Source organism: Ovis aries, chromosome 3 (genome assembly GCF_016772045.2).
Source record: "Ovis aries strain OAR_USU_Benz2616 breed Rambouillet chromosome 3, ARS-UI_Ramb_v3.0, whole genome shotgun sequence".
In the NCBI taxonomy this organism is placed as follows: domain Eukaryota; kingdom Metazoa; phylum Chordata; class Mammalia; order Artiodactyla; family Bovidae; genus Ovis; species Ovis aries.
In genome coordinates, this window is record NC_056056.1 from 135,100,692 (window position 1) to 135,153,844 (window position 53,153).

At 44.1% G+C, this 53,153-nt stretch overlaps 2 protein-coding genes and 1 long non-coding RNA gene across 14 annotated transcripts; 2 read left to right on the plus strand and 1 right to left on the minus strand.

Annotated features, from left to right (window-relative positions):
* Positions 1 to 4,212: 4,212 nt before the first annotated feature.
* CSRNP2 (cysteine and serine rich nuclear protein 2) lies at positions 4,213 to 20,151 on the plus strand. 5 transcript variants are annotated; one of them, XM_042246725.2, is made up of 7 exons: positions 4,213 to 4,468; positions 5,120 to 5,292; positions 6,557 to 6,669; positions 9,919 to 10,156; positions 11,431 to 11,690; positions 14,668 to 14,964; positions 16,677 to 20,151. In XM_042246725.2, the coding sequence occupies exons 3-7, from the start codon at positions 6,589 to 6,591 to the stop codon at positions 17,598 to 17,600; spliced, it is 1,800 nt and encodes a 599-aa protein (XP_042102659.1). In that variant the 5' UTR covers positions 4,213 to 4,468; positions 5,120 to 5,292; positions 6,557 to 6,588; the 3' UTR covers positions 17,601 to 20,151. The 5 variants fall into 5 exon arrangements, with proteins under 5 accessions (XP_042102659.1, XP_060270041.1, XP_004006397.2 ...); XM_060414058.1 differs by lacking the exon at positions 6,557 to 6,669; XM_004006348.6 differs by lacking the exons at positions 5,120 to 5,292; positions 6,557 to 6,669.
* LETMD1 (LETM1 domain containing 1) lies at positions 19,968 to 28,953 on the minus strand. Of its 8 annotated transcripts, none has more exons than XM_012174274.5 (9): positions 28,808 to 28,953; positions 27,825 to 27,976; positions 26,085 to 26,200; positions 25,357 to 25,439; positions 23,830 to 24,016; positions 23,606 to 23,707; positions 23,353 to 23,505; positions 22,821 to 22,917; positions 19,968 to 20,040 (listed from the first exon to the last, which is right to left on the minus strand). In XM_012174274.5, the coding sequence occupies exons 1-9, from the start codon at positions 28,927 to 28,929 to the stop codon at positions 19,985 to 19,987; spliced, it is 1,068 nt and encodes a 355-aa protein (XP_012029664.2). In that variant the 5' UTR covers positions 28,930 to 28,953; the 3' UTR covers positions 19,968 to 19,984. The 8 variants fall into 8 exon arrangements, with proteins under 8 accessions (XP_012029664.2, XP_004006398.2, XP_042102661.1 ...); XM_004006349.6 differs by lacking the exon at positions 19,968 to 20,040 and adding an exon at positions 20,659 to 21,660; XM_042246727.2 differs by lacking the exons at positions 19,968 to 20,040; positions 28,808 to 28,953 and adding an exon at positions 20,659 to 21,660 and having other exon boundaries at positions 26,085 to 26,204; positions 27,825 to 27,938.
* Positions 28,954 to 29,125: 172 nt separating this feature from the next.
* LOC105610932 (uncharacterized) lies at positions 29,126 to 31,034 on the plus strand. Its single transcript, XR_001039124.4, has 2 exons — positions 29,126 to 29,502; positions 29,689 to 31,034. It is a non-coding gene; the product is annotated as an uncharacterized LOC105610932 (long non-coding RNA).
* Positions 31,035 to 53,153: the final 22,119 nt, after the last annotated feature.

Consider the following 53,153-nt stretch of genomic DNA (forward strand, 5'->3'; position numbering starts at 1 on the left):
TAATATTTTATTTCTTCTCCTTGCTTCTTTTAATGATCTTTTATTTTACCTTTGACCTTAAACTCCCATCTATTTCTACTTCCTCCCTTTTTCCTCATCTTTCCTCTTCACATCCAGATTTCTTTTATATTTTTCTTTATGAATACTGGCCTGTTCAACAGATTAATTTGAAAATTGCAACTAAATCTAGCATTTGTAAAAGTTGTTTATGGGCTTCCCTGGTGGCCCAGTGGTATAGAATCTGCCTACTAATGTAGGAGATGTGGGTTCGATCCCTGATCTGGGAAGATCCCACATGCTGTGGAGCAGCTAAGCCCTTGCACCACAACGAGAGCCTGTGCTCCAGAGCTGGGGAGACGCAACTGCTGAGCCCACTCGCCCGAGAGCTTGTGCTCCATAGCACGAGAAGCCATGGTGAGAGGCCTGTGCACCGCAACGAGAGTAACGTCCCCTCACCACAATTAGAGAAAAGCCAGAGCAGCGCTGAAGACCCAGCACAGCCAACTTAAAAGTTGCATATAAATTACAATTTTCAGTTGGATTAATATCAATTATAAGTAAACTTGTTTTTTAAAAAATACTAATGTGTTACTTACTATGTGCTATGCTGTGCTTAGTTGCTCAGTCATGTCCAACTCTTTGCAACCCCATTGACTGTAGCCTGCCAGGCTCCTCTGTCCATGGGATTCTCCAGGCAAGAATAGTGGAGTGGGTTGCCTTATGCCCTCTAGCTCTTCCCAACCTTGGGATCAAACCCAGGTCTCCTGCATTGCGGGCAGATTCTATACTGTCTGAGCCACAGGGAAGCCCTCAGGAGGTAAACAGCAATCTGCAGTGATTAAAGTGAGGAATGTGTACCTCACCCAAACAGTACTATTTTGTATTATATGGAATCTTTGGGGACATGGATAATAACCTAGGTTTATTCTATTCTATGAAACTATGTTTTCATGTATTTGTGTAAGGTGAGGTACACATTCCTCATTTTAATCACTGCAGACTGCTGTTTTCTTTGAGTTCTTTTTTTTTTTAAATCACTGAATTGCCAGTGAATTTCCTCTTTCTGAATTCTAATGTCTAATTTTTCATTTAAGGGTTTAATTAATATCTTTCCTTAGACATCTGTATAACTTTGCTTCAGCCTTTCATTCACCTTTTTTAGGTTTATTAAGCTTGACTTCTCTAAATTCATCCTTGTACGCTAGCTCCTCAAAAATGGTTGTTACTTTGCTTTATTAATAGGTTTTTGTGTGTATTATACACTTATGTAGATCAATTTGTGAATGTCTTGTTTTTTGAAACCTTCCGTGATAAAACATACAGCTTTTTCTTATTTGTGCTTTTCAATTGCTATGGTCCTGTCTTTCTCCCAGATTTGCTCTACTGATCTCTTTTGGTTAGTGTGGAATTAGTCACAAAGTTGCCTGTCTCTCTAGATCTGGATTCTAATTAAATGTAAATTAGTAAAGTAACATACAGCCTCAGGGCTAAATCTACAGATTCCCTATTGAAAAACAAATAACAGTGGCTTGGATTTGTATCTTAACTCTTTTTCTCTAAGCATCATAGCGCATAGTATCCTCTGATCTATTCATTTTCAGCCTCCCAGGAGAATGTACTCTTTTATCTTTTGTTTGGTAAAGAGTGGTTGATAAAATGTATATTTTGGTGTCAGATGAACCCTTGTTCAAATCTCAAATCTTGGCTCTTCCTGGATGTGACCTTGGACAAAACAATCTCTTAAACCCCAACTTTCTCATCTTAAAAAGGAGATAATTCTTAATTCATAGGGTTGTTAAGGAGATTACAAAGGATAATAAGTATAAAACAGTTATATCTTGTTGCAGTTTTATTCCCTTGCTTAATAAATTTAGGATACTATTGAAGGCAAGATCACCTCTATGTGTAGATATAATCAAAAGACAGACGTATAAACACTGACCAGGATATAAAATGTGACCTTTGGCTTTTGTCTTTGTTGTTCTTGATTATCTGTCTTTCCTTCCTACTTGAGTTTTTTGCCCCTAAAACCCACCCAGCCATGAATTATGCATGGTCTGGAACAAAACAGTCACATTTAGAGTTAGATGTCATGTCCATTGCTATAATTTGCATATTAATGTTAGCGTTTCTCTTTTACTTGTCCTTATAACTTCTACTCTACTGCACTCCTAGTCATTTGACCCCCACTGGTCCTGCTTGGGCTGTAAGCAGAATCACAATTATTATGAGTGAACTGGCACCATTGTAATAACTTACCTAGTGATTCTATCAAGACAATGAAGTACAGTGAATAAGTGGCTCTGTGAGAAGTGGTTGTGATGTTTGTTCTAACAATCTACATGATCTTTTTGACTGATCTACAGCTTACTGGCAAACTGGATTCTCTCAAAGGATGTGCTAACTTTGCTTTGGCTGTCTTCTAATTTGGTGTCATTAACCAAGAAAGCTTGGGTATTGAGGCTGATGGTACTCTGATAAATTTCCCTGACTGACTGCTCAGATTCTAGATGTGTTGGTATATGAAACACTTTTAGCCTACCCAACATGGCCTTCGGGCTGTTTTTTGTTACTCATCCCACTGACTCTAAACATTCTGGGGTCTTCTCTTCCTTTTTGATTCCTGTGTGTCCAGGAAAAACAGAATCATATGAACGTTTATATCACACTGTGTTGTCAATAGTTTATACCACTATTTAACCTCCACAAAATCCTATGAGATACATACTTTTATCCCCATTTTGCAGATGAGGAGGCCAGGGCACAGGGACGTTAGTTACCTTGCCAAGGGTCACACCGTTAGTAAGAGGAGCTGGGGCTTGTAGTCAGGCCATCTAGCTCCAGATTTCATGCTCTTGGTTACATGTTATATCATGCCTAACTTTAGCAGATAGGTGGATGATCAGTACTGTAAGGACTGCTTTTTTATGATCTGCTTTTTTTCATTTTGCAGTATTGTACCTTGGTTTCTCTGAGTCTCTTATATCACCTAGGGGAGAGAACTGGAATTCTTGGCATTTTTCCAAGTCACTTAACCTCTCAGTTCTAAAACTGAGCTGGCTTGGTACCCGGTAGATCTGGCTCATAGTTCTTGGTGGCAATGTAAGTGCACCATGCTTTGGAACCAGCCTAACCAGAGTTTAAATCCTGCCATCCATCCATTTGATAAATAAAAAGTTCCTAAATGCCAAATACCGTGTTTTGTACTTGGTGCTGAGGATACAGTAAACAAAACAACTTCTTACTCTCATAGAATTCACTCAATTGATAAAAGACTGAAGGATAAATATACGTCAAATAGTAAATGCTTAAGAAATATAGGGCAAGGGGATAGATACTTAGGGGAAGCCCCATTTTAGAAATATGGTTAAGGAAGTGTCTCTGATGAGGGGACGTTTGAGCAAGTATTAAGCGAAGAAGTATAGATCTAGCTGGTGAAAGAGTGTTCCATGATTGTCCTGTTGCAAAGAATCTAATGGGCCAGGGCAGTTAAAACAGAAAGGGAGGGGAAATGTAAGAGACAAGCTGACATACAGGATGGTGGTTGTTCAGGCCAGAGGATTCACCTATATCTTACAGGGCCTTATAGGTCAAAGGAGAGACCTGTTCTTCCATTCTGAGCGAGACAAGACCAAGACTGGGTGTCCTTGGCAAGCGACGTACAACATTCTGATTTCTGAGTCTTAGTTCTCGGTTTTAAAAATGAGCTGCAAAATTGTGAAGATCAGAAATCACGTCAGAAAATCTGGAAAGAAAACAATCCATCAATACACACTGAAGATTACTCTGCATTGCTTCTATTTTCTTTATACTCTGGGCAAGCTGCAGCACGTCGCGCTGCTTAAGACTTAGATCCCCTGAGCGAGGATAAGGGGGATTACGTTCCTTAGACCTGGAAGTGTGGGTCTGATGAAAGGAAAAGGGGAGTTTTAGAAGAGAATCTGTTTAGTCATCGAAGATCTGGAGCTGAGGGTCTCCCCTCATCCTCTTCAAAAGGCTGCAGCGACGTCAAACTCGCTTTCCCAGGCTGCAGCGGAATCACAGCCTTCTGAGACTGCCGGCGAGTTTCGGCTCTGCGCAGGTAGCCGCCTCCAACTCCCGGCATGCCGCTGGGCGTAGGGCTATCACGTAGACTCCATTTCCCAGCCTGCCCCGGGGCTCGGTCCGGACGTGCCGGCGCCTATAAGAGCCAGAGCGCTGCGGCCGGAGCCTATTGTTAGCCGGAGCCGGGGCGGTTCTGGGCGGCTGCTGCCGGGGGGCGCCCGAGTTGTCGGAGCCGCCCGCCCTCTGCCGCCTGCCGGCCGACCTGCCCACCCATCGTCCCTCCCCGCCCTGCCGCCCTGGGAACTCCCAGACCGTCTGTGCGGCCCCGGGACTCGCTTTCTCCTCCCTCCTTCCACTTGGGCTAGGGCGGCGGCAGCGGGGGCGGCAGATACCATCACCGGAGGAGGCAGCTGCGGCGGAGCCGGTAATGGGCCTAGGGGTGGGGGGCGGAGGGTGCCTCCTCGTCCTTTCTCGGGATCGGCCCCCGGGCGACTGTGGAGGAGTGGTCAACCCAGAGCCGCGCGGATGGAGGGGTCAGAAATGAGGGAGGCACGGACGGCAGCGGTCGGGGGGCGGGGAGCTAGAGCGCCGCCGGGAAGGGAAAGAGTCGGGAGAGGCGTGGGAGCCGGGGGCACGGAGGACGCGGGCCCCGACTGCGGGGGCAGCTTAAGGGAGACCGACGAGCGGCTTAGAAGCCGGCAGGAATTCGGATTGCGGGTTGAGTTCGGAATGGAGTGGAGATGATGTAGGATGGAGGGAAGTGAAGGAAGGGGAGGGGGGAAATAGAAGAAAATGTGGGAGGAGTGGTTGGGAATTTGTGGGTAGCAGGCAGGAAAGGATGGGGAGCTGGGTAGGGGCTGCAGACGCTTGGAGTGAGCAGGAAGATTAGCAGGAGTCAGAGTGAAAAGGTACCCCAGCGCTGAAGGGTTCAGCGGGGGTGTCCATGAAGGGGAACTGGTGACTGGACATGTCCTTTCAACCCAGGTTCCTGAGGTCTCCCATTTTTTTGTGTGGCGTTGTGTGGGAAAACGAAAGCATCAGTTGCCCTAGTTGCTAGTTGGCTCTTTTTTCACAGGCCCAAACACGCAGCCGACTGCCATCCATTCCTTTTAGTGCCGCGGTCTTGATTCATCCTTTTAAAGGGAGCTAGAGTGGCAATGTGACACACACACGGTTCTTAAGTATGAAACGTTAGAAGTTATCCCCGAGAGACACAGTGTCCCCATGTCTTGCAGTTTTCAGTTCAAGGTAAATCCATCGTTAATTCAGATTCTCCTTTTCTTTTACCGACTTTCCAATTTGCAAGTGTCCAGAGCCAGGAGGGTGTCGATGTGAGCCAGGGTTATAAACGACTGGAGATCCTTGAGAGTTCATGGGTCCTGCAGCACCACCTTCCAGGTCTCCCACAAAGATCTCGTGCCCTTCACAGGATGGGAGTTTAGACGTGGAAAGCCAGATCCTCACCTTGTGTCAGTGAAGGGATGAAACCAGAGGGAAGGTTGGAGGGGAAAAGCTTCCTTGAAATTCCTAGTTTTAACAAAATGTTTTCACTTGAGCACCTTGTTAGTTCATGATCCTGGTTATCACAAGGACACATGGAGCCACAAAATTCATAGTATTTGAGGAGCAGCTCACAATATTTTGTAAAAGGAGAAACAGGACTGGCCATCTTATTTAGGTTGATCCTAACACTTAGCAGCAAGCTTTCCTTCCTCTAATCCAGCTATACATGGTAGTGCTGACATCTTACTAGAGATTTTCGGCCCTTGACCTTTAGCAGAAGGTTGGGTTCCAGTCGAGTAGAAGTGGGATGTGAGAGGTACCTTGTCTTATTTTGGACTCATTTAGGACAGAGATTTCATTACCTAAACTCTGTCAATACATTCTGCATCCACAGAATTAGGGGAGGGGCAATTCCTTTCTTGCTAGTCTCACATATGCTGGGTTTTGGGGTTTGAGGGCGGTTATAGGATTCCTCACAGGCCTGAAAAGGCTTAAGCTTAGTACTAAAATACATATATGCTATAAATCTGTTTTATTTGGTGCTAGCCTAATCTCTTCTATATACTGTGGATCTGAATCATTTTGTATACCTTTGGGAAATGTTCAACTAGCAGAAATACTTAAGAAAAGGCAGTAAGGCATGCAGCTAGAAAGTGTCAGCTGACCTTTCATTTTAATGGCACAAAAGCTGCTATAGAGGTTTGCGTTATTTTCTCCAAAAGCATTTATTCTTTGAGTTGGTCATTTTGACAGTTAACTGTCAGTTATGACCTGCATTTTCAGTCTCATCTTGATTATTTCGGTATGGGTTAAATGCTTGGAGTATAAGTTATAAGTGTTTTTCTTGAACATAGGCATTGATCCTCTGCCAAAGAATAAACAGTTGAAAAAAAAAAAAAAGAATAAATAGTTGAGAGAAGTGGGGATGACTGATTTCTAACTGTGGTTGGAAAGGAAGTTAAATTGATAAATTGAAAAGTGGAACCCATTGTTGTTATTGCTATTTCAGAAAAGGATTTCTTCAGGCCACAGTGGAAGTGGATGGGAGGTTTCTTGGTGCCCAGTGGACATCTTTATCTCACAAGTCAAGTTCACTCCAGAGAGCTGGACAAGGAAAGCTGGGTTGGAATCTTAAGTTATACTGGTTCTTAGGACAGAATTTTTGGATTTTTTTTTTTCTTTTTGATAAGAATGAGTTAATGGCAGAAAAAGTGATGCTAACATCCTGGATAGGGTGAAAAGAGCTCAGTCAGTGTGCACATTACTTATATATATTACTTTATATTACATATATTACATTACATTACTTACCCATTCAGATGATTCTCAGACATTTTAAGGAAAATATTTTTCTCCCAGGTTTTGCATCTTCTTTTCTTCTTTCTTACTAGCTTCCTCCTATCATTGCCCAGAAACCTCTTTTCCAGAAATGGGAGTGAGGAAGACGTAGAAAAAAAAAGAATAGAGAAAGCAGCCAGTAATCCTGGCCGCCCAGAGTGCACAAAAAGTGACCTGAAGGGAAAAGATACCCTGGGGGCAGCTGGGTTAAGACAGTGGAGGATTATGTTAAAGCACCATCTTGGACCAGACTCAATCACATGCAGGGCTTAAGGAGGAACATTCAGAAGGAACCCACACTCCTGGAAGCAAAGGGACACCAGAACAGAGGACAAGAGTGCACATTTGCTTACCTGGTGGTCTGGTGGCTAAGACTCTGCCTTCCAATGCAGGGGGCATTGGTTCAATCCCTGGTTGGGGAACTAAGATCCCACATGGCACAGGATGCTGTCAAAAAAATATAAATAAGTAAATAAGACTTGTTTTAAAACTTCATTTAAAAACAAATCTATTACTCAATGGACATGAGTTTGAGTAAACTCCGGGAGTTGGTGATGGACAGGGAGGCCTGGTGTGCTGCAGTCCATGGGGTTGCAAAGAGTTGGACACGACTGAGCGACTGAACTGATGAGTACCTTCAGGCTTAGGAACAAGGCACTTTCCTAGTGGCAGTATTAACTGATTCTCAGTTAAAACTGAAGCTGGACTTCAGTCCTTTCTAAGAAGGATTTTGAACTCAGGTCAGCATTTTTATATGGTCAATAAGATTTTTTGGTGGGGAGGAAATGTTGAGTTCAGTGGTCGACATTGTTTTTCTTTTTTTTATTCCTCCCCATAAGTACTCCATAGCAAGGGTCTCACCTCCTCCAATAATAGAATGAAATGAGATTTGTTAGTTAATAGGCATCTTCAAGCCCAGCTGAAATCTTAACCTTAAATAAAAGTCCATGGCTCTCTCCATTCTTACCCATGTCCTAGGAATGTCGTGACCCAAGATCATGTCCTAAGAATGTGATCTCCTAAAATAGGTAACCTGAAGAACAAAATTGATACTTTGGGCTCATTTTTAAATTTAATTACAATTTGTATCTAGTACTTGATTTTTTTTTTTCTTTCAGGCCAGTTTATTTCAGGAATGTGCTGGTCTGAGACCTATGAGGACAGGTTTCTTAGGTGCATCTTGTGACTTGAATTTTTATGAGATCTGGCTAGGTAAATTAAGAAATACCTAAAGTACTTATTAGGTCTGGTTGACTGTGGAGCTGAACCAAGAGCCAGCAAATTGCTTCCAAAACACAGTCTAGAAAATCAGCACTGTAGCAGGCACCTCTTGACACCACAGTATATTCTGGGGAGCTGCTCTGCAGTCATGCCGCCCTGGCTTTCTGGGCAGTGTTGTTATTCCTGCTGCATAATTAGCAACTAGTGAGATCATAGTCTGGGGAGATTCTGGCATTACTGAGGCAGAGCAGGGAGCTTTCGCATCATCATATGTGGCCCCGGCTCTGACAGTGTTTCTGTGGAGCAGATTCTTATCCTCGGGAACTCAAGTCCAAAGATGGAGGAGAAAGATCTGTCCCTGGGAAATGGACTATCCCAGACTCCTTGGTTGTGTGGCAGCACGTTGAAAACACTGCCTGCCATAATAATGTAACCAGAGTAAATCGTCACTTCTTTGCTGTTTGTCATGCCCTTGCCAGTTTCTTTATAGAGGGCAAGGATTGTGAAGGAAAGTCTTCTTGCAGAGGGGATGATGGTAGGTCAACCGAGCCCCGGTTTATGGAGCAGTAGGCAATTGGGAAAGAGTCTGGGTTTTGAAGCCAGTGCAGTTTCTAAATTCAGTCCATTCCTTCCCCCCATACCACCCCAACCCCCCTTCAGTCCATTCTTTAGAATCTAATTTGTCCTTTTCAGGAGCCTGGTGAGACACTTTGCATTTGTGAAGATCTGAGTAAAGCATTTCCCTGTGTACTTTGAAATTGAAAGCCTACAGCAGTGTCTCCCAAAGTGTGTTCCGAATCCTTTGCCCTGTAAGATACTCTAGAAACAAAGGATTACAGATGTGCGGAAGCCCTGCCTTCTGTTTCCTCTTACCCTTCACCAGGTTCTTTAACATATTAAAAGTCTCTGAAAGGTCTTTGTAAAAGCACTTTCCTTAAGTACTTTGACACAGCAGTCTTATTTCCATGTAAAAGCTATTAATATATTAATATCGTGTGTGTTGGGGGGTGGGGTGTGTGTTAGTCGCTCAGTTGTGATGGACTGTAGCCCACCAGGGGCTTCTATGTCCATGGAATTCTCCCGGCAAGAGTACTGGAGTGGGTTGCCATTCCCTTCTCCAGAGGATCTTTCCAACCCAGGGACTGAACCTGGGCATTACAAGCGAATTCTTTACCATCTGAAATTCTTCACCTGGGGGCACCAGGGAAGCCCCCCACCCTACCCCGTCTCCAATTTTCAGATACTATAAAAATTCACTTGGAGGAGGAAACTGAGGCACACTGACACGTGCCCCCTGCCCCCCACACACACACCCTAGGCCTCTATTAATTAATATCTGTGGAACTAGTTTATTTAGTGGGTACACTTTGGGAAATACCAGGCTATATTTCCAGAAAAATAATTGGATCTAGTATAGGTTGAGGCATAGCCTAATTCTGCCTTTGATCCCCAGTCCCTCCTGCGGGCCCTGTGGAGAGCTCTCCTGGGCAAGCAGAAGAGCACTACTGTTATCCCAGGGCTAATGAAGCCTTGAGCCCAGCTGGCTTGGAACCAAAGGCCTTCACTCCACTGGGAAAGGTGCTGCTGTTACTCATCTCATTATTCGAAGAGTGATTGAGGCTGGAGGGGCTAGAGAGAAACAGAAGGAGGGTGCTGACTGGAATAAGTAAAGATATGACCTTGTCTCAAGAGAGCAGATGTCTGTGCTAGTGACTCCGGGGTCTGCTTTCTGCACTTGGAGAGCTGTGTGTATAGGCCTGGGGGTGGTCTGTCTCAGGACTGGAGTGCTGATTCCTCTTCTCCCCTGGGCAGAATCCTAATGCACCTGGCTACCTGCTGGTGAGCAGGGGCTTTGGGGCCGACGTGGTGGGCTCCCCCAAGGAAACCCCTTTGAAACCAATGGATGCATTCACGGGCTCGGGTCTCAAGAGAAAGTTTGATGATGTGGATGTGGGCTCGTCAGTTTCCAACTCTGATGATGAGATCTCCAGCAGTGACAGTGCCGACAGCTGCGACAGCCTCAATCCTCCTACGTCTGCCAGCTTCACACGTGAGTGAGCCGCTCCCTGCCAGCCTGCAGCCCCGTCCCCCAAGCAGTGGAGCCCTTTGCAGCTCTCACGACAGCTTCTGTCCAGCTTGGGGATTTGTCCTTAGTTGTAATCTCTCCCACTCTTAGCTCAGTCGTGCTCTTCGGGGGACCTCATTGCTCTAATATCATAGACTTAAGTGGGATTTATTCTAGCTGATTTTACTTGGGCTGTGATTTTTGGGCCCCCAGAATGGGTCGAATTAAACTGAAGAAGGAAGAGTCCAAGAATTTACCCTTTCCCACTAGAATCCCATATAGTTACACAAAATTGTAGCTCTAGCAAGAAGTAAATGTTAACTGCCTGAGAAGGCAACTGGGGCATCTCAACGCTTCTTAATTCTTACAGCTCAGTTAGTTTCTTGGAAGGAACTTCTGATTCTATAAATCGGATTATCTGTGGGCTAAATCTGGCCCACTGTCCATTTTCATAAATAAAGTTTTATTGGAACACAGCCACAATACCCAGTGTCTACGGTGGCTTTCATGCTACAACAGCAGAGGTGAGTAGTTGCAAGAGGCCTTGTGGCCTGCAAAACCTAAAATATTTACTACCTGGACCTTTATAGAAGAAGTTTGCCATCTACTGCTATAGATCAGCACTGTCCAGCCAGAGTTCCCTGCTGGTTCCCTAGTGGTTAGGATTTGGCACTTTGACTGCTGTGACCTAGACTCCATCCCTGGTCAGGAAACTGACCTACAACCCGTGTAGGCTACACAACCTGTGTGGTATGGCCAAAACAAAAAGATGTGGTCCAAAAGAATTTTCTGCTATGATAGAGTGTTCTGTATCTGTATTGTCCAGTATGGTAGGCATTAGCCATATGTGGCCATTGAGTGCTTAAAGTGTGATTAGCGTGACTGAGGACCTGAATTTCAAGTTTTTATTTCATTTTAAGTACGTTGTCACATGTGACTAGCAGCTGCTGTATTGGACAGTGAAGTTGTGTAGATTGTTAAATCCCGAAAAGATTACCTACATTTCTCTTCCTAACTGATCTCTAAAAATAGATTTTGTGGTCATCTGTTTGGCAGAAGTCAGCCAGGAGGCAGTGGTATGGACCTGGTGATGGTCAAGGTCCTTTCCAACTGTGCATTTAAGGTTTGAAGATTTGGAAGGTCTCAAGGTACAAGGAGCACCTTTGGAGAACAGTTGAGAGCCTAGATGGATGAGAAAGAATGAGGTCCTCCAACAGGCCCTCTCTGGGTTAATAAAACTTTCTGTGCTCCCTTCTCAGCCACATCCATCTTGAAGCGGCAGAAGCAGCTGCGGAGGAAAAGTGTGCGATTTGACCAGGTGACTGTGTACTACTTTGCTCGGCGCCAGGGTTTTACCAGTGTGCCCAGCCAGGGCGGCAGCTCTCTGGGCATGGCCCAGCGCCATAACTCTGTACGCAGCTACACACTCTGTGAGTTTGCTCAGGAGCAGGAGGTGAACCATCGGGAGATTCTTCGTGAACACTTGAAGGAGGAGAAACTGCATGCCAAGAAGATGAAGGTGCCTAAGGGGTCTGGGGTCTGATACTTCCCCTGTGTAAGAAAAAGCAGAAAACCATCTAGGTCTATTGTGTTTTTCTTTTTTGTTTGTTGGTTTGGTTTGGTTTGGTTTTGGACTGTTGCCTTTGGTATGTAGAGACGCCACATCTTTTTAATGAAGAATCTAAGATTTGGAATCAAATCTCAGTCTGAGACACTTGTCTGTGGTAGAGAGTCTAGCAGAGACTCCCTAGAATTCCCTACCCTTCCCCCATCTATCACTGTTAAAAATTTGAATGACTACCTGAAGACATTCAGGTCTGCCACCCCTGGACCCTTAGGAAGCACAGTGTTTCCATTTCTCATCAAATGATTGTCCATTGGCTTGATGTACAGAACAGGTGTTGGATCTTTTGGATCCTTTGAAAGGATGCTGCCAATTCTGTACCTCCCCTTGCTTCTAGATGATAGGTTTTCAGATATAAACAATAACCTTACCAAATAGTTATTTTGATTTGTGTAGTACTGGGCCTGCAGTCTGCTGCTGCTCAGGAGAGCAGGGCTGGAAGGCCCACCTCAGATTTCTCTTTAATAGCTCCATATTTGCTCTTTGTACCACCTGGCACTCAGGTGTGGTTTCCACCAGTCTGCAAAATATTGCCCCCAGAGTTCCTAGTTCCAAGCTTGGAGAACACTGCTTCAGGCCTGGCTGAGTTTCTTGTGGGCTCAAAGCATGCAGACCCATGTTAAAACAGGTGGCTGCTTTATTTCCAGGGTCATGGGTGAAATCCTGATGAGACACACAGTGCCGGAAGGTTGGAGAACCAGTGACAGAGGTTGTATATGAACTAATCTCAGTGCTCTGTCCCTTTGAGAGCTCTGTGTCTGCTGCCTGAAGTCCACGCCTCAAACCTTACACCTGTTTTTCTAACTACAGTGACATTCAGGCTTCCCTGTCTTCAGTCTGAGAAATTCCATCACTGACCTATCACCTTCCTGCTGCTATAGCAACAGCTGAGCAAATAAACTTGTCATCATTTGCCATGAAGGCTTTCTTCCCTTTCCTTCTGTGTCAAGAGAACACCCTTACTTTGGACCAGTTTACTGTTTTCTTAGAAATCTTTCCTATCTTTAGCACTTTATAGAAGAGGCAGTTGTTCTCAAAAATAATACATTTTGCATCTCCCATATGCCATCTAATATTTGTTTTCCCTTTGGACTTCCATCAAGAAAAACAAAAACACTGATGCTTTGCATCAGTATTAGTACCTATAATTTTTCTAACATTTTTATTACTTTCTTTGGCCTTTTAGCCATATGGAATTCATTCTTAACAAATAGTATGAATTGGGAATCTAACTTATTTTTTTTTCCCCAAAAGAATAGACAGTTATCCCAATACCATTTAATGACTAGAATCTTTCTCACTGATTTGAAGTGTTCTTCTGTTAGGCTATATAAAATTGTCCTGTCTGTCTACATGGTTTCTTTCTATTGCACTTCTAATCTCTTTCCTTTGATAGGATATCAAGGAGGGGAGGGAGGTGCTTCGGAGGAAGCCAGCCCTGGTGAAATGGGCAGGAGCAATGCTCAGGTCTGCAGGAAGGCCCCTCGTAGTTGGCCTGCCTGCAACAGAAATAATAGATGTGGGGTTCCCCAGAAGCGCCACTTTATTTCTCTCACTCCTCTTCTCACCTCCCACAAACAAACAAACAGAACAGGTTTGTAGCTTATTAGCCGGGTCTGTTGCATCACATCTCTCCCAGGAGTTATTCCTTTACCAGCATTCTTCTGACTGGCTGATGAAATGAGCCAACCCCACCAGTAGCTTGGCTTTCATCCTGCCAGTAGCTTCCAGAGCCCTGGGGATCGTGAGGCCTCATTTTCTTTACCTGAACTCTCGAGTGGGTTTTCAGAACTCATTCAGCCACAAATTGTCTTCAGCCTGTCCTTCCACTCAGATCGCCCTTCCTGCCTCTTTGTCCTTCTTAGCCAGAGAACCCAGATTCCTTCCTGCAGAGAGTACACGCAGTATTATATTTGCCACCCCACCTCACATGCAGCTTCCTTTGAAACCAAATAAAAAGGATTAGAAGGGAGAAAGAGGGAATTCCCTGGTGGTCCACTGGTTAATACCTCAGCACTTTCACTGCTGAGGGCCCAGGTTCAATCCCTGGTCCAGGAACTAAGATTCCTGAATCCATGCAGCATGGCCGAAAAAAGAAAAAAAAAGGAAAAAGAATATATTTCTTTTAGGCCATGGGAAGTGAGGGCTTTCATGATAGCCATTGATAACTTGCTCACTTTGTTCTCCTCCCCATAAAATGAAGCTCTTCTGTGTATGCTCAGATTATTACTTAGGCTGTGAGGATTTAGGTTCATTGACAAAGACATGATAGGTAGCCTTGTACTACACCTTAATGTACTCTTCCCGGAGTTGTGGTTTTGGGTCCTTCGGAGTGCAAACTAACAGGTGTTTTGCAAGGCTGTTTACAGCCAAGGATTATCCATCTATTGAAGTGCCTTCTCTTCGTCCATGTATTAGATGGCAGGTAGCTGAGGGGCACAAGGCTGGAAATGGAGGGTGTAACTGTGGGGGAAAGTTACCTTCTCGGGGGGAGGGTGAGACAGATCTGGAGAAACTCTGAGCCGGAAAGGTGGTGCCCCTTGTGCTGACGGGCTGGTGGTGGTGCTGCATAGTGTTCCTGCCTTCCTGCTCTAGATTCTTCTCTGGACTGACTCTGTCCAGCATGGTAGGCACTTGCCACGCTAGTGGCTATTATACTTAATTAAAATGAGAGAAAGGTTACAGTTCACTTTGTCGGTTGCACTAGCCCCATTTACCGTGCTCAGGAGCCACGTGTGTGCGGGACAGGCTGCCTGGACGCCTGCGTCATGGCAGCAGGTTCGCTTGGCCTGACCTGCTCTGGTTGCGCCCGGTGAGGAGGCTCCTGCTGGTCCTGCTCTGGCACCTGACTTTCCTTCCTGTCTCTTGGCAGCTGACCAAGAACGGAACAGTGGAGTCAGTGGAGGCCGACGGCCTGACGCTGGACGATGTTTCAGATGAAGACATCGATGTGGAAAATGTGGAGGTGGATGATTACTTCTTCCTGCAGCCTCTGCCCACCAAGCGGCGACGCGCCCTGTTGCGGGCTTCTGGGGTCCACCGCATCGATGCTGAAGAGAAGCAAGAACTTCGAGCCATCCGCCTGTCGCGGGAAGAGTGTGGCTGTGACTGTCGACTGTATTGTGATCCAGAAGCATGTGCCTGCAGCCAGGCTGGGATTAAATGCCAGGTCAGTCCTCCCTGACCTGTGGTGGCATAGTGACCATAGTGTGGTCACCTGACCACAGGTGACCTGTGACCCCTGGCACCCCAGAGTCAGGGATGTTGTCTGGTGTGGGTGCCAGTGAATGTGGGGGGGTCCCTGGGTAGGAGGTAGCACTCCTCATTCTGCAGCCCTCCTCCACCAACAAAGAAAACAAGTATGGCAGGATTCTTAGGCTGTGGAGATAGGGATTTTTTTTTTTTTTCCTGTGTCTCTCACCTCAGAGATGATAAGAAGCAGTTGTCAGCACCTGGAGGAACTGGGTTAGTAAGTTTCACATTTAGTAGCTGTCCCTAAATACTGACTGATTCCTTGTAAACAGAAGCAAAGAACTGAGGTAGGCTTTAGATTTTATCCTACAAATACTTCCTCATGGTACCTCTAGTCCAGTTTTGTAAAAATCAGAATAGTCCTCAGAATCTGTAACTCAGGATCAGATTTGGGCTGAAATCCCCAGCATCCTGAAAGATAGCATCGTTTCCCAGAGAGCTTCTGACAAGAGACAGTTTGGAAGACAAATCTCAACTGGAAAATGGCAAAGAATATTTATCTGGAACCTGTATACTGAGGCTATCAGTCCTGAGTCCTTGGGGTAGAATTTATCCTAACCTTTTCTTATTTTCAGGTTGTATCAGATAACTGTAACAGGTCTGACCAGATAATGCTTTTCAGACTAAGTGCCATAACGAATTGGTCTGTTACACACAGGGCTGAGGATAGTTCTAAGAAATGGACTTTTCCCAAAAAGTGGAATGGAGAGTTCTAGAAGTTGATAGCATAGGAAGACATTGTATATTTGTCCATACTTATTGTCTGTTTGCATTTTTATTTTTGGTATGTGTGGGGGTTTTTCATCTGGAGAATTCAAAGGGGAGAGGAGGAGGTAGAAAGCATGTCTTTCCCAGATATCCCTGTTGTGTAAGCTGATTGTCTTGATGACTGCTTGCAAACCCAGCTGGCCAACCATCAGGGGAAAATGAAGCAAGGAGGGAAAACTGGCCATTATTTTGTTTGAACCATCACTCTAGCATCTTAGCAAACAGAGGCACTCACTTTTGCCTAGTTTCCCAGGAGTGTATTGCCTTAGACTGGATAGGTCTTCTACGTCCTTTTCCATCCCTGTCGTCAAAGAACAGGCTTGGGCCCTGGCCTTTGGTTTTCTTAATAAAGTAGGTAAGTTATGGAAGAGTCTCAGGGGTCCCTGCTTTTCATTTTCTCTGAGAATTGTCAGCTTTCAGAGAGTTCTCTCTGGACTTGTAACTGGAAGGGCTCTTTGACATGCTCTTTGTCTATTTTTTTGTTCAGAAGAAACAAAGCCCTAGGAGAGAGATGACTTTCCTTGAGGTCACACTTACTAATTAGTGGCTGAGCTGGAATTAAAAGGCAGGTGGTGTGGTAGCTCACAGGGCAGGCTATTTTTTTTTTCTAAGGTTTTTAAACTTTTTATTTTGTATTGGGGTATAGCCAGTTAGCAGTGTTGTGATAGTTTCAGGTTAACAGCTAAGAAACAGCCATACATATACATGTATCCATTGTATACATGTATTTATTCTCCCCCAAGAAGTTATGTTTTGAATCCGCTGTTTCTCTTCTAAGAAGACCTCAAACTCTGACACCCTGTGTCCGCCAGCTAACGTCTCCTATCTCATCTGGCCTCAACCACCTTGTCTTCTCCTCAGGTGGATCGCATGTCCTTTCCATGTGGCTGCTCCCGGGATGGCTGTGGCAACATGGCTGGGCGCATTGAATTCAATCCAATCCGGGTCCGGACTCATTACCTCCACACCATCATGAAGCTGGAGCTGGAGAGCAAGCGGCAGGTGAGCCGCCCGCCAGCCCCAGATGAGGAGCCCTCTCCCACCACCAGCTGCAGCCTGGCAGCAGCACAGGGTGCGGAAACACAGGACTTCCAGGAGTTCATTGCCGAGAACGAGACGGCAGTGATGCACCTGCAGAGCGCGGAGGAACTGGAGCGGCTCAAGGCGGAGGAGGACTCCAGCGGCTCCAGTGCCAGCCTGGACTCTGGCATCGAGAGCCTGGGCGTGTGCATCCTGGAGGAGCCCCTAGCTGTCCCGGAAGAGCTGTGCCCGGGCCTCACTGCCCCCATTCTCATCCAGGCTCAGCTGCCCCCAGGCTCCTCCGTGCTGTGTTTTGCCGAGAACTCGGACCACCCGACCGCCTCGGCCGTGAACAGCCCATCCTATTTGAACAGTGGCCCCCTGGTCTACTACCAGGTGGAGCAGAGGCCAGTCCTGGGGGTGAAAGGAGAGCCTGGGACGGAAGAAGGCCCACCCTCCTTCCCCAAGGAAAAGGATCTGAATGTCTTCTCTCTCCCTGTTACCTCACTGGTGGCTTGTGGCCCCACAGACCCAGCTGCCCTCTGTAAATCAGAGATGGGGAAAGCAGCCACTCTAGAAGCACTCGTGCCCGAAGATTGTAACCCCAAGGAGCCTGGGAGTGAAGACTGTCGCCCCTCCTGGTCCCCCTCAAGCCTCCCCATGTGCACGGACAGGGAAGAGGGCTGTGCAGTGGAGAAGACCCCGCCGCAGAGTGCGGACAGGCCCCCGGAGGAGCCTGCCCTGGAGCTCCCTCTGGCAGTGTGACGCATGGGCGGAGACTGCCTCCCACCCGTTCTCTATTTATTCCCTTATTTTATCTAACACCATTTCAAAAACAAAACTGTAGAAGCAGCTGCTGCTCCTATGTTATTTTATTGGGGTCACTGGGGAAAGGGTGGGAAAGGATTGTTTGTACAAGTATTTTTTAAAGGGCCAACAGAACCAAGGAGACCAGCCCCAGCTCGATCAGGGGACAGTCTTGGGGCAGAGGAGGCTGCATCCTGAGCTTTCTGGGCCTTCGGAACAAAGAACTAGGATCTCACAGGAGGAGCTGGGTAATTCAAGCAGCTATTCACGTAGGGACCAGAACACGACAATTTAAACAGCATGACAAAGCCCCTTCCTCTCTTCTGAGCTCCAGGCAGGGTTAAGCTCACCTTCCTCAGCAGTTACTCTGATACCCCACTTTGGTGTATTGTAGTAATACAGTTGAAATCGTCAGCTGGTTGAGGCTAGAAAGGAGGGGGTGAAAGTGTCTCTGCTTCTGTATAAAACCTCTAAGATCTATAAGAATTGAACCTGCCTTCCCTGACCCCCCCTTATTTGGTAAATAAGTTAATATTTGACATTTTTGTTCTCTGACCTGTTCCCCACACTGGGGATTCCTGGTCTTAACTTGGAAGTGTTTCTTTCACACGTTTTTAGGTACTAGAGTTAAACTTGTCTTTCCCCCTGCCCCCGCTTTGTCCTTTTTCCTTTGAAGGGAAAGAGCTAGATTGGCTGGGGATGTGGCATCAAGAGCCAGTCTTCCCTACATGTCTAACCGCAGCTCCATCAGGCAGCTTTAATCTGGGGCTCACACATCCCATGGGAGGCCTATATAGAGCATTAACCTGTGTCCAGAGGAGGCAGCAGGAACAGGCTGCTGTCTGGAAAGATGACTTTCTTTGTGCTGTGCTTGCGTTTTCACCTTAACCCCGCCCTGTTCCCTACCCCTCCCCCCAAAAAATTAAGCTTTAAAGGAGTGTAGGATGTGGCAAGTTCACCAGCTAGTGTTTTTGTGTTACCTTTTGTGTTTTTTCCTTTTTTGGGTCTACCCTCCTGGTCCCTCTTGGATATACAGGGTTAGAGTTCTTACATTCACATTCTGTTCCCAAGAACTGCAAATGCTTACTGGCTCCCTCCATCTTTATATATAAAGATTGTAAGCCACACCAGTTCCTAAATGCTTCCTGCAGCTCCCAGGTTCTAAGAAGTCAAGTTCTAACTGTAACTTTTGAGGTCTATTGAGTGGAACTCAGATTCTGTTCGTACCTTTATTAGGGGGGACATGGTTCCTGTTCTCTCATGTCCAGTTTATGTTCCAAGATGTGCTCCACTGAACACTGAATTCTTTTCACTAGCAAAGTTATCACTGCCTCTGTTTTCTTTTCTTTTTTTTTTTATGGCTCTTTGCTTCTGTTTGAAAAGGGAAGCATTAGGGAGCAAAACACTCTAGCATCCTTCACACTAAGCTTCATTACTGGTATGGTTTTTTGACCAGGAAAAGACAAAGTATAAACCTTTTTTTTTTTTTTTGGTGGAGGAGGTAACTGTTCCTACTATTTTGCTTATAAAGCCTTTTCTTGTGGGATCTTAAGGCCCCAGTGTCTGAAAGCAACCTTTATGTATGTATATCACAGTAGCATTTCACCTATCAAACCTAAACTGAGCCTGAAAGGCCTTATATTCAACATGGATACATCCTTTTAACTTATTTTGCCTCTCCTATTCATTCTTGTTTTTGCTGGTTTTACATTTGGAGGTGAATTAATAAGCCATAGGCCCTTATCTCTCCTCTAGGCTCACAAAACGGAGTCAGAGTCCTAAGCACCTGTGAAATAGGTGCTATCCTCAACTGAGCTACACTCTGCCACCTTAGACTGGTCCCCTCAGACAGAAGGTTGAACTTTAGTTGGGAATTTGACTCTGGAGATGAATCTTTCTAGAAGTTTGTGTCAGAAGGGGAGGGTGAGTGCTGTATCTTCCCTCCTTCGGAGGGCGCCAGCCTAAGCTAGGAAGTGGATTCACCTGTTTAATAAGACATTTGGGATCAGACCAAGAAGCTCAAACTAATTAAACTCATTGCCAGCCCCCAAGATAATAAATCCCTCCCTTCATTAACTACAGTTCTGACTCACCTGTCCCAACCTTTTAAATGCTAAATATTAACATTAACAATCTTGTTAAGCAAAGGGCCTTTTATGCAACCTAGTCCATCTCGTTTCTGGTGCTACCTGAGCTGGACAGACAGAATTACAGTGCATGGTTGCTAGAAAGGCTAGGCTGCTGACCACAAAAGCAGAGCTTCAGTGCTGCTTAGACTAGGTGGGATAAAAGAAATCCAGATAAATCACTCATTACAACTCAATATTTTCCAATTTCTTTTCTCACATACTGTACACAGGTAGTATTTTCAATGTGAATCCAAAGCTTGTCTGGTTCTCTGAAAAAAAAAAAATTTAATTTTTTTTTTTTTGCTTTTAGGTCCTTTACATTGTGATAATGCTGTATTTAAAGAAAATATTTAAATGTAATATTAAAGAAATATTCAAAAGAATGGTGTTTTCTTCTTTATCTTGGCAGACCACAATTCAGTTACTTGTTAGAGAAAAATGCTTCTCTAGTACTATATATAAAACCAATTAGGTCAGTTAAGGATTAATGTTAACAATAGGGATGTTTTACAATGGAAAAATAGAACATTCTATGGAGCATCAAGAGCTTCACTTGCATCATGTGCCCTTAGGCGCCTCTTCAGCTGGAGCAAGTCTTGATCTGCCCTGTTGGAGCTTTTCTGACTCAGTCCCTACTCTTGGGGCCCACTTTTCAATTCCATGGCTTTATATGTGTGTGTGTATATATGTGTGTGTGTGTGTGTGTATATATTCCTGTCTACTGTCTTAAAATCCAGCAAGAGCATCAACTTCACATCAGTTTTTTTGTTATTTCCATCCCATCAGAAGGTTCTATTCCAACCAATTATCTCTCCGTTAGGTTATGACAATCAGTCCTGTAAAAGGAACATTAGTAACTGGGGGACGTGTAAGTCATTTCCAGCAACTGGTTTCAGGCAGTCTTTACTTGAGTTTAAAAACAGTGCTTCATGCATTTACAATAAATTACTACAGGTCACTGATACACACAGAGAAAAGTTGAACCCAACTTACTATCTCAGTGTAGACCTCTGGGGCTGGGCAGTGATTAGTACCTTAACAAGACATCCATGGGCCAAAGAAGGCAGCCACTGTCAGTTACAGAGGGATCGCTGCAACACAGTGGAGGTAGCAAAGAGTTTAAGATCCACAGGGGCTGTAGTACAGCCCAGAAATTAAGACAAGGGAAGTGAAGGCTGTAAACACTTGGGGAGAAAGTCAAGAAGCACTTGCATTTCCTTTTATCTTTTCCATTAGAATGTTCCCGTAAGTTATTCACTTACAGAAAAATAAAAGTGCTCAAAAGGATTTGAAAAACAGGAAGTGGTTATTCCAGTCCCAGTGAGGGGAACGACAGAAGCAACAAATCTCTATTTTTGGTCATGCCAAAGTGTTGAGGGGGGCACCCAAGTACATGCGTGGATGTAAAGGCTCCAGTATAAGCAGTGCTCCTCCCCGCACCAGCCGGGACCTGGCTTGAACAAAAGCAGCTGTGAAGATTAGCGAGTAAATCCTAGGCCAAATGAGGATTCCTTCCTGGGGCAAAAGCTCATCCTCCTAGGATCTGAACTTAAAACACCACAGTTAAGACCAGTAGAGAGGCTGCTGCCAGCTCCAGCGAATTCTGAGGAAGTTGGGATGGCCCCTCTCATGGGCCACCCCACTAAAAGGGTTTCTTTTAGTTCCAGCTCCCACGTGGGCACCACGCTGTGAAGCCCATGGCACAGGTTCCTCTGTCTCCCACACCTAACGGTGCACACAGACTTCGCTGACAAGTGCTGTTTGGTCCCACGCTGCTGGGCTGTGACTGCAGGATGCCGCCAGCCACTGCATGTCCACTCAGCGCCTTGACCCAACGTAGTTGATGGAAAGCAGGACCACGTTGTGTAGCAAGAGGGACAGCTCAGTTTCTGAAAACACCATCAACGTTAATGGTTTGGCCAGGGAACAGTTTGCCTTCCAGCTACCCTGTTGTGCAGAGCGTGATACCAGAGGAGGGAAGCCAAGTGCAGGGAGGTGAGACACTAAGAGGCCATTGTCCTCGAAGCCCCACTGCTCGGCTCCAGTCCCTGCAGGTTTGCTTTCTTTCAAGTATACCTGTATTTACTTGATTCTCATGTGATGGCAGCAGAAAATTCATTTAATGGTAACGGTACTTAACAGCACTGTCACCCTTAGGATTTTTCTGGTAGAAGCTGGTCCTCAAGGGGCATTTCTTAGCCACAAGGAGATTAGGAGGCCTATCCGGACGTTCAGAGGCTTAGAGAATAACTAGGCAAAGGTTCCAAACAGGAGCCCCACAGGCCTAACACCCATCCGTGGATACTTTTCATTTAGCTAGGTGAGTGTCTTTGTTTTGAATTTGAATGCCTTTGGACCAGTACTTCTGACCTGGAACAATTCTGCTCTGTACATGGCACCCCACTCCAGTACTTTTGCCTGGAGAATCCTATGGATGGAGGAGCCTGGTAGGCTGCAGTCCATGGGGTCGCTAAGAGTCGGACACGACTAAGCGACTTCACTTTCACTTTTCACTTTCATGCACTGGAGAAGGAAATGGCAACCCACTCCAGTGTTCTTGCCTGGAGAATCCCAGGGACGGGGGAGCCTGGTGGGCTGCCGTCTCTGGGGTCACACAGAGTTGGACACGACTGAAGCGACTTAGCAGCAGCAGCAGCACTCCCTCCCCAAGTCACGTGGCAACGTCTGGAGACATTTTTGGTTGTTACCACTGTGTCGGGGGATGCTACTGGCATCTAGTGGACAGAGGCCAGGGATATCGCTATGTTGTTCTAGAGTGCACAGCACAGCCCCCCACAATAAAGCTATCAATAGCGCCAGGGTTGAGAAAGCCTGCTTCATGCTCAGACTCCCACAGTGCCCAGTCCTCCCTGTCTTGCACAGTCTACTTCATTAGCTGCCTGTAGGCAAGTGACTGCGCCCTTTCAATTAGACACACAAGTTAGATAAGGGTCTCACACTATTTAATAATTAACTCCCAAATTACCTTAGAAGAGAACACAAAAATGACTTGGCTTTTTGTTGCATTAACCATAGGGATTTGTCTTACCTTTCAGGCTGCAGGAAATCTGTAGCCATTCTCCCAGCCAAGTTCGACACCTCTCTTCAGCAATATGGGTGGAATTCAGGCCACGAAGATAACAAGCCTATACCACTCAGAAGAGAAAACAATCCTTAACTATCACAGGGCGAGTATGCCAAGGAAGTGTGAACCCACAAAGAATCCCAAATTCCCTCTAAATAAGTTAAAACCTCAACCTTACAAGAAACCTTTCACCATAGCGATATGAACTTTGATGGACAAGATGAAAAGTGGAAAGGCCCATATAATCTAAATCAGTAGATCTAAAATGTAGCATTCTTGATTTTTGAAGGACCAGAAGAAAAGACACATCAACCAAAATTACTGCAGGGAGTTCCTTCCCACGAGTTAAGTTCAGTCAAGAAAAAAGATGTAGAAATGAAATGAGAGAATGAAGAGCCTGGACTCTGATGTAACGAGAGACAGGAGCTCCCTGGAAACTCCCAGCCCCTGAGAGCCCACCAAGGACTGCGGGTTGATACTTCAATGAAGCACTTACCGACTTCACCTCCTGAGCAGTCAGCTGGCCAACCCCCAGCTTTGCCAAAGCCTTGTCCAGTTGGTGGATTACAGTGGTGTGAGTCTTTAAACGGTGTCTCAATAAGACAGAAGGCAGATAAGGTGTGAGAAGCATGGCTCGACTCAAGGCTTTCTGTGACACAACAATATAGGGGAAGAAAGGCAACTTGGTGTTACTGTAAGACCTGGAGCGAGATGAGGCCATGGAAGAGAGAAAGCCTCAAAGTGCTCACCATCTGCAAAGCACGGAGCTGGTCCATGCCCAGAGGATGGTTAGAGAAACACTCTCTCAGAGCCAGGATATCATGTACTGCTGGATGGATACCACGTTGCATCTTGGAGAGGTAAGAGATGGGAAGACGTTACGAAGGTCCTGACTAGCCCTTGTACCTAGTTTTAGTGCACACTGCATTTACCAAGATTCTTGGTGTGCAGGAAGGCTTAACTGGAGGAATACCTTGGTGCACAACTCTGTCATATGCCACTGGAGTCCTGCATCAGAAATGAGAGGGACAACTTTTTCTAAACAACAAAGGATTGCTGGGTGGGACTGCTTCCGGAGAGCATGATAGATATCTAAGAAATCAATTTGTTGCTTTGGGGTCCAGAAATGTTGGATCAGCAGTTGCCTAGGAAACAGGTACCTGAAAAGAAAAGGAATTACAAAGTCACTTGCTGAAACTAGCATCTTTCAAAGTGAGCTAAGAGCATTTAGCAGACATGAATGCTAGGAGGAAGAGATGGAAACACTTTTTCCCTATCTTACTGTTCTTTCCTGAAAATGAGAGTCAGATCAAGGTTTAAAGATACACTGAAGCCCGATTCAAGCAATATTACTGAGGTTTATGTAAAAGGAAACAGTGTAAGAGACTAGCCTTGCACACAGCAATCAGACAAATGACTCCTTTTGAGCCAAAGCATGTGAAGAACATATTTTGGACAGAGCTTCAGAGCTGGAGAGCATCACTGTGATGCTGACAACTTCAAACTGTTCACTGTCCCTGTGTGCATACAAAATGGAATTTCTTTAATTCATTTCTCTACAAATGTGGTGGTTTTAAAACATGGTCACAAATTCCCTGGCACTCTTCTCATTGAGAAGTGAAGTCTAATATCCCTGGCTTTTAAAACATAAGTGACTGCATCAACCAAGAGAATAGAGCAGAAGTCAGTCTTTGTGACTTTCAAGGCTAAGTTTTAAAAGGTCATGCAGATTCTTATTTGCTGAAACAGTCATTCTTGGAGCCCTGAGCTGCCATGTCAGAAGTCCCACTATCCTGAAGCTACCACACTACAGAGGCCACAGTAGCTACCTTGAGTTGAAGCTACCTTGAGTTGACAGTCCCAGTCTTCCAAAGCCATCTCTGCTAAAGCACCAGGCCTAAGAGTGACCTTAGACTGTCCTGACTAGTCCATTCACAAGTTAGGTGTTACTGAGGAACCTCTGTCAACACCACACTGGAGAAAAATCATTTACCCACCTGAGCCCTGCCCAAATTCCTGCCCCATAAATTCATGAAAATGCTGAATGTTTCAAGCTTTTAAGCTTTGAGGTTGTTCTATAGCAATAAATAACTAGCATAGCATGTAAGATCATAGTTTAAAACTGTCATCTTTGGATATAAGGTAAAGTAATAAAGATTGATATCATCAGAATAAGAAATGCATTTTTCTCCAGAAGGAAAAAAAAATGTCCTAAGTTGCTATGCCTCTCAGGGAGTGAGTGGGCTGCGCCTCTAGGGATGATGGAAAAGATCATTATCTTATTTCACATCACACAGGAACAGCTAAGAGGCCAGGATACCTACTCCTACAGCCGTTCCAGTAACCCAGGTGGCTTTTATGAACTTTGGCCTAATGAGAAAACTGGAGCAAAAGTTTGATAACCTCTGCCTAGATTCTGAAATGGAAAGCTCTTAATTTGTAATTTTTTAAAAAATCTACATATCTTCAACATGCTGGGGAGACAGAACTCTGTACTCACATTAGCAAGAAGACCAGGTAGTTGGCAAAAGGTGGAATGGAAAGAATACCTAGGAAAAGACACTTGGTGACGTCTCGACGAAACTAAGCAGAAATAAACACAGATGCAGTTTTAACCCAAGTGTTTGATACAATGGACAATCCCTCCACCCCACTATGCAGTAAACTTCTATTTTAGCCCAGATAAAGATCAAGGTTATTTCCATCTGCCTCTGGATAGAAATAACCTTGTTCCTTTAGGACAAGAAGCCCCGACCTGTCTGCTCACTTTTGTATTCCAAACACTGTCTAGTACAGGGCCTGACATTAGACCAAATCCCTCAGTAAATTCCTCCTGACCTATAGAATGGGTCCTAGATTGTTATTCTCAGCTTCAAATCTACCAACAAGCCATCACCAAATACTACCTCCCTGCTGTCTTTTGGATCCTTCCGTGTAGATTTTCGTATGTTCAGAAACAAACTGGATTTTACTGTTTACAACTTTTACCCAGAAAGTGTGCCAAAAACTCTATGGAGCTGTGCTTGGGGGGTGGGGGTGGGGGTGGGGGTGGTGCGGCAGTGCGGTGGTCACAAATGAACTGATTTTGCCAAATGATCTGCTCTTCTGGCAAGGGGCAACAGCTTGGTCAGTAGTGAAGAAAATAGGAAAGAAAAAACTTGAGATAACTGGGTTAACTTTAATTATCTCACCGTGAACTTCTGGTATCTGTCCTTGGTGCATACGTACCTGTCTCAAATGCTCCATCTCCCGGTATGGAAGTTGATGAAACTTTATATTATGCTTCCACATATTTGTCTTTATTCTTCTAGCCTTTTTGGCATCGGCCCATAACATCTGCAATCCTGCCTCATTAAAGGAGAGGACAGAGTGTGACATTATCCCAATTTGATTATCACAGACTTTTGCTCCACGTTCATCCATAAGACACACTTGTCCCTCCCTCCCTAACACTACTGTAAATCAAAGCTTTAAACTAGGTCACCTGAAACTCTTGTGAGGCTGACCTATATTTCATTTCTTATCCTTCTCCCTTCTGCCTCCTACTAACCTCTGCCCCCTATCAACCTCTGCCCCCAGAGTATCACCTCTCTTCATGCCAAGATGGTGTTCTGTGATCTACCAGGGAATGGTCTCCCTCTTCTGGTTCATTACTCACTCCCTTTTTAAAATAAAAATTCAATGACCTTTAACCTCAGTAAGTCTTGCCTAATTTATCCTGTGTATTTCTCAACCAGATATTAACTCATTTCCTCTCTAGAACACTTTTATAATTACTAGAATTCAACACACTTCTAAGATTGCCTTTTCTCTGCATTCCAAGATAATCCTTACACTGATCTAGGACTTTAGTTTTTAAAAATGTTTTCCTATTTATCAGTGAAATGGTATAATATCTAGGTTAGCTTTAAAGTAATACAGGAGAAAGCCAATGTATAAATGAAATAAGACTGGTGGCCAGGAGTCAATAATTGTGGAAGTGAGGTCGAGAATATGAAAGTTCATTATATTACTCTACTTCTGTGTATGTTTAAAAATTTCCAGAATATAAGGCTTAAAAACAACCAAAATGCTTTCAGACTTTTTTTTTTGTTTGATTCTAGTATCAACTGGGGAGCAGACAAAGCAGCCACTCTTATCTCCACTGTACAGCTTTTACAAGTCCATGAAGCTAGTAGTAATTATGATAATATTCAGGGCTGACAATGTGAAAGTTAACTATAATTGGTATTACAATAGAAGTACAGAGTATAATAGTTATAGCTACACTTACTGAGTACTTACTATGAATCAGGTCCTAAGGAGCTTACATGTAAGAATTTGTTTAATCTTCATAACCATGCAGTCAATGGGTAGGTTCTATCACTACCCTCATTTTACAAATGAGAAAACCAAAGAACAGAGAGGTTAGGTAACAAGTCCAATCACACAGGCAGTGTGACAAGCTGGGATTTGAACCCAGGCAGTCTGGCTTCAGAGTGGATGGTTGACATTATACCATCTCTTAGTAACTAACAGAGCTCCGATTTTAACTCAGACATTCAGAAACCAAGTACATACAGTGCTCTTTTCACAACATGCCACCGAGGAGAGATCTGTGACAATATTAAACCACGTTTTCGTACAAGCCAAGTGAACTGATAAATCACAGGGCAGGTCTGTGCAGCTATGGATCTCTGCCTTGTGCATGACAAATAATTTCTATTATAGGCAGACGTCTGGTTAAGCAAAGTGCAAAAATACCTATATTCCTCCTAGGTGTTGTGAGAAGTTGTTTCTCATATTACCCTTCTAGAAACATCCTCAAGAAGCTCTAACTTGTAAGAAGTAGTTTAATGCTCAAGCATTTATGAAACACAAGACACACCAGCTCACACCCCCATGCAGAGCCGGAAATGATCTTACTTATTCTCCCTGACACTGCCCAAGAGCTGATCCAATGGATTTTTATTTTAGTTTTGTCTTTACCTTTCATGAAGATTGTATACAGGACATAGAAGCGGGGGAAATGACGACCCAAGAAACGATGGTATTTCCCGTTAATCACTTTTGTCTTGGTCACCACATAAGAGATCAAGCTCTTCACATCTGCCTTTGGAGAAAGATGAAGCTTTGAAGACCTACAAGGAAGATGAAAGAGACTATCTGGGAACCAGCCCTGGAACCTGCTTCTCTGCTGCTGCTGCTAAGTCACTTCAGTCGTGTCCGACTCTGTGCGACCCTAGAGACGGCAGCCCACCAGGCTCCCCCGTCCCTGGGATTCTCCAGGCAAGAACACTGGAGTGGATTGCCATTTCCTTCTCCAATGCATGAAAGTGAAAAGTGAAAGTGAAGTCGCTCAGCTGTGTCCAACCCTCAGCGACCCCATGGACTGCAGCCTTCCCGGCTCCTCCATCCATGGGATTTTCCAGGCAAGAGTACTGGAGTGGGGTGCCATTGCCTTCTCCGTGCTTCTCCGCAGGGGTCCGTAAACGTAAAACACAGGCTTCAGAGAATTTATGCTAAGACCTGAAACTTCTGAAATCCAAGGAAGATCTTGAGATCACGGAGAGATAAGCAATTAGACTGAGAAAAACAGATAAGGCAGATAAGAGGCCAGACAAGAATGAATATCGGGGGAGTGGTGAGCCTGGAGAAAGCAGAAGGCCTGAGGGACAATTTGGGCAGCAGGCTAAAGCCAGAGAGGTGAGATCCAGGTAAGCAGCAGAAAAATCTTGAGCCGAAAAAGGTCGGCTCAGGACACGTGGAGAATTCAGGCAACACGCGGCGCTGAGAACTGAGAGGGTCAGGAAGCCAGGTCTCTAGCAGGGATACGAGTGCGACTTCTTAGCAGAATAGAAATCCAGGGGCCAGGGCGTGGAGCCCTGAGAATTAAGACAGCATGCAAACAATATTGAGACACTGGCAGGGCCTGAACGTCAAAAATGTTTTTCTCTCTCCAAGTCCCTCACCGAGGGGCCCCCCAGGTCAGGCCAGAGCGAACAAACTGCAGCCTTCGGACGACATATAGTCCAGGGGGCACCGCCGAACCCCACAAAGCAGCCCGAGCCCAACACACTCTGGACAGCGCCATCTTCACAGCGAGGGAGGGGCAGACAGGGAAAAGTCGTCTTCAGGTCAAAGTTCCTGAACGTTGCGTTCCTTCGCCGACGCATGCGCCTTTCCTGAGAGCTCATTGGTAACCATAGGCCGCTCTCCTCGCGCGCCCCCGCGGCGAGCCGTGGACGCGAAGGCTAAGAGCGGAAGGAGGTTTGGGATTGGATGCCACCAGCACTTCCTGGTTTAGAGGCGCCGGAACCGGGCTATCCCAGAGGGAGCGAGGGAGTATCTGCCCTTGGTTGGGATGTGGTTCTGCGAAGTTCGCTCTTGGAGGGTCTGGTGACCCCTGGAGCAGCTCTAGGGCCTATAGGTTTCCTGGCACCGTCGCCCTTGTTTTCTGTCCGCGTGGCGCCAGGCTTTGGGGCTTTGGCGCGGCAGGTGCCAGAGGTCAGTTAGGCGCGGCCTCTGGCCACGGCTCCTCCTTGGTCCTGGGAGGACCCCCGGCGCCCTCTAGTGCCAGTCAAGGTCTGGCCGCGAAGGTTGGCGGTCTGGGAGCGGCCCCTGCGTGGACCACTTACGGCGTTCCCTTTTGTGGGCTTTTTTCAAAGTAGGTCTGTGGGAATAATGTCTTTCATTAAGTGCCTCCTGAAGACCAAGCTTGAGTCTCAACCTTAATGGCACTTTTGTGAGAGGCTGGCTCTGACCAGAAGGACATGCATTTTCTCCCATTACCCCCCGTAATTTCTTTATAGCATTTAACCACATCGTTTATACGTTTGTTTCTTTTGACCAGGTGCCTGAACCAGCCTGAGGACAAGCACCTTCTTGCCTTAGTTACTGTTGTACTGTACCGCCACCGCTAGATGTCATGCCTGTCGCCTGAAGTGAAGTCGCTCAGTCGTGTCCGACTCTTTGCGATCCCTTGGACTGTAGCCTACCAGTCTCCTCCGTCCATGCAATTTTCCAGGCAAGAGTACTGGAGTGGGTTGCCATTTCCTTCACCAGAGGATCTTCCCGACCCGGGGATGGAACCTGGGTCTCCCGCATTAGTAGTTGCCCAATAAACATGTTTGACTACATTCATTAATCCCTGAAATTGTGAGGGATTGCCAGAAGTGATGTTGCAGGAAAGGGGAACCCCAGCTAGGAGCAGAGAGTGGGTTTTCATCTAATAATCGGAAATGAATTGTATGAGGAGATACATACGCTGACAAAGCAAGATACTTTATTAGGTAAGGGCGTCTGGACAGAGAGCAGCAGGGTAAGGGAACCCAGAACTGCTCTGCCACTTGGCTCAGCCTCAGGTTTTATGATGATGGAGTTAGTTTTCTGGTTGTCTCTGGCAGATTATTCTAAGGGTCCTTTCTGGTGGCACATGCATCACCCAGCCAAGATGGATTCCAGTGAGAAGGATTTGGAGAGGTTGGTAGGACTTATGTGAGGCAGGAAATGGATGGGCTTCAGTCTAGGCATTTACAGTTGGGCTACTGTTCAGCTTCCTGGGATGAGCGCCATTCATCACCAGGTGCCTATACATTTCCTGAAGCAAAAGACAAATGGGCTCTAGGACTACATATTTAAGACCGGACTCCTATCTATGTTTTGAGATCTCAGCAACAGGAATAGGGTAAATAACCAGACATTAGGCATTTTTATGGCAGGGACCGAGTGGGACTAAACCCTATTAAAAGACTGTTAAGAGGTAATCACACACCTCCCATCCTTGGGGCAAAGGAGATGTTTCACATGTGCGGAAAGTCTCCTTGGGGGTCAAAAGGAGGGGGGAGCGCCATTGCATAATATATGATGCTAATACGTGATCCCATAGGCTCCTGGACCGAAATCTATCTTGGAAAAAACCTGCACACTCATGGTGGGGAGGGTCCTAAGGCAGGTCAGATGTGGAAAAAGAAACCAGGTAATTGGCTAAAGGTAAACAAAGACCTGGAAGAACTGACCTATATAAATGACTTAACTACCCCTTCACTACACTCCTCCTTATTCAGGGAGACACCCCACACCCTTTCTATCCTAGTATGCATCCCTGGCTTGCTTCTATCTTAACAAACTATTTCTCTCTGTGTTCTCCCACTTTTGGTTGTGCCATATCTCTAAAAATAAACTTTGTACCTGTATTTAGTTTTTGCCTCCGTGAGAAATACATTTTTTCATTGGGGGCAAAGTTCCAGGGAAAAATAGCTCTACCTCTAGCCCTTGCTGGTTTGGAGGCTAGGATTCCAGATTTTTGTCCAGGCTACTCAAGTTCAATTCCTGGGCAAGGAATTAAGATATCATTTTACACCACCACCCACTGCTGCCTGCCAAAATCATACAGATTGGCATCTCCTCTCTTTCACCTTTCCCAAATTCTTCTGGTTGGTAGTAGCTTGTAGTTCCACTTCCTTACCAGGACCTCCTGTTTTAAGATAACTCATGCAAGTGGTTACTATCTTTCCTGATCAGGTCAGTGGTTCCCCTAAAACCCCCCTGCTGAGACTTCATTCTCAAGATATTCTTTGGGAACTGGGACACGGGTCTCTTTGTTCTGTAACTACTTCCTGCTGAGAGTGGGCATAACCCTGCCTAGTAGAAATCTCTTGCCACCTGATCTAAATCAAGGTATTCTGTGCCTCAAATTAGCATTCATCCTAATAGTAACAGTTGAGCCTGAAGCTGTTGGACCCTGTCAGAAATGAACCATGTAAACAGTTGAAGCAGACAGTGGCCAAGCATGAGGTCTAACAGGATGGTCATCGCTGGGCGAAGCAAAGGAAGGCAAAATTTGAGGCGAGGGCTGTAGGTTGTGTGACTTTTCCTCTGATTATTGGTGGCGCAGTTAACAAGGCAGTGCTTCACGAATCTTGTGCTCAGCTTGACATTACCATCCTCTGCCTGGGTAGGGGCTCCAGTTCTGCAGAACTCACAGGTATTGTTAGGCATATTCCTTGAGGAGGAACCAGGACCTTGCCCCAAGGCTGTACCACTATTCAACTATTCCTCCCTGGTTTTTACTTCGCCTCTCTTCCCTGATTAGCAACTGTGTGAATTTGCCCTTTGAAGCTCAGGGAAGGTCCAGGAGGCTGAATGAAGTTTATATCCTACAAACAAGAAACAGGGGACATGGAAAGGATTTGTATTCTGGAGTCCCAGGGAGTTCTGAGTTTTAATTTGGGAAACTGGGTGATGATGGCTCTGGCCATTTCCCGCTAAAATGAGGCATAGTCCTACCTCAATTTGGAGAACAGACACTAAATTGGAAGTATTTCTGAGTTCTAAGTCCTGGATCTGAGTTTAGTATGATTAAGATCTCAATCCCTTGGGAATTTAGGAGAATAAGCCTGAAACTCAGTCTGGACTTGCACTTCAAGGGAGACTTGGAACCAGATAGCCAGTTATTTATTTTTAAATTTTTATTTATTTATTTTTGGTTGCACTGGGTGTTTGTTGCTGCGTGTGTGCTCTCTCTAGTTGTGGCAAGCAGGGGCCACTCTGTTGTGGTTCACAGGCTTTTCGTTACAGTGGCCTCTTGTTGTGGAGCATGGGTTCTAGTTGTGGCACACGGGCCCAGTAGCTCTGAGGCATGTGAAATCTTCCTGGACCAGGGATCAAACCCATGTCCCCTGCATTGGCAGGTGGACTGCTATCCACTATGCCCCCAGGGAAGTCTTGCCAGTTGTCTAATTTTATCTAAGTTTTAACTCCTGATGTAGTATTAACATATCTATAACAGGAGCTATTGGCCATTACTTATGTCTCCCCTTTTTGATTAATATCTGATCTAAAACAATTTTATTCTCTAAAATATTTAATAGTTACAAGAGGATACTGTTAGGTAGTTAGAATAGGAAACAGGAGTCCAAAATGGGGGTGGCTAAAAGATAAGGAAAGGAAAAGCCCGCAAAAACAGAACAAAGCAAGGTCAAAGCTAGGTCCGAGGACCGGAGTGAGGACCTCGGGTAGAAGAAACAGCACTCCTGGCTAGCCCAGTTTACACAGGGTGGGCCCAGGGGGAGGAGGAAACATATAAAAAGAGGAGCCAAAGGGCTGGGGCTCTCTCTTCTCCTGGAGTCTTTGGGTCAGCATTCCCTCACGCCTCGAGGGTGTGTTTTCCTGCTGTTTTCTAAATAAAACTGAGCTGTAACACAGAGCTGTAACACTGATCTGTCTAAGAGCTATAACACGGTCTGTTCAAGAACCAAGAGCTGTGATGCACCGAGGGCTTAAATGTCTGTCGCTTCAAATTTTTGTTGAGATGAGACAGAACTGAGGAGATTACACTTGCCTGACAGAAACCTTGAAACCATAAGATTGCAGCTACTAGTGGACACTGATTTGAGAATGGCTAATGCCATTCTAAGCTAGTCTGACATAGCTGTTCTCAGCAATACAGGAACGTGTCTGAAATCCACAATGGTCCAACGGTCACCTAATTTTACCTTGAATGTCTGAACCAGTTGCTCTGTTTTGACTTTGGAATGTATTTACATTTCCCTCCTCAATGGATGTCAAAGCAGATGTCACTGTTAACAGTCTCTGTGCCTTTCTAAATATAGAAGATGCAAGAACTTGGGCTCATAAAATCTTCTGAAAATAGTTATCTCAAGGTCTGTTCTGCCAGTTTTTCGCACAGCATGGAGTGCCTCATTCCTGGTCTCCACCCTGAACTCCTTTCAGGGGCTGTTGAAGGTCAGTGGCCACAGTGGCCATTGACTGAGCTGGTTTGGTCAGTGGTTCCCCTATCAATGGCATTCAGTTGCTTCTAAGAGTTAATAATCCCCCTGAATACATATGAATATTCACCTACCATGGGAGGGTTGGCAGTGTAGTAGAAGGTCCATCCCATTTGGACCAGGGGTCTAGGTTCAAATCTGAGCCCTGCCGTTCCCTTTAGTGCGTGTGTGGCTTTGGACATGTCACTTTAGTTATAAGTTTATTTCCTCTACAATGGTACCTATTTTTATAAGACTTCTTTGAAGACCCAAGAAGAAGACGGTTGTGAATGTTCCCACAGTGTGTATTGCTTTATGGGTCACAGAGCTTTATAGTTGCATAGGTTGTTTATGCTTGAACCACTCATGTAATCAGAGGAAATTTTCTATAAATGAGTGTATTTCTGCAAGATGGGGATGGGTGGGGCAGAAAGTTGACTAACGCATGATTTCCATCTTCAGACAATTCCTCAGTCCTCTCAACAGCCCTCAATGTATTTCTCAAGAATGTTCAGCTCTAGGACTTCCCTGGTGGTCCAGTGGTTAAGACTCTGCACTTTCAATGCAGCGGGCATGTATTTGATCCCTGATCACAGAAGTTCTGCATGCCGTATGTTATGACCAAAAAAAAAAAAAAAAATTGTTCAGCTCTAAAATTCTAGAATATCCCAGAAAGATGGGGCTAAGATCAATCAGAGACAGGTTTGTGGAGGAAATGAGAAGGAATTTTGCCCGGAAGGACGGACTAGAGAAAAGGTGTTTCATGTGGTAAAACAGTATGACAGGTGCACACAGGAAGTCATTCATTCCTTCCTCAAATATTTATTTACTATATGGTGCCTCTCCCTCTATACCCCCTCACCTTAACATGCACACACTAAGTCTTGTCAGCTCTGTCTTCTCTTTCTTCAGTAATCCAGCTTCCTTCTCTCTAAGTGACAAGCCTCTAATCTAAATTGCCAGAGCAGCCTCCTTACCTGTTTCCCTTTCATCTATTTTGGCCTGCTTCCAATTAGTTCTCCATGCGGTAGCCAGAGAATGCTTTTGAAGTTGCAAATCTAAGATTGTCGCACCCTTTTGTAAAACCTTTCAAGTTTCCTCTGACTCCAAGGATAAAGTTCAGACTCCTTAACCTGGCCTACCAGGTCTTGCATTACTGATCTCAGCCTACCTTCTCGGCCTCATCTCATATCTCATGGTATCTCTTTCCCCTTAGCTTTCTATGCCAAGAACCATTGACCTTTCAGTTCTAGAATAGGCCAGACAACTTTATGCCTCTGGGCTTTTGCGCATGTCAGTTCAGTCAGTTCAGTCCCTCAGTGGTGTCCGACTCTTTGCAGCCCCATGGACTGCATCACGCCAGGCTTCCCAGCCCATCACCAAATCCCGGAGCTTGTTCAAACTCATGTCCATCAAGTCGGTGATGCCATCCAATCATCTCATCCTCTGTCGTTCTCTTCTCTTCCTGCCACCTTCAGTCTTTCCCAGCATCAGGGTCTTTCCCAATGAGTCAGTTCTTTGCATCAGGTGGCCAAAGTATTGGAGCTTCAGCATCAGTCCTTCCATGAATATTCAGGACTGATTTCATTTAGGATTTACAAATGTAGCTCTCTGCTTAGCATTTCTTCCTTCCTTTTTCCTCTTGGCTTGTCTTTCAGGTTTCAGTTGAAATGGTAACAAAAGATAACATTTATTGGGTAGGTACTGTGTGTCATGGTTGTTCTTAGTGTATAAACTCATTTAATCCTCACTATAACTTCAAAAGGTAGATACTATTGTTGTTGTTTTTAGTTGCTTAAAGTGTCTGATTCTTTTCTCACCCCATGAACTATAGCCCACCAGGATCTTCTGTCCATGGGATTTCACAGGCAAGAGTACTGAAGTGGGTTGCCATTTCCTTCTCCAGGGGATCTTCCCAAACCAGGGATAGAACCCTTGTTTCCTGCATTGGCAGGCAGATTCTTTACCATTGAGCCACCAGGGAAGCCCCTTATAAATAAGGAAGGAGAGGTTAAATAACCTACTTAGTATTTGAGTTAAAATTTAAACCCAGACCAATTGGGCACATGAATTACTGCTGCCCTGTACATAAGCAGCATGATTATAGGAGACTTTTAACCCCACAGACTTAGATTCCCAGTTATTCATCTTGTAGCTAACTAAACCTATCCTTCATAGTACTTAAATAATCATAATTAATTAGTGGTGGCATTATACACTTAATGATTCCTCCCTGTGAGATTCTAAACTCATTATATTTCCAATTCCTAGCACAGTGCCTTGCACATGAGCAGTGCTCATTAAATATTAAATGAATAGATACCTTAACTAAAGAGCCTCTTGATGAAGGTGAAAGAGGAGAATGAAAAAGCTGACTTGAAACTCAGCATTCAAAAAACTAAGATCATGGTACCTTGTCCCATCACTTCATGGCAAATAGATGAGGAAAAAGTGGAAACAGTGACAGATTTTATTTTCTTAGGTTCCAAAATCACTGTAGTGACCGCAGCCATGAACTTAAAAGATGTTTGCTCCTTGGAAGAAAAGCTATGACAAACCTACACAGCATATCCAAAGCAGAGATGTTACTTTGTGAACTAAGGGCCGTGTAGTCAAAGGTATGGTTTTTCCAGTAGTCATGTGTGGATGTGAGAGTTGGATCATAAAGAAGACTGAGGACTGAAGAACTGCTTTTGAACTGTGGTGTTAGAGAAGGCTCTTGAGAGTCCCTTGGACAGCAAGGAGATCAAACCAGTTAATACTAAAGAAAATCAACCCTGAATATTCATTGGAAGGACTGATGCTGAAGCTGAAACTCCAATACTTTGGCTAGCTGATGGGAAGAGCTGACTCATTGAAAATGACCCCAGTGCTGGGAAAGATTGAGGGCAAGAGGAGAAGGGGACAACAGAGGATGAGATGGCTGGATGGCATGACTTATTCAATGTACATGAGTTTGAGCAAACTTGGGGAGATAGTGAAGGATAGGGAAGCCTGGCGCACTGCAGCCTATGGGGTCGCAAAGAGTTGGACATGACTTAGCAACTGAACAAGTACCTGAACATAAGGTAATATTTTTCCTCTCAGATTAATTCCTCAGTGGGGCTTCCCTGGTCTTCCAATGGCTAAGAATCTGCCTTGCAAGGCAGGGAACACTGGTTCAATCCCTGATCTGGGCAGATCCCACATGCCACAGAGCAACTAAGCCCTTGCTGACCTTGCACTCTAGTGCCCTTGAGTCACAGCTACCAAAGCCCGTATGCCTAGAGACCATGCTCCCGTGCTCTGCAACAAGAGAGTATCCCCCACTTGCTGCAACTAGAGAAAGCATGCAAGAAGCAGCGAAGACCCAGCTCAGTTCAGTTGCTCAGTCCTGTCCAACTCTGCGACCCCGTGGACTGCAGCACACCAGGCCTCCCTGTCCATCACCAACCTCAGAGCTTGCTCAAACTCATGTCCATCAAGTTGAAGATGCCATTCAACCGTCTCATTCTCTGTCATCCCCTTCTCCTCCTGCTTTTAATCTTTCCCGGCATCAGGGTCTTTTCCAATGAGTCAACTCTTCCCATCATATAGAAAATGTTTTGGAGCTTCAGCGTCAGTCCTTCCAATGAATATTCAGGACTGACTTCCTTTAGGATGGACTGGTTGGATCTCCTTGCAGTCCAAGGCACTCTCAAGAGTCTTCACCAACACTGCAGTTCAAAAGCATCAATTCCTTGGAGTTTTTTTATAGTCCAACTCACATATCCAGACATGACTACTGGAAAAACCATAGCTTTGACTAGATGGATCTTTGTCAGCAAAGTAATGTCTCTGTTTTTTAATATGCTGTCTAGGTTGGTCATAACTTTTTTCCCAAGGAGCAAGTGTCTTTTAATTTCATATCTGCAGTCACCATCTGCAGTGATTTTGGAGCACAATAAAATAAAATCTGTCACTGTTTCCATTGTTTCTCCATCTATTTTCCATGGAGTGATGGGACCAGATGCCATGATCTTCATTTTTTGAATGTTGAGTTTTAAGCCAGCTTTTTCACTCTCCTTTTTTACTTTCATCAAGAGGCTCTTCAGTTCCCCTTCACTTTCTGCCATAAGGGTGGTATCATCTGCATATCTGAGGTTATTGATATTCTCCCATCAATCTTGATGCCAGCTTATGCTTCATCCAGCTTGGCATGATGTACTCTGCATAAAAGTTAAATAAGCATGGTGACAATATACAGCCTTGACAAACTCCTTTCCCAAATTGGAACCAGTCTGTTGTTCCATGTCCACAGACCCAGTGTAGTAAAAAATGTAAACAAATAAATAATTTAAAATATAATAATTCATCTGAAAGGAAGTTTCCTTATATTTCTTCTTCTTACAAAGTGTCCTATTGTAGGTCCATGATGTCCAATTTATATGTATATATATATATATGATATTTTGTTTTGAATCAAAATATTGCTTGGGAGGATGCAGCCTGATACAGCCTCAGTCAGTGCTAGTTTTGCAAGCTTATAGAGGTCATTGGATGGAATCACTTAAAAAGACAGGAGTGGGAGTAGTTAGGACTTGGCACTTTCACTGCTGTGGCCTAGGTTCAGTCCCTAATCAGGGAACTAAGATTCATGCAAGCTGCAAGTGGGGTAGTGTCACCCAAAAAAAAAAAAAAAAGCCAAAAAATTTAACACAGACTTAGTGAATTATCCTGGGGTTAGGACCTCACAATTTTTAGATGTTGTTGCTAATAAGTCTTTAAAAGCAACAGAAAGAAATAAAAAGGAACAGGACTTCCCTTGTGGTCCAGTGGTTGAGAATCTGCCTGGCAATGTAGAGTACATGCATTCAATCCCAGGTCCGGGAAGATTCCACATGCCATGGGGAAACTTAAGCCCTCAAGCCTGCAAACTGCAACTACTGCGTCCACGTGAGCTAGAGCCCATGCTCTGCAAGAAGAGAAGCCACTTCAGTGAGGAGCCCATGCACTGTAATTAGGGAGTAGCCCCCACTCACCACAACAGAGGAAACTCATGCAAAGCAGCAAAGACTCTGCCAAAGAAAAATTAGTAAAATTTTTCTAGTTTTAGTAGATGATTAGGTAGGATTAGTAGAGATGATTGACATTCAAAAATAATTATGTTCTCATGTAATAGATGTTGTAACAAGAGAAACGTCAAGGTACAATGAAAGTTGAAGGAGTAGTAAATTGCTAAATTCTGGTGGTGACAAGGTCATCCATGAAGACTATCTTTTTTGGGGAACAGGAGAAGCTCATTCTCAGTGGTTGATGAAGGGAAGGAGAGAAAAGAAAGGCATCTACTAAATTTTATATGTTTATATATATTTATGGGACTTCCCTGGTGGCTCAGTTGGTAAAGAATTCGCCTGCCAAGCAGGAGACCCAGGTTCAATCCCTGGGTTGGGGAGGTTCCCTGGAGAAGGAAATGGCAACCCATTCCAGCATTCCTGCCTGGGAAATCCCATGGATAGGTGAGCCTGACAGGATACAGTCCATGGAGTTGCAAGAATCAGACATGACTTAGTAACTAAACCACCACCATATATATTTATAGAACAGTTTTGAAAACTATATATAGTGAATACCATTAGCCTCTGACCCACTCCTTTCATTCTAGCTGTTAATCTCCATGTCCCAAAATGCTTAACTCCTGTTGCACAAAGATATCCAATACAGTGCCCAACTCAGACTTTCCTGCATTGGGGGTTGGGGGTAGGGGGTACTCTGAGAGTATCCAGGAGAGGCCTGGGAAGGTGTGTGGTGTGGTCTGACATCAACAGCCAAAGATACGTCTTGTCCTCTGGTCTCACCATGAAGAGAGTAAGATTTGAACTACATAGTGGAGGATAAATTGAAGATTGACTGGCAGACAATGGAGGAAGGACTTTCTGAGAAGAGGGAATAGATTATGTGAAGACCAAAGGCCGAAGCTTCAGGGAAAGGAAAATCTCTTTTGCTAGTGTTACAGCAAGATGAGTGAATGAGTGGCCTCACTCAGGAATGAGTAAGTGGCCTTTGTCACCACATACCTGTTGTGGCAGTCCAAACTCGGGTTAGAAAAGAATTTCCAGACATAGCGTATTGCAGAAAGGACTGAGTTTATTAAGAACAAAGAGCAGAGATAATGTGGGTGCTGCAAGAACTGCAGGCCGACCTCCTGACAGGCCAGGAAGAGCCGATGGCATGCTGTTAGAACAGTGGGTCATCTCAAGGGAGAGCTGACCCAAGGGAGAACAGAGTTCATTTCTGGGAGATACTGTTAGAACAGCAAGCCAGCTCAAGGGAGAGCCAACGCTTTTCATGGTTTAGTAGCCAATTTTTATAGTTTCAAGACAGAGAAAATTCCTATTGGAAGGTTGGCATTAGGTAATTGGTTAGGGTGCTATAGGGTAGGTACAGGGGTGGGTATTTTTGCCTAATTTAAGATCAGGAAGCTGACCTGTAAAAAGCAAGGGGGCTTTTGGCAATGGTTACAATGGGGCTCAGTCAGTTCCAGGGACCTTAGTACTGGGCTTCGCTTCTGTGCCCTTGGTGTGACTCTGGTATGGGACTCCATAATACCAGCCCAAGAGGCCTGCAAGAGTTAAGCAATCTTGGTTACTTTTGAGCTATTACTACCAACAAACACTTGTAGCTGGACTTGTCCTTCAAAAAGCTAAACAAAGCTAATTGCTCTCTTGACGACATATGAGTTGTACTCTGTACCTGGCTTTCTTCTCTCCCCTATACTCTCTTGTAGCATTCTACATTTCAAAACAGATTACACGCTGGTAGCTTTAGTGACACCAGACCCCAGCTGCTGAGTCGCCAGATGCCAGCTGTGGCTATTTTGAAACTTTGCCAAAAAAAGAAAAGAAGCAAGACCTTCATGAGGATTAAAAAAAACCTCTTCCTGTTACCAAGAGAAGGGGGCACCGTCTCCAAACTCCAAACGCTGTCTCTGTATTCCTATTTGGCATCAGTGGACAGGGAGACAATATTTTGGCAACACTGGTACAGATAATAGACACAGTGATTTGTCGCCTCTAGATACTAGTTTATTGAGTTTGACAGGCTGAATTTGGGCAGATTATTCTTCAGGCACTAGAAAAAAGAATCGCAAGATGAAAGAATTTTAATAACCATGGGTAATGCAACTTTATGATAGAGCAAGATTAAAAACTTCATAATTCCATTTTTTCTTATGTGTTAAAAATTTTTCAAGGAAAAGAACAAAGAATATAACATCAACATATCCACCACCAAAATGAATAAATGGTATCCTATCTATTTTTTCCTTCCAAGTCCTACTTCTTTTCCTTCCTTTAGGTATCCCTTTTATATTGGTCTACTTCTAATGCTTTAAAAAAAATACATGTACTATACACTACTTGTGGGGTGTGTGTGTGTGTGTATGTATATATACATATATACTTGGGGATATATACTATATAGTATTTTTTAAAGTTTGTAAAGTTCATATAATTCATTTAGTGTGACATTTTTGTTTTGTTCCCCTCAATTCTGTTTGCAAAATTCATCCACATAGACCAAGTTCATTAATTGTAGCTGCTGTGTGGTGTTCCATCACAGGAATACACTCCAATTTGTATATTTGCTGCTGATAGACATGTACTTCATTTTCAATGTTTCATTATTACAAACTCTACATTACAGGGAACAGGCTCTAATGTGTCTTCTTGTTTTTATTAATGGGAGTTTCTCTTAAACAGTGTTTTCAGAATGTTTTTCTATGTAACTGTAACTCATAGTGAGAAACATCTTTGATATCAAGACCCTGGTCATGTATGAAATAAATGTTTAATAAGATGATGCCTACTTTTGCTACATGCACTCTATTTTCTGTTCTATTCCTTTTTTGTAAAATGCTGAATGTACCCAATACATTTATTCATGACCTACTAATGGATTGAAAAATACTGCTGTAAGGCAGCAGATTTTCTGGTTCCAAAGATACGTGCATTTTCAACTTCAGTAAATATGTATTGTCAAGTTGCTCTCCAAAGTGATTGTGTCTGTTCTATAGGATACGAGACTCCTAGTTTCTTCACATCATTGCTAACACTTAAAATGGTCAGACTTTTAGGTTATTGTGAATCCAATAGATGTGAAATGAATCTCATTGCTGATTTTGCATTTTCCCAATTACTAGAGAGGTAGAGTAAGTTTTTCTATATATTATCGGTTATTTGGAATTCTTCTTCTGGAAATTATCTATTCATATCTTTGTCCATTTTTCTATTGGGTTGTTTATCATCTTTATTATTGTTGTTGTTGCTGGTTTGTAGGAATTCTTTACATATATCCATCTTTTTCTAATATACTTGTATGTTGCAGATAACTTCTCCCCATTTCCCTGTCACTTATATTTTAACCTTAAGATGTCTTTTATGTAGGATGTTTTAATTTTTTAATAGTAAATTTTATCAAAATTGCCCATTTTTTATAATTTGATTTAAGAAATTAGATCATGAGTATATTCTTTTTTTTTCCGATAATTTTGAAAGTTTTGTTTTACAACTTTAGGTCTTTCACTCACCTACAGTTTATTTAGCCTGTGCTTTTTCTGTCTTCTGAAACTTTGAGTGCTCACCATTTGATTCTTCACCACATTTCTCTCTAGTGTGAAGTCTCTGACACTCTAGCCATCTTACCTCCTCCCTCTGAGTCTTTCTCTTAGAAACAGCAGAATGGGAACATAAGTGAGGGTCCAGGTTTAGAAAACTAGCTCTCTGAAAGCCTGTAAAGAAGAAGGGGCAAAGCTGAGGTAAAAGGAGACATCAAGAGGCATCCCTGCAAAAGATGGTGCACTGACTTGCACTGGGTGGCCCCTTCTTCATCCTTCACACCAGGGCTAGGAACCCCAGATTCCTGCAAGAAGAATTATGCTTGTGGGGAGAAAGAAGTGTTTCAGAGGAGGGACCCTGAAAGAAAGGACGTGTAGACTTGAGACAGGATCCTGTGTCCTATGACTTTTTAAAAAAACTTTTTGTTTTGTATTGGGATATAGCCAATTAAGGCTTTCCATGTGGCTCAGCTGGTAAAGAATCTGCCTGTAGTGCGGGAGACCTGGGTTCTGTCTCTGGTTTGGGAAGATCCCCTGGAGAAGGGAAAGGCTACCCACTCCAGTATTCTGGCTTGGAGAATTCATGGACCTTATAGTCCATGGAGTCGCAGAGTCAGACAGGATTGAGCGACTTTCACATAGCCGATTAACAGTGTTGTGATAGTTTTAGGTGAATAAAGGGACTCAGCTATACATACATACATACATATGTGTGTGTGTGTGTGTATATATATATATATATATATATATATATATACACATATACATATATATCCATTCTCCTCTAGTTATGTCCTAAAGTCCTTCTACATCTACTTTCTTATTTTATCTCTCTCCCCTACCTTCAAACCCTGTGAGATTTTTTTTTTTTTTTGTCTTGGACTAGAAGACTGTGAAAGTGAAGCATATAGAGTCACATAGAAGTTTTTGGTGAATTTAAGGAAGAGCCAGGTCTCCTATCATCAAACTAGAAGGTTTCAGGCAAGCCCAGCTTGAAACCAAGTTGTAAGAGAAGACTTGTAAGAGAGGAGCAGTATCCCAAAATTACAAGAAGTAACCTTTGATTTCTAGTGTAATCTTGGCAGTCAAAATCATCAAAAAGCCTTTATTGGGGCCTCCTTGCAATGCACAATTAAGGTAGACACTGAAATAAATTTAGAACATATTGCTCACGAACATATTCTAAGAATCCACACTCGATGAAAATTAATATAAGCAGATAAGCAAAAGACATACCGATATGACAATAAAGAAGATGTGGACCAATGGGCAGTAAAGTGTCAACATTGAACATGTCAGAAGTCACTGCAGTTCACGGAAAAGAGCCTTTCTGGGAGAAGAGCAGAGCCTGGTAGGTGATGAGGGTTCAAGTTCAGGGAAACTATTACCGAACAATTAGGGAGGGCAGGTCTCTTGCCTTCTGACTTCTTCCCCTCCCTTCTACCCAACACACACATGCCCCACCCCCAGCTTTTCCTCTCCTAGGCAACATAACCCTTGCCAAGGCTCAAGATCAGAGGAAGTTTTACTTTGTGTTAGTCTTTGAGTCTGAATTAGGGACCTTTACCCAGCATCGGTAGGAACCACCCTCAGGAGCCACTTCGTGCTCCCTCGCACGTCCACAGCAATTAGAGCAAAAGGACAGAGGTAAGGACACTCCTGGAGGGAAGGTCTCTCCACCCAGCTTTGGCAGGGTCTCCCGGGATCTCTACCATTGGCCTTGATACTCACTGTGGCACATGGCTCATTACTCCACCTGCCCCCATTTGCTGAGTTTCTCCTGCCTTTGGTTTCTGTGGGAAAATGGAAGCCCTTGTTCCAAGGTACCCTCAGGGCAGGCACCTCTGCACATTCAGCAAGATTCGTCAATGTCTCACATAGCTGAATCAATATTAGAAAGAGTCCAAGGATTTTGCAGTTTAATATCACTCTCAGAATATCACTGTCAAGTGTTCTAATGTAGGAAAATAAAGGACTAATATGTTCACATATACATGCAAATATATACGTTACTAAATGTACATGCATTGCTCAGGCGGAAGTCACTGGCTCTGTCTCAGGGTCTTCACACTCTCTTTTCCCTCTGCCTGGAAGTTCTCCTCCAGATAGTTATTCCTGTGACTTGCTCTCTCACTTCAGTCAGGTTTATCCTTCAAAGTGAGGTCTTCCGTAATCAGTCCCTCTAAAATAGCCCTTCACCTCTGGCTCTTACTGCTTCTTACTGTGCTCTTTAAATTTATTTCTGAAATAGAATTTATCACTGCCTGACATATACTTACTGACTTCTTATCTTTACCCATGTCCCAGAATGTAAGTTTCCCGAGAGCAGGAATTTTGTAGGTCTTTTTTGTTTAAAGATTTTTTTGACGTGGACCATTTTTAAAGTCTTTATTGAATTTGTTACAGTATGATGTCTGTTGCTGTTGTGTCCTGTCCCACCCTTTGCGAGCGGGCTAGCACACCAGGCTCCTCTGTCCTCCGGTATCTCCCAGAGTTTGCTCAAATTCATGTCTGGTGATGTTATCTAACCATTTCATTCTCTGCTGCCCTCTTTTCCTCCTGCTTCTGTTTTATGTTTTTTTTTTTTTTTTTTGGCCTTATGGCATGTGGGATCTTAGCTCCCTGACCAGGGACTGAACCCACATAGCCTGCATTGGAAGACGAAGTCTTAACCACTGAACCACCAGGGAAGTCCCTGTATGTCTTAACTGCTACTATTTTCCAGTGTCCAGAACAGTATCTGGCACAGGGTAGATCCTCAATGCTGTATTATATGGATGAAATGAAATGGAACAAACATGTGTTTGTGTGTCCTCATTCTAATGTTGTTTGGTGACATTAAACAGGAGAGACTGAGATGTCTTTCTGAACTAATCCTATTCGGCTTTGGAAACTTGGTCACTCTGAACCTCTGACCCTACCTCTTGAGAAGACTCCTCCCCAACCTCTTTTGAGTACAGGTGACTCATCCTCTAACTCCAAGGGTCAGCTTATATCCTAGGTACCCCTGACCACTATTTTTGGTTTAAGATGTGGCTCATAACCCAAGTTAGGTGTCAGACAGAGCCCTCCCTGAGATTTTTGCTGGAATGACAAGGGAAAAAATATTTGTCCGCTAGTAGTAAGGATTCTATCAGCCCAGAGCAGATGGTGGCTGCCCTTCCACCATGCAGGCAGAACCTGTCTGAGAATAAACCATGCTGGGACTGAAGTAGAGCCCAGAGTGAGAGGGAGTTAGAAAGAAAGAGACTAGTGGATGGTGGCTTGGTTGATATTATCTGAATCCCCAGATGAAGCCCTGTCCAAGTTAACTGTACCATTGGGTTATGTGTATGATTCACTTCTCTTTGAGCATGGTCTGAATTGGGTTTCTATCATGAGTAAGCAGAAACCAAAACAAGGGAATTTGCTGGTGGTGCAGTGGTTAGGACTCAGTGCTGTCACTACTGGGGCCTGGGTGCGATCCCTGGTCAGGACACTAAGATTTCTGCAAAATTCAAGGGGAAGCCAAAAAAAAAAAAAAATCTAATGCCCATTTTGCTGTATAATTTATATTACATCAATTTTCATTTGTTTACTAAATGGCACATGCAGGTTTTTACCTAAAACTTTTGAACATTTCTATAGCTTACAAAATAATCTTGTATATATGTATCACTTAATTTTAGCACAAGTATGTGAGGTTGGGTATAGATTATTCTTTTGGTTGGCTAGACTGAAGCTCAGAGAAATCAAGGAATTTACCCAATAACAAACAGCTAATAAATGTCAGAGCAAGAACTCTAAGTAGTTCTTTGGCTCTAAATCTAAGGCCTATTCTATGGCTTCTCAGCTACTTAAGTAACTGTAGACTTTCCTTCTGAATTTCTTTTTTGTTTCTCTATTTTGAAAAATTAAAAAAAAATTTTTTTAACCACATTGTGTAGCTTGTGGGATCATAGCTTCCCAACCAAGGATTGAACCCACACCTTTGGCACTGAAAGCACCAAGTCCTAACCACTGGACCACCAGGGAACATCCCCCTTTTTTTGGTCTCTCTTAATAGAAGAGACGCTCTCTTAGAGATAGGACATTGCTCTTCACCTTGAGTCTTTTAATCCCTAGGGCAGCTCCCTGGAATAAGTGGGGCTCAGGGTGGAGGGTTCATTCTCACTGAATGCAAGGGGAGAGTTTGCTAGGTCTGTTCTCTCATCAAGGAGTTTGTAATCGGCTGCTGAAATAATGCATATGGATCACAATGGTGTTTTTCCACTTTTTTTTGACTGCTACAGTAAGAAAAATATTTTACATTAACCCAGTATATACACACATATTATTAAAATAAAGTTTCACAAAATAATACCTACTTTAGTGCTTGTGACATTCTCTGATATTTCCTATTCCTTTTTTTTTTTTTTTTACAAATTCTAATTGTGACACACTGAATTGATTTCATAATCCAATAATGTATTGAGACTGAAAAGCATTATTATAGGTCACATATGTATAAAGTCAAATCCAAGCTAAAGTTCACATCCCATGAGAGTCAGGAAAGGGTTTAAAGGGTGGGTGACATTTGAGTTATATCTTGAAAAATGAACAAGATTTCAGTACTAGAAGCACAGATGGAAGTAACAATAGGAGTCAAGCTGCAGGGTCAGGCAAGCTCAGGGTGTGTTCTGGATGGAGAGAATATGATATTCAACTGGAATGAAAGTTTTGCACAATGGAGAGGTGAGAGATGGGGTGGAAAGAAGGCTGGAACCATGGCATGGGAAACCTTGAATGTCAGATGAAAAGTCTATTCTTTATTTAAATTTGATAATGTGGGCAAAACATCTTCCACATGGCACTCAGTCAACCTGTGCTCCCTTCCCCTTCCTTCTCCTTTACTCCATAGGCAGTAGGGAGCCTTTGGTAGTTTCTAAGTGGGGAAGAGAAATGAACAGATTGACCAGGAGGATATGAGGTCTTTGAGGTCAGAGCAGTGGAGGCCTAAGCAGGAAGGTGACAGCTGAAAGACAGGAGCACCTGACCTGGGCAGATAGGCTATAGTCATGAGCATCGTGTGATGAGATGATGAGGAATCAAGAGAGCTTTTCATTGCCAAAATTCCAGAAGCTGCAAATACAGGGAAATTGTTGGAACAAGATGGTTTGAGGAGAGAGGAGGATAGCTTGGGGTGCAGCAACATTGACTTTCCAGCTGGCTGTCCAGGGAAAGAGACAGAGGTGGCTGTAGCTTGGGGGAGGAGGCTATAGAGACTAACTCTCGGGAGTCATCCTCAGGAAGGTGAAATGCTTCTGGGGCTTTGAAGCAATGCCGCCAGTCTTGGAGTCTTCCCTAAGGCAGTGAGAGTGCCCAGGACAAAGTCCTGGCCCTGACAGAGGATTCTAGGTAAAGAAATAGCCAAAGCAACTCCATGGGCTAATGCTATGGGAAAGGGAAGAATACAGTATAGGGTGACACAGAAGACACACTTCACTCAGAGACTAGAATTACAGAGGGTGTTCTGGAGGAAGGAACATCTATTTATTTATTTGGCTGTGCCAAGCCTTATTGCAGCATGTGGGATCTTTAGCTGTGGCATGCGGAAACTAGTTCCCTGACCAGAGATGGAACCTGGGTTCCCTGCATTGGGAGCCTAGAGGCTCAGCCACTGGACTACCAGGGAAATCCCTGCTAGAGGAAGGAATATCTAAAGTGAGGCATCAGAAACTTCCCTAGTGGTTCAGTGAATAATAATCCACCTGCCAATGCAGGGGACACAGTTTCGAGCCCTGGTCCCGGAAGAGTCTACATGCTGCTGAGCAACTAGGTCCGTGTAGCACAACTTCTGAGACCGAGCTCTAGAGCCAGAGAGTCGCAACTACTGAACCCACGTGATGCAACTACTGGAGACTGTGGGCCTGGAGTCTGTGCTCCGCAACAAGAGAAGCTACCGCAATGAGAAACCCATGCACTGCAATGAAGAGCAGCCTCTGCTCAACGCAGCTAGAGAAAGCCCATGCACAGTAATGAAGACCCATGCAAACAAACACACAAAAAGAGTAACTGGGCTTTCCTGGTGGCTCAGTGGGAAAGAATCTGCCTGCCAGTGCAGGAGGCACGGGTTTGATCCCTGGCCCGGGAAGATCCCACGTGCCACGGAGCAACTAAGGCCATGTACCACAACTATTGAGCGCTGGAACCCAGGAGCTGCAAACCCTAGAGGCTGTGCTCTGCAACAAGAGAAGCCACAGCAATGAGAAGCCTGCGCACCGCAGCTAGAGGGTAGCCCCCACCCTCCACAACCAGAGAAAGGGCCGTGCAGCAACGAAGATCCAGCACAGCTAAAAAGAGAACAAATAGAAAAATAAAAACATTTTTTAAAAAGGTAAAGTGAGACATGAATGGTGAGTAGGAGTTAGTCAGAGGATGGGCAGAGCCAGAATGCTGTAACATAGACACAATATGTGAAAAGACAGGGAGGTAAAAGAGAGCGTCGGTGCATTTGGGGAGCAAAAAATATAGGGAGTATCCCTGTGAGGCTGGTATCATACTCAGTTCAGACAAAGAAATGAAACAAAGTTTTAATAATTTACCCACGATATCTCAGTTGGCTTGACCTGGTATCCTGGTCTATTTTACGCTTAAGAGGCTGTTCTTACTCTCACTGCCCCATGAGTGTCTCTAATGCTGAGGGGGTCCCCAGTATTGTCACACTGAAACTCCAGACAGATTGCTGAGAATTAGAAGAGGACGAAAGGAGTGAACCTAAGGAATGCCTACGTGTAAGAAGTAGGAGGAAGAAAAGTCCCAGTGAAGGTCGGAGAGACAATTCAAACAGAACAACTCAAACAGTACAGTGTGATGGAAGCCAAAGAGAGAGTTGTAAGAGGAATGGTATCACATTTCAAAGATGGAGAGAGTTGTCGAGTTAGTGGTTTCTGACCCTACTTGGCAATGATCTCATTTAGCTAATGAGAACGTAATTTCTAGGGAAGAATTACAAAAGGACGGGAAAAAATGAGTGTTAAGGAAGCAGAGGAGTAAAGACCACTTTTGCAGATACGTTAATTTCTGGATACAGGAAGTCCTAAGAAGCACAGCCAAGCTTTTTGCAGTGGCAGTATTGTAACCAATGAGGTTTATCCGAGGCACAATTATCATTAATTGAAGAAAATAAATAAATAAAAAGAAGGGAAGCCAACTTCGAGATAGAGGCAGTCTGTTATTAGGAAGTGATCTTGGGATAGACACTAAGGGAAGGGAAGGAAGCAGTCTGCAGTAGAGAAGTTGAGCTGTGATGTAGGATAAAGGTTGAGCAGATCATCAGAGCTGTCCCTGGTTGGGGTGAGAGGGGTGAATCTTCACCTTCCCACATAGATCAGTCATTTGATGTGGGCTGCCTAAGAAAGGGGTAAGACGTGACTCTCGGGGCCAGTAGCATTCTCATTCCAAACAGAAGTGTTAAGTCCTTCATTCTCAAAGGGGAGACTTCCTGTGCATTCCAGTGTCATCAGAGGGAGAAATATTTTGAGGATAAAGACTTCATTTTATCTCTCTTCCCAGGTGGCTCAGTGGTAAATAATCTGCTGGCCAATGCAGGAAACAAGGGTTCGATCCCTGGGTTGGGAAGATCCCCTGGAGGAGGAAATGGCAACCCACTCTAGTATTCTTGCTTGGAAAATCCCATGGACAGAGGAACCTGGCAGGCTACAGTCTATAGGATCTCAAAGAGTTGGACATGATTTAGCAATTGAGCACACATAAAAAAACTCCATTTTGGAAATAGATACACAAATATAAACAGATATAGTATAATTATTCATCTTCATTGCTGGACAGCCATAACATATTAAAACAATGGGATGATACATTTATGGAACACCTTCTATATATCTGACCTTTGTTAGCACCAGGTGTACGAGATAAAATAATTGCCCCTATTGAGAAGCTTACATTTTAGTGGGAGAAGAAAGCACAAAAACGTTAATCCATAGGAGCTGTGCTTATCTTATTTGTACTGTATCTGTACCACCCATATTCTGCCTGATATATAATTGATTTTCAATAAATATATTCAGAATGAGTTAGTGCTAGAGTAGAGTAAGAAGTGTTTGGGTAGCAGACAGAATATAGGGCTAATGCTGCCTGGAGGAGGGCATCAGGGAATGCTTCAACAGAGGGGGATATCTTAATGGAATAATAGTAATGGGCTTCCCAGGTGGCACTAGTGGTAAAGAACCCACCTACAAATGCAGGAGGCAGAAGAGACGTCAGTTCCATCCCTGGATTAGGAAGATCCCCTGGAGGAGAGCATCACGATGCATTCCAGTTATTCTTGCCTGGAAAATCCCACGGACAGAGGAGACTGGCAAGCTACACTCTATAGGGTCACAAAGAGTTGGACACGACTGAAGCGACCTAACATATACACAATAATAGTGACAATAAAAACAACAACAGCAATAATGAGTTTTCCAGGTAAGGAAGGTATATGACTATTAACGTAACTGACGCCATCATGCCCAAGATGGCGTCAGTTCCTTTTGTCTTTCACTGACCCAACCCAGGACTGTACTGTGCTGTGAATCACTTCTCTGTTATCAAGTGTTTTGTAGTTAATAGGTACTGTTTAATAATCGCTAGTATCAGGTGGCCCCTATGCTCTGTTGATCCTCAAACAATGAAGCCTCTGCTGAGGTATTCCCATGAGACTAGTTACCCATTCATAAATCTTGCCTTGGGAATGCAGGTCCTGTTTTGAGCACCTACCCCCAACACTCTAGTTTAACAGTAAAATTGTCCCAATGGACATTGTGGTGTGGAATGTAGTTTTAAAGGCTTCTGGATCATTGTTTACGCAATCCCACCCTGTGAGTAAGTTACCATATAATAAACGGAAATATGATTATACGGAACTGCCTATCTTGCTTGCCTGTCTCAAGATGCCATCTCAGTTTGATGGGTGCTTTTTGTTCCCTCTGTCCTCCAACGAAAAGGAAGTTGTGGAAGGACTTAGGAGGGGGCTTCCTGGGTGGCTCAATGGTAAAGAACCTGCCTGTCAACGCAGGAGGCACAGGAGATGTGGTTTCCATCCCTGGGTCGCAAAGATCTCCTGGAAGAGGAAATGGCAACCCACTCCAGCATTCTTGCCTGGAAAATCCCAAGGACAGAAACGCTTGGCAGGCTATAGTCTATAGGGTCCCAAACAGTCGGACACAACTAAGTGACTGAGCAAATAGGCACGGGAGGAGTTAATATCGGGCAGTTGTTCAGGGACTACAAAAACATGAACAAGAATAGTGGGGGAGGGGATGGGAGGTGAGCATGGAAGGAAAAAAGTCTCCTATTCAAATAAAAAGCACACATCGTTCGGATACAGATTAACATCTACACAGAAATCGGTTGGCTATTGTGGTAACGTGAAATGTTCAGTGAATCTACACGAATAGGATTTTACAAAAGATATCATTTCTGAGCTTGAGATTTGAATGGAAGGAAATTGTTTCAGGTGTGTAAAATGGAGGTATTATGGTATGGTAGTTGGGATGCTGGCTCTGGGATCTAACAAATTTTTATTCAAAGCCTGGCTCTACCACTAACTTGCTGTTAAACTGAGTGAGTTACAGTCATTCAGTCGTGTCCGACTCTTTGTGACCCCATGGACTGTAGACTGCCACACTCCTCTATCCATGGAATTCTCCAGGCAAGAATACTGGAGTAGGTTGCTATTTCCTTCTCCAGGGAATCTTCCTGACACCCAGGGATTGAACACGGGTCTCCTATATTACAGGCAGATTCTTTACCATCTGAGCCACTAGGGAAGCCTACTATTAAGAGACATTTCTAAGTATAAAGACAGGTTAACTTAAAAAGTATCAGCAAATACATGCTTGACTTTATCTTATAATCTGTAGACAATACATTAGAATATGAGTGAATCCATACACGTTTTCCAAAGGAATACTGGAGACAGAAGTAGCAATAAAGTTATAAATGACAATCAACAATAAGATGAAATAATTTAGATGAAGCTTATCTTTCTAGAAGAGATGGGGGCTGGCAAGTAGTCAGGAAGGAAATATAATGTGCTTTTAATTTTGTATGAAAAATAATGTTCAGTTCCATGTTGCTGAACATAGTTCTGTTTTTGCCAAATAAGTTCTCTACTTCAAATTAATGTCCAAATCCTTTATTAAAACTCTGCTTCTGGCCTTTGTTTTGGAACGTGTTACTTCTATTGCCACCTCCTGATCGCTTAATTAACTTTAATTAGTTAACCTCCTTAACTAACAAATTACTCTTGCTCTCTCAGACTTAGGTTCCTAATATGCAAAATAAAAGATAGAGTTCTTGCCTCACAAATTTATTGTGAAGATCAATTGTTGTTTATAGCATATCAAATATATTGTTTGAGACATAATAAGAATTCCATAATGTTGTCAGTTACTATAAGTGCATTGGGGACCTAGCAGGCAAGACTGGAGCGTGTATGTTGGAAGCAGCTCCAGAGTAAAAGCCGCAGGAGGACTATGGTAGAGTCTCCTTGTAAAATGCATTTCTATTTTGGAAGTCCTAAACCAAAACAGGGTCTTTTCCTACAACAGGTTAGTTCTTGGGTAATTTCATATTTCTTCTTTTTTTCTTCTATTTTCCCATGAAGGGGGATAAACTAAGCCCAACCCAGTCTAAGGTAGTTCTGCCTTAGGGAACTTGCCTGCTGTAGAACAGGGACGAAGAGATAGGTCGGATAGTAACAAGATGACTTCTAGTCCTGGAATGAAAGGATCTTCATCTTGTGATGCTACGGCTGTCCTGTGTAGGAACTAGAGCCTCTTGCTGGAAGATGGATATGAACTGATTGCTCTTTTCTTTCTTTTCCATTATATGGTGTTTTTATATCTTTTATGCTTATTGCATGTTTTCATGGTACTAAGCAGATTTCCCATAAAACTGCCAGAAAACTTTCTGAAGGGAGCCAGTTCTTCCTTCCAGTAACCCCCTTATTCT

What these genes read in the sequence shown, in the direction of transcription:
- LETMD1 (XM_004006349.6), bottom strand. Translation starts at nt 28,929, where the DNA reads ATGGCGCTGTCCAGAGTGTGTTGGGCTCGGGCTGCTTTGTGGGGTTCG. An exon ending in GTATACAATCTTCATGAAAG is followed by an intron (nt 26,201 to 27,824) that starts GTAAAGACAAAA and finishes TTAATGAGGCAG; the next exon opens with GATTGCAGATGTTATGGGCC. An exon ending in CTGCTCAGGAGGTGAAGTCG is followed by an intron (nt 22,918 to 23,352) that starts GTAAGTGCTTCA and finishes TGAGTGGTATAG; the next exon opens with GCTTGTTATCTTCGTGGCCT.
- CSRNP2 (XM_042246725.2), top strand. Translation starts at nt 6,589, where the DNA reads ATGGGAGGTTTCTTGGTGCCCAGTGGACATCTTTATCTCACAAGTCAA. An exon ending in TACGTCTGCCAGCTTCACAC is followed by an intron (nt 10,157 to 11,430) that starts GTGAGTGAGCCG and finishes CTCCCTTCTCAG; the next exon opens with CCACATCCATCTTGAAGCGG. An exon ending in TGCATGCCAAGAAGATGAAG is followed by an intron (nt 11,691 to 14,667) that starts GTGCCTAAGGGG and finishes GTCTCTTGGCAG; the next exon opens with CTGACCAAGAACGGAACAGT.